Consider the following 72,089-nt stretch of genomic DNA (forward strand, 5'->3'; position numbering starts at 1 on the left):
ATATGCTATCATTTAAATAAATTATCAAATAAAGTCTAGATTTTATAAAATTCACATTGCTCTTTACCTTAAGATGAATAGAAAATTAAGACTTTAATTTTTAAATGTGATAAACTGGCAAACAGAAACCCAACAAAATCTATGTAACTATCGGATGCTGCATACTCTGGTACACTAGGTGGCGTCATTCATTCTTCACATTGGTTTTCAACCAGCTCTCTTACGAAGAAGAAGTAGCGCCTGGAAGGGATCTCGCGAGAGCGATCATTTAAACCCAAGTCATGATCTTTCCCTAACCCTAACCAAGTGTTTTCTTACCCTAACATTAAATATATTTTTATCAATTGTGTTATCAGTCTATAAAAAAAAATATGCAGTGTGTGCAAAGTGAACAATGAATAAACAACGCTTACAAATCTCGCGAGACTTTCACAAATGTAGGGTTCCCTTCTAGACGCAACCGTAGCATTGTAGTATGCTCCACAGTCCGACTTCTCCGACACGCAAAGCATAATGGATGTAATTAGCTAACGTTAGTTTATTTGTGGGCTGTAGGCACAAGAAGCAGTCTCTCTGCGGATAACTATTTGATTAGTATTTCATTACAAGTGACCTCAGGTAAGATTGGTTTCCTGATAGTCAAGAGCGATTAAAAGTTCAGTTAGCGTTAAGGCTAGCTAACCTTAACCTAGGTTTAGTTGTTGTTGTGTTAAGCTAGCTGTCAAACCCTCTGCACAATTATGATTAACTGTTAATTAGTCCTTCACCGGTTATCACTCAATTTCTCTATCACCGTTAGATCACGCTGTTGAAACAGATGAGTAATTTAAGTCAGTTTTTAGCTACTTTGGTAACAGTTAGCTGTCCAAGGAACTAACAAACCATAACCTGAGCTAAATTACAGCGGAATGTAAAGCCATACGTCAAGGTGACATGAGTACAGATTGCGTAAGTAACAGTAATAATCGATAACATTTGTGCCAGGTATTGTAAAGCGCTTGGAAGTAAGACGTAAAGGGATTATAAGGAGTATTGATTTGGTTTGTTAATACAATTATTGATGTATATCCAGCCGAAGTGGGCGGTATGAAAAAACACTGTCACAGTATAAATAATTTTATATTATGATATGATTAAAAAAACCAACTCTCTTTGGGATATTGATAAATTTGGCGTCAAAGCACATTTTATAGAATATTCTTTCTATGGATAAAATAACCAGACAGTACTGTTTGTTTCTGGCTAACCACGGAAATTAGATATAGGCTGTTACATTCAGGCAAAAATCCAAAATTGCCATAAAGCAGCTCATTGTTTTGTAACATTGCCAACAGTAACCAAATATACCAATCCTGATCCAGCTTCTGAGAGGATGGCTACTACTGTGCTATTAACAGTGTGGTAATATAATCAATAATTGAAAACGTTGTATTTGACAGTAAAGGGGTAGTATGTACATTCACATGTACATTTTAGTGATTGATTGATTTGGTAAAACTCTTTGTCTTCAAATTTGCAGGACTTTGCCAGACTTTGGATGGAGTCAGCACCCAAGTTTTCATTGTCTTGTCTAGTCAAAGCGAGGGACCTCAGGGATTCAGGCCATCCTGTCCATCAACGAGAGAAGAATGGTCAAGTATTTCTGTAGCAGTATAGACATCAGGAGTACGTGGGACCATGTTGTCTCTGCTTTTTGGCAGAGGTATCCAAACCCGTTCAGGTATCATAATATTTTTATTGTCAGTATTTTATAATAGATGCTCATTGTTAATGTGGTGAGTGTTAAAGGTCAACACAGCCTTTGAGGTTTTTATTCTAGTTGTTGGTGGTTCAGTGCTGGAAATTAGAGCAGGAACCCACGATAATACCTGCTCATCTTGTCAAGATATGAGTGACCAGACAAACAGGCAAAACAAGACTAAATTGTGAACCTTTGTTTGTTTTTAGTGACTGCTTTGATCTGATATTTTACTGGCTACTGGGTGAAGTGTTCAGTGTTTCAGATCAGTATCGATGAGTTAGGACTGTCACAGTGTAAAAATTTCACTGTATGATTCAAATGATGAATCATAATCAGAATTTAAATAGAGAATTTCTCTTTTGCATTGCTAAAATCTCAACTCAATACAGGACCTTTGGGATGGAGTGTTGTTACTGGAGTTTTTGTTGAGCTGAAGGTGTTATGGTTGAGTTAGCACAGATGTAGTATGTGTTCTGTTGAATCCTACAATACATTTTACCTGAACCTTATATACACTGCTTTGCATTTGTTAACCTTCAACTAAACGAGCCGTCAGTAATGATTCAGATAGAGAACTGAAAATACACATCAGAGAAGTAAAACTAAGTTCAGTATATTTGTAGCTGTGTGGTCAATCTGTTTTATTTTCATTATGACTGTTCCTAACAATCTCAGAATGTTGAGAGATATTTGTCCCATAATATCTCATGAACATCATTGTGGCCTTTTGTGCACAAAAGGTGTTTCCGAGGACCCAGAAAACACATATATTTTCTTTTAATTGACTGCTCTGATTCTGTTTTAAACAGTACTTAGAATATTAATTAAACTGATATGAAACCTGAAAGTTAAAGGAAATGTGACATTTTGTTTCTCACTATGAACTAGGGATGTCTCAGTATTCTTTATCTATACTGTTATCATGGCCAAACTATTTCACAATAACAACATTGTCATGATATCTATAGAAATTTTGAAAAATAATCTCCTTTTAAAATTAGTCTTTAACTTTGTTTATTGTGCATTTTCTGTCCTTTTTTGGCAAATAAATTACACTCAAAATATGAGTATAGGCAGGTGAAGAGAGAGTCTGTAACCATAACTGTACAAAAGTGTACCAAAAGTGCAATTACCATTCAATTATAATGAAAAGGCAACCAGATGAAATCATAAACAAAGGACCCACAAAGTCATACAGTATGTTTAAGAGGCAGTGGATTATTTGCACAGTATTATCATGTTTGTATTATTTGTCATTATATATATATTTCAAATTTTAAATATCACGGTTGTCAGACAGACTGTTAAGAGATCCCTTCCCATAATGTTTCCAGTGGAGGAGCTGGGGGATGAAATCCACTGTTCTCATTCTGTGAACAAAAATATTCCAGCACTGGATGGGGTCAAATCAAGTGGGTGTCCTCCAAAGCTACAGTCTTTTTAGTTCACAATTTCCTCCTTCCACAGACAGAGTTTCCTAGCTGATCTGCAGTTGAGGTATAGAAACTGTAACTTAAAAAGATTTGTCTAAATCAGACTTCTGAGGCTTTATATTGTCTTATTATTTTTGCACAAAAGGAGGAATGTATATTTTTTTGTCCCCAGTCACTTACCATGGTCTCTTAATGGTCAGTATGAGCAGTAGGAATGATTACATCAAACTGTTTCATTGTATATATGAGCACCTGACTACTGACAGGCTTAAAAAAAGCAATGACCCTATCCTGTAACAGTAACCCTCGAGCTGACACGGCTGTGTGTTTCTGTATCAATCAGCACCCATGTTCTCACAGAGGACGTTGTGTACCGGGAGGTGACTGCGGACCACCGGCTCCTCTCCAGACGCCTCCTGATGAAGACCAATCGGCTGCCTCGCTGGGCAGAGCGGTTCTTCCCCTCCGGCATGTCTCGCTCTGTGTACATCGTCGAGGACTCCATCGTGGACCCTGTCAACAGGAGCCTGACCACCTACACCTGGAATCTCAACCACACAACTCTGATGGTGACGTGTCTGATTCTCTGTGATTTGTTGCTTTTAGTGGTACAGTTTCCTTCCTCTGGTATGAACCTTTCTGTGCAGCCAATTTCTATTTATTTGTGAGGGACAATGCAAGAAACAGCGTAGCAGGTTACATTAAAAAGATACAGATGTGCAGCATCTTTCTAACCAAGGCTACTACAACGCCTGTCCCTTGATAGGCTTTTCTACTTAAAAGGTCATGACATAAGAAGCAAGAATTAACTGGTAAACTGGAGTTTATAATAATAATAATAATACATTTGTCAAGTTTTCATCTTACATTACTGAGATAAATCTTGAATATTCATTGACAGGAGCAATCTTTTATCTGCAGTTTCTTAAGGTGGCTATAATCAGTATTTTTATCATAATAATGCATAATGCACACCTGCAGCTGCTTTCAGTTTTACAGAGCTTTATATCAAGTTTCTGCTCATAGTTTAGCTTTACTGTTGTGGGTCACTCTCATCGTTTTTGGCCATAGCAGACAGCTGTTTTCAGCTAAAAAACTCAAAAAATGCACTGTACATTAACTGGTCAACATCAAGTGGCAGACGGACACAGGTAGCAACAAGGTGATGAATATAATGGAACATTTAGTAGCTAAAGAGACAAAAATATTTCCCTTTGGAATTGGTAGAGAGACCTTGCATTCATCAGGTGGTGAGAAAAACAACTCCAGATGAATGATAATGTTGCTCTGTAGCTGCTGGATCTGTTGTTTTGCAACTGTTTGCTAATGTGTGATTACTGTATGGGTCAGGGCTGTGCTCACAACATGCGTTCTGCTGCCCCCAAGTGGTTTAAAAAATCAGTTATTCCAAGTTCAGTAAGTAAAATGAAATTTAACTCTTGTTTTTTTTCTAATCTCCAGAGGTTAAAGTTATCACCTTGCTTTTAGTGTTTTAAGAGAGTACTGTGGTCTGACATCACCGTTAGATGTGATTAAAGGGACAGTGTTGCATACCTGACACCTCGAGGTTCTTATTTCCTACAAGTCAAAATAAATTCACAAATTAAAAAACATCCTTGTTCATTAGTTTCTCCCCTGCAGTTTCTCCTCACTTGATACTGCACACTTTGAGTAGAAATGACTGGAGTCTGTGCCATGACTGCAGTCACATGTAGCTGCTAACCCCAGAAAGGAGGAGGAAATATTAATTCAACCTGATCTTCAAAGCAGGCGAGTGTTTGAACACAGTTCAGATGTAATAATCTCTCCGGGAAGAAGGACCTTGACATGACTTGTACATTATGCAGCTTTAAGGTGTGCTATTTTCACACTCTGACTGCTGTAAACCTAAATGCTGATGCAGGATGGATTTAAGCTACTTGTGTTTTTAATCTACTGCAGAAAGAGAACAGAGGTATAGCTAACTATCTGTTGGTGATCAAAGAAATTCTCTGATCAAAGCATCGACAAATATAGCCAAATCTGTTTGAAAGAATTATGGTAACATTTGAGCTGCAGTCTCCTGCAGCTTTGTGCAAATTGTGACATTTCTAAGTACAGAACATGCAAATCTCACAGGAGTGGGCGGTTTTAACTTTGCTGTGGTTGTGAGTGGGCGGTCAAGCAGTAAACTGTGGGTCTTGGGATTTAGTCAGTGTTGCCAACTTGGTAACTTTCTCAAAAGATTGAGTGACACTTCAGACCCTCTTATTGACTTGATTTCTAAAAAGCTGCTATCAACAAATTTAGCCAGTAACTCAGGCCATCAGGGGAAAGGATAGAAATATATTCAAATATATCATGTTGTAAATTATTCAGAGTAATCAATCACAGCTCCTCTGCCAACAGTGCCAGGGTCTCTCGCTCCCTCTCCCGTTGCACCATGGTGAAGGCACTCAGTGTGGCGTGTAGCGCAGGCAGCTCCTCCCACACCCCTTCTCTCTGGATCAGTGTATCAGGATATTCCCATAACTTGAAAATGTGTAAATATTTCATTTGAGCTTTTATCTCAATGTTTCTCTCTGGATCTCTGGATTAGATGCTCTTATAGTGCTGTAAATATGTAAATAGTTTGTTTAATTTTGTAAATACTTAAATAGTTGGTTTGATAACCTCCTTCTTTTTGAAGATTTTTAAAAAACATGTTTACTTCAGATATAGGATGTCCCTGTAGTAAGTAGTCATGAACACATTTATAGTCTGTTTAATTGAATCACTGTAATTAGGATGAGTGTAATTATACACTAAAACGTAACTTTGCCATAGTTTTACCAACAAGTATGCATTTCTTTGTCAGTACCACACAAAAAGGACGTGTTGTTACTGCACAACTGGAAAAGACACAAAATCATTGGAGCTCCATTATTGTGCAAGAGCGGGTGGCTCCCAAGCCCCCAGTATGTCAAAACTGTACATTTACAAAAACATAACTTTTACTTTTGTATTTTGCATGACAAATTAAAGTGTTTCTACAACCTTGTTCTTTATCTTAATCAGCTGCTTTCACTTTTCTCTCTCTCCCATGTTAGTCGGTTGAGGAGCGTTGCGTTTTCCAAGACTCGACGGAGCAGCCAGCCACCACCCTGCTGAAACGAGAAGCGTGGATATCCTCAAGTGTTTACGGCTTCTCCAGACCTATTCAGGTACATTGACCCTCTTTGTGCAATAAGCAGTTATCCATGCTGAAATGAAGTCTTTCTGAAGGAGCCATTGTGTCCTTTACACAAGTCAGATATGAATTTTATCAGCATAGAGGTGTAATATATAGTATATAGTATGAAGATAGAAGTAGCCTAGCACAGCATCACTGTTATTATTTGTCCTGGAGAGTAGAAATATATGTTTATGATTTACTTTAAGTAAACATATTTGTTTTTATTCTAGAGGGTAATATACAGAATACTATGTTCAGGCTGTAGTTTGATTTGTAGGTCACAGAATGAGCAGCAGAGGCATGGGAGCCTGTGTGCAAATGCCAAAATAAAGAAGTTTGAGATATGAGGGGAGAAATGAAAACGGTGCCAAAAATATGTCAAGCTAAAATTGTTATTATTAGATGTGGAAGATGCCAGGCTGGTTTTAATATCCCCAGAGAACAGGAGAGCGAGGACTGTTAGCTAAGCGTTGTTTTTCAGACGTATCTCCCCCATGTACAGCCGTTTCCTGCTCTGTCTTTTCCCAGGAGTTTGGATTGGCCCGCTTCAAGAGCAACCAGGTGAAGGCCATGAAAGGGCTGGAATATGCGCTGTCCAACTTACAGGGTACGTACACTTCACCCGCAGAAACGAGAAAAAAACAGTGCAAGGGCAAGAAAAAAAGGGAAACAAAACAGTTTATTTTTAACTGTTGCCATTTCTGGAAATGAGAAAACTCAGAGGAGAAGTGGAGCTTTCTTCCCTCCAAACATTGACTGTGACACAATGTACTCTATTTATGTAACCTATCCATGATTTAATTTATATAATCTTTATACGTTGAATTCATGGCTTAACATTTGTGAAACATCTTCATGAGGCAAAAATATTTCTTCTTTTGTTTCTGCAAAATTGACTTGAGTGTTAGAAAATAGTTTGAAGCAGTAATTACTGTATAGCTGGAAAGTTGTCACAGTTAAGCCTCTCAGCTAGCTCGCCTAGAAATGTACTCCTACATGTTTGTCTTGGAGACAAGGTTAATTTAAGAAGCCTAAAGGTCCTCGCTGTTGCTGAGAAATACCATGTGACTGCAGAAGGATGTGAAACCATGACAACCACAGTGACACACAGCTTAGATTTCTGAATTCAGGCACGGACCAAAATAATGTATGTTGTCAGTGTTGCATGAACAAAATACTGTAGAGCAGATCATATGGAAAGCACTTTTAAAAGCCTGTCCTCTGAGGGACAAATCAATAACCTGATCACATAAACATAATTAAACTTCAGGCCAATTAAAGGTGCAGTCATTAAAATTAGACATGCAAATGTGTGTCCTCTATCACAACTAGGGTGGCAAATATCCATTATTTTAATTATTAATTAATCTTTTGATTATTTTGTCAATTTAATTGAAGGATGGCTCTATACACTTTTTCATGGCTGATGCCAATATTGATACCACAACCTTGAGTGTCTGTCAGTACAATCAAATACTGTCTTTCCTCTCTCTCTTAAAGAACTAAGCTGTTGATAATCTAACAAATATCATGCTCAAACCGTAAAACAAATATATTTCTCCCATGAAAAAAGAAACACATATCCCACAACGTAACTCTGTTATGCAACACTGCTGCTTCTTTTTCTTCAAACTTTTTCCCCCAGACAGCTTTCAGCCTTATTTTTGATTGGTCAGGACCAAAATCAAATTAAAAATAAATGCATAAAATGCACTCAGAGGTTTGCCTTTTTTCTTCCTTGAGCTTGAATTGCATTGCATTACACTTTTTCTCCGATATCCAATCCAGTGATTTTTGCCAATATCGGACTGATCAGATATTCAGTATAGGTACTCTGATGTAATGAGAGATTGTTTTTGCTTATTAAATGTCTGAAAATAGCAAAAAATATCATCACTGTCTCTCTTTTTTTTTGCAATCATTGGTGAAAAGCACAGAGATTGAATTTAATATCAAAGATGACCAAGAAAACCTGAAAATATTCATAGCTGAGAAGATGGAAGAAGTGAGTTTTGAGCATTTTTTGTTTTAAAAAAAAATTTAATTTAACTTGAATCACAAACCTTTATTTGTCAGACACACATTCTTTATTTTTCTTCAGACTCAAGTTTTAGAGAGTTCTTGGCTCACGTCAATTTTTATAAACTTTATGAACCAGACAAAACATTAAAGTTTAAAAAGTGAGTTTTCCTCAACATATAGGTGAATTTAAGTTACTGGACTGGGGAGCCGTCAGATGAAAAATAGTGGTACCTTGGTTGGCAGTGGGGCCGTGATCAGCGAGGTTTGTGTTGTGCTACAAACTGTGTGTTGTGCTGATGCAGCGTACTATTGTCTGAAAGGACATTCTCCCACTGTTGTGATTCTGTCCTGCTGCCCCTTTGTTGATGGCACTGCAGGGATTGGCATCAGGCTGAGCGTTGTGGTGAGTATGTTAGCAGCGGGGCATCCATCTGCCATCCCGGGCCTCGCCCCGGTGTTGTCACATGATGCCACACATGAGCCTCACACAGTAGACGGACAGTGTAGCAGAGGTAGCGACTGTCTCCCTTTGTGTGTCGTTCATGCTGATACGCACAGTATTTGAGCAAAAGTGACTGAAAAGTGAATCTAGTGTTGGTGTAGAAGTAGATGTTGTATAGTTTAGTCGACCCTGATGTTATTTTTGCTTGTGAGAGTTATTTGGGTGAGTCAGCTGCAGCTCTCTGACGTCTGCTGTAGGCAGGTATGAAGGAGGGTCCAGGCTATATTGGTCTGTCTGAGGGCTGGGTACCAAACTTTTATGGCACCAACAGAATCTCTTCAGTACTATAGTGAACTGAAAAATCCCTTGTTTTCATTATGGGCTTCAGGCTGCAACCAATGATTATTTTAATAGTCGATTAATCTGTTGATTATTTTCTAATCACTTTGTTGTTTGGTCTATGAAATGTCTCAAGGTAAGTTTCTCAAATGTCTTGTTTTGTCCTCAGCCCAAAGATTTTCAGTTAACTGTCAAACAGCAGTAAAGAAACCAAAAAATATTCACGTTTAAGAAGCTAAAATCAGAGAATTTGGGCAAGTATATTTCTGACCCTCCTTCTCAATGGAGGAAGGATAAAAAAAACACTGGGTAAGGGTTAGCATTAGGGTCTCTCCAGCTGCTCCCAGGTCTTTGAACAGCTACTTCCATTTAAGTGCGTAATTGTATGGTAATGTGTTATGTAATTTTCTTTTTGTTTGAACAAAATAGTTTCAAAGCCAAGGTATTGGTGTCTTTACCAGTACTGAAAATCTTTGAAAGATCTCCAGCCCCAGACCGTCCTGATCAACCCCTGCAGCGGGAGTTCGATCTCTTACCTTCAAGCTGTAGAAACAGATGTAGTTCCTGCTCTGAGGACAAAAACATACAAAGTCTTTGTTGTTTGCGCAGCAGTTAGTATCCTGAATTTGCACGTGATCCCTGCACCTACAAGCGCTTCATGTACGCTGCATTTATCTTTTCTTCTGTCTTCATCTGAAGTCATCCTGCATGTGAACTGTTTGTCCTTGTGATCTGTGTAGATTTTATACACAGATTAAAAATGAACCCTAGTTTTGATTTTTTCAAAGGAAAATTACTTATAGCTTATATTTTGCCAAATGAATATAATATCTGTGTCAGAGATGGTGTCTAATATCCATCAAACAAATGGAGAATCTAGTTTGAACACTATCCACTGCAGTCGGGAATATTGTGGTGTTTTTGTTTTAAGTAGTTTGAAATCAGTCATCTCCAAACTGAATTATATTTGTCGCCAATTCATTTATCTGTAATTTTAATGTATAGGTACCAGTATGGTACATTAGCATCAAAATAAAGTAAAAATTCAGAATGAAGTCCCACATTACATTTACATTGAAAAAAAAAATCAAATCTTATAGAGTAAGGCAAACTTTTGTGACTGAAAATAGTGTCAGTTGCTTCATTTTGCCATTGTATGGCAGTAGAGTCAATGACAAGTGATGTAGAACAGAGAGGACCTCCAGTGATATTTCAGTAACTTAAATCCATGCTTTATCTGGCTTTTTTGTTGTTACGCTGTATATTTTGGACTATGCAATTAAAAGAAATCTTGTCTGATTGGACGGAAGTGAGAGACAGGGAAGGCCAGAGAGCGCAGCGTCCTGTGTGGGCTGGATTTATGGGTCTTCATGGCGTGCCTCTCCTGTCAGCTGGTCTGAGTGTTGAACTGAACTTTTAATTTATTATTAGATTGAATGTCAGACAGATCTCATAGGTCCTCATACAGTATTTCTGAACATGAAGCTCAGCGGTCTCCCTCTGATCTCTTGCTCTGAATAAATTGTCAGTTAATTAGCATTACTGCTATCATCAACTGTTAGAAAGGCCCCGAGTTAAGGCTGATGCAAAACTACGTAATAAGTTCACTGAAGTTTTTAGAGAAACTGGTGCTCAGTATCACCAACTTCTGGCTCACAGTAACACTTGACTGAAAATGATTGTGCTGCATCCAAAATTTAAGTCAAAGACAGAACCATTATCACATCATCATCTAAATTAATAGCTGACGACAGTCACTTTAATACTTAAACACACGCAGTAAAAAGTATAACCCATGTTAATCCCACCAGACAAAGTCTTTTCGTGTGTGTGTGTTAAAGAATAACATAAAAAATGTACAATCAAGAACTGTGAACTATTAACACTGATAACTTTCCTTTACAGAGGAGAACTTTTTTTTATAATACTGCCAGGCCTGTCAAGATAACTACTTGTGTTGGACATATATTGTCCCAGATAAATGTGTTGTTTATCTCATAAACAATTTTATTATCACTTCATTACCATTTATTATAATGATGATGTACTAGCTTAATAATACAAGTACATCCTTTCAAGGAGAAAGACTTTTTCATTCTTTAGAATATTCACACACTGGAACTGGATTTGAAAAAAAAAATCTTAAAATATCCTAAATCAAGAAAACACAAATAAAATTAAACCACACAACCCAGAAGTAAAAGTAAATAAATGGCCTGTCAGGCTCTGTTGACAGACGTATTAAACATTTGGTTATGTAAACAAACTCTCTGTCTCTGCACTTCCTCAAAGTCTTTAGATGTCGTAAATTTAAAAAATATTGACTTTTACAAGTATTTTGATTATCTTAAATTTCAGTGTATGAGGTCCTAATGTCAACACAGCTCTTAATGGGTCTTTGGGGGGGTGGGGTGGTGGGGGGTGACTACACATGACAGCATGATCAGTCTGTGGACATTAAAAGCTATGAGTCCGTGTTACCTTATTTTACAAGATCTATGCCTTTTACTGTTCTGACCGTTTGATGAACAAAATATATATTTCACTTGATTAAATAAAAATGTATGTAGTAACCAAAAAGTAAACATTTATTATAAATTTTCTAGAATAAATGTTAAAAGAATCTGAACACCTTGTGAGTTATAATAGAAACTGTCACTCTATCCTACAGCTCATATCAATGAAGAATATAAACTACAGATGTAATGGACTCAGACAGTGTAGAGAACGTTCTGCAGCAGCTCAAGATCTTTTCTGAACTCGCTGAATTCAACAGGAGTCAGGAACCAAAATGACAGAAAACCTCCCTTTCTCTGTTCTATCCACCCTCCTCTTCCGCTCTCTAATTATGAAATCAAGAGAAAAGTGATGTAACTCCTTCTTTTCAGTTTAAATTACTGATGCTTTGCTTATTTTAATCAATACAAAGCGTAAAATACAATCTTACTGGGCTTCACAGACTATAATAACCCACATTGTTGTGATGGAACAGTATACTGATCAAGTGCATTTTAATAAAGAGGGTTTTATTATGCACATTAGGCCACTTTAATTCTAATAAGTTGATAATAATAATAAGGCATACTTTATTGGTTTTACTCTGTTGTTATTTCCACACATGCACAAACAGGACCGAGACATGAATTAATGAAGAGATGGAGAGATAAAAATACAGACGTGGAATTCTGTATTCTCCGTGAGCAACAGTTTTTGACAATGACAATTGATCAGAATGATTAATAAAAAATAAATGCATGTTTACTGTTATGTGCAGTTTATTTGTCTGATCCAACACCAGCTGCACTTGTAAAATGTAGCAGCTATGGATGAGAGGAGAGTTGACTGCTGGACTCCAAAGATGTCTTATTTAAGTTTGTGTTGTAGTTGTTCAACAGTTGCCTGATAAATTACCTCTCAGTTCTTACCATTTTGGCACTGAGGTTTTCCTTTGGTGCCTTTTAGTGGGTGCCAAAAATTCCTCTGTGCAGAAAAAAACCTTGTATACTTGCTGTACTTACAAAACTAAATTAACCCATCTCCTTTTATATCTTTTGACTGGTATAATATAATAAAATAATAAATTCTAGTATCTACTTTTACAAGTAGTTACACAGTGAAAAATTAACAAATATTGCCAATGTAATATTTATGGAGCTGAATGTTCCTCAACAATATGTGTATTTCAATGCAAATATTCACAGCCAAAATCATACATTTACATTATAATCAGACTGGTGATATAAACCTCTTTCTTTATAGCGCTACATAAGATCAACTGAATTAGAATCACCTGTATTGCCAAGTAGGTTTTCACATACAAGGAATTTATAATAACAAAAGTATTATATAAACAACAGAAGAAAATATGTACAATAATTATGACTGTTACTTAAAGTAAACAGGTGTACAGTTTGTTCAGGGACGTGCAAAATATTGTCCAAGTGATGTGCAAATTCACAGTATGAGGTATAAAGGAGGTATACGGAGTATTTGTATCGTGTTTTTATGTGCTGTAATCAAAGAATCAAAATCAGACCAGCTGTGTCGGAGAAATCACCTGATTTTCCATCAGAGGACAATAAACACCTAAAACACCTAACAGCAGCTGATAAGGGAAATAACTAGTCAAACAAAGACTTTGGGAATGCTGAGATTTTTCTGATCTTGTGAAAGTACCTGAGGGTGGATTTGAACTGTTTTTTTTTTAAGGGGCTTTCATACCAGCAGTGAACTCGCCTTTCACTTTCAGCAAGACTTAGTGGGGCCACCGCGCCGGACTGTGACACAGCCAGTGAAGCAAACACGCACGAGATATCAACTCGACTGTAGTGAGGAAAAGAAAACACGCTGAAACCAGTTTGACAGTTACAACTGAAGTTCGCTGCCAGTTCTTCTGCCCTCAGCCGGTTTAAATTTAGTACGAGCTGACATGCACGGTGACCAAAAGATGAATAATGACATTGAGGAATACAATGAAACATTTTTCGGTTTAGTTTTTCAGTTTACGCTATCTCTTTGTTTGTCTTTGATGTCTACGATGTAGAAACCGACAGCAGTTAAAGCACCTGTGTGTTTTGTTTATGGCCCCTGTAAATTCCCGGGTTCTTCTCCCTCTGGTTATTGTCGGTGTCCAGACATGAAGAGGTTTCTCTGTCTGCCACCATGAAGCCATCCTCCCAGGAAAAACACATAGCAAGTATCTGCTGCTTTGTGAAGGAGCTGCTCTTTCCGTCGGTTTAGGAAGCTGCTCTGTCGTATTGTGATTCTGGTTGTTGATCTCACGTGAGGCACTTCAAGTCTGAGGGTTCACAGTGAGGTCAGACTCAAATAGACTCTGTAGCCCGTGGCGCTGAATCTTCTATGAGGCCATTCGTCACAGCGTACAAAGATGGGTGTGATTATGATCGCTTCGAGACTTTCTCCAAAAATATTTTCTCTTTTTAGATGTTTTGTTTGTTTTCCGTCTTCCTCTCCATGCTCTCATATAAAGGCTCTTTCAGACATTAATCTCTTTACATGAATGAGATGCCAACTTGACATGTTGGTCATATGTCTGAAAGAGCACCCAAGTGTCTTTTTACATAAAAGTCATGACAATCTTGCGAGGCTGGACCAGATAACGTTTTCATAACTCTGTCAACACGGTGTAAATCTGAATTAAATATTGACTTAAGTTTCATCTCCTAGAGAACAACACTACTTTTGAACTGTTATTCAGAATATGACAGTATTTTTAATTTTATACAGGTTATAAACAGCATATCCTGTTCTCCTTTCTGAATGGAGCATTTTCAGGTTAAAGGTGGGATGTGCTTTTCCAATCCAGTACACTTACTATCAAATTCACTGAATATCTCCTCACAGTTCTCTGACTTCCCGTTCTGTGGGTGCTCAGTAAAAAACTTTTTACTGTTTCTACACAGCCATTGCTCTGTAAGTGGTAAACACAAAGTGGTTAGGACCAAGCCACACAACACTATTCCAGATGATCAGCAACAGGTTGCATTGGTGCCTTTGCGCAAAACAAGGACTTTTTTGGTTGTTAAGATCAAATACGAACAATCTTTCTCCAGAATAGCGCACCCCACCTTCAAGACATGTAGGATTTACTAATATCATTCAGGTTTTGGAAGCATTGTTTGGATGTATTTACAGTGCATTCAGAATATGCATCTCAATCTGGGTTTTTACAGCTGGTTGTGAAACATGTCCTCAAACCAACAAGCCAACAGTTTATAAGGATAGAGTAGAGATGCACAAAAAAAATCCCACATTTTTGGTCGAAAGGAGAAACACACCTGCTATTACTATTATTAATACTATTATGAAAGACTTTCATAATAACAGGTTTTTGAATATACGCAGAAATTGCCATGCCAGCCTTCTCATGAAGGTGGTTGAACGAAAGAGGGAGGCTGCGTTCACATGGCTGAAAACCAGCGGTGCACTTTGAAAAAATGCTATTTTGGTGTAAGGAAGCAAAACGGCTGAAGCGGCTCCAGCTGTTCCGCTTTACCATAATCAGAGTTTGCACGGCTGCATGTAAACGGAAATATTAGTTTCATTAGCTGTGTAAACAGCTTAGAAGGAATAAATAAACAGATCTCCCTCTGCACAGCCAGAATCATGGATCAGGTGCTGGTTGGTCGCAGGAACAGGATGTTTTTAAGTTAGTAGTAATATTGTCTTTTTCAGAATAAGGGCAAAACACTGAATATTTTGTGCATGTAAATGGAGTCAGTGTTTGAGAGATTCTGCTCATGTCAGATCAATCATTTTATAACACGACCGGGGCAAAATAAGTTGGAAAAACCAGAACCTCGGTAATAAACAGACTCGCTGTTTTCCCTCCTTATGCTTTCAACTTTCATTCATGTCAACAGCATCAATGAATAAATTCACATTCATCAAACGAGTTCCAGCTTGTTTCTACGATACTTTATTGTCCCGTGGGGAAATTTGTCTTGGACTCAAACACTGCACACAGCTGCCTTCATAGTAAAATAATAAAATTTGAACAACATATGAACAAAAGCATTGCAGACTATCACAAATCACAACCCCAACTTACATATTGAACATATTACACAACCAGTGATAAGAACACCATGAAGCTGTTGCATAACCCCTGCAGCCTCAAGAAACATTATTTAAAGCTTTAATTTAGGTACAAGGGTAAACAGATGAGTTGACATTGGGGTACTATATATTATCTGCCACAGAGTAAAAAGGCTCATACAATATGAGATAATGAGTGAATGAAACCTTTATTGCTCCTGGGAACACAAGGAGCATTAAAAAGACAGCAACCCATACACTTAGTCTAACATAAAACATAAGCGCCACAAGAAACATCATAGAAAAGCAGAATTTTATGAAATCAATAAGGGGATTGACTAGAGGGACTGATGTTCAGTCCTACACAAAATCTTTATGTCAGTCTGTGACAGATGAGCCAGCTTAGACTGTAATTGTACAGGGAGATTTCTGTACCCTGGGCTGGTAACCCATACCTGACTTTGCTCTCTGATACAGCTTGGTAGAATGAAAAGTTAATCCTGTGAGTGTGTGGCTGTCAGACCCCTGGAAATACACAAGAGGAAAGCAGGGTTGTCTTTCATTAATTACCTTGCAAGGCAGCTGGAATCACGAGATCACAAGATCACGCAAGAATCCATCTTGCCTAGCTTCAAGTTATCTGTTTGTGGAGGGGCTACTGGTCACATATGGGTGTGGTTTTAGGTGTGACGACAGCGAGAAGCGACTCGTCTCAAACAAACAATGGCAGCTCCTGAATAAATTAGCGTAGATAATACGATAGCATCAGTTATATAAGAACTGGAGAGTATTTCTTCATCGAAAGAAGAGCAAAGAACGACACTGAAGGCTTTTCTCAATGGAAAAGATGTTTTCACTGTTTTCCCACCCGCCTTCAACTGATTGGTTGAAGTTAGTCTGTGTTAGTGATAGACAGATGTTTCATCCAATCATCTGCCAAGTGTATTTTGAAAGTGCCCGCCCTTTTCCCAACAGTTGGTAAGGACGACGTCCCAGATGATTATGTGTAACAAACCATCTGGAAATGTCACGTTACTTACTTAACCTTTCAACTGCAAAATATGTTGTAAAATCCATCAGAAAACAGACGACTTCTTTGTTCAAGAAGGCCTCTTTTCATTAATGTCCTGTCATCTTGTCCTTAATGAAGAGAAAAATGTTTACATGTTCCATGTCTGAAATGGGTTTGAGAAAAGATAAAGAAAACGCGTTGTGATTCTCACTGTTCTGCCCATCTCTGCCTCTCCTTCTCAACACTTCTGGGTTCACAGGAGAGACGCCCCAGCGGCTGCTCAGGGACACAGTGAAGGACGCGTCAGAGAAGGCCAAGGAGGCGGCCAAGAGCCTGGCTTCAGCTGCTGCTGTCCCACAGAAACCCCAGCAGTTCGTCTGACAGGACAGTGAAGAACTCTGCAGGTGACATGAACTCATCACAATGCCTTTTTGATCGTCTTGACTGGACTGAAGGTCTCTGGGATCTCGCCGATCTCTGGTTATTCCTTCAACACTGCAGTCTAGCTCTTATCTACACTTAGACGCTGTCAGTTCTCTGTCGTTTCTCTCTGCATTCATTAGATCTCAGGTATCCGAGTAGAGTCGTTCCAGTACCAATACCGCTGTCTGAAAATGCCTCCAATACAGTCAGCATGTAGCCATCTTGTGGTCAGCAGAAGGTCTCTGGAGTCTGTGTCAGGAGCAGGATTAATCCGCTGCCTATATTGCAAACCTGACTCACTGACTGATTGATCGACACAGGTTTGGATACGTATGAAAAAAATATTTGTGTTTTCAGATTAGTGTCCCTACTCTGTTTCCTGAAATGTAAAAATCAGAATTTCTTAAAAAAAATTATCATACCAGCAGGGTTTTTCATGACATTTGGAGCAAAATGTTTACCACAGTGTGAGAGCGCACGAGCCAGAGGTTTGCTCTAAGGCTGTTTTCACGCCGGTAGTTCGGACCAAAAGAAAAAATGAAACATTGCGTTTTAGTCCCGGTCTGGTCCGTGTTCACATTTACCTTTTAAATACAAACCAAGAGAAGGAAACATGCAGTTTTACAGACTGACAGGTAAATCCTTGATTGGACAGTTTTGGTGATCATCATCCAGCATCATCACTGCATCATTAGGACCCACGTGGGAAAATCTGATTCTGGCCTACAGAAGTTTGCGCAGCACTTTAATGCTTCAGATGTGTGTATTTAAGCTCACAAAGAAACAACCAGCAAATTGTGGCATGTTATGAATAACGACTGACAGAAATAGGATGAAAAGAAGGCGTCTTGTAGCTTACAGGACCTCGCTGACCTGCTGTGGCTCGTATGTGCCTAATGTCCACATAGAGACAGTAAGCTGCAGCGCTGCGTCTGACAAAACAACTGTAGATCTTAATGTATTGAATTTACAGAGGTTTTGAGAGGAGAAGAAAAGAATAAGAAGAAAGCATCGGGATTTTTGTTTTTACCCGTTCGGACAGAGAGAGACAAAGGGAGGGGGAGGCGACCAGCGCATCCGCCCTTCACCCGACTTTTTCATGTGTGTGTCATACAGTTGTATTATTGTGGGATCGCTGTCACACACTCTTTAATTAGACAAAGCACACAAGGTAGGATATAAGCACAGCAGTTTGAACAGCTTTTGGCCTGTTAACCGGGAAAAACAGGTGTGCTTAGGTACTTGCCTCAATATAGATCATGTCCTATCAATCATATGATCGCCCCCTCAACACATTAAACGATCAGCTGATGGATTTAACTTTGTGTTTGGTTTCGCACCAGAGTTCGTTTGGAACCGCACCGAGACCCACTTTTTCAAGTGGACTCGGTCCGGTTCTTTGGTCCCCACCAGGGTTCGAGTGACAGCCTTCACACCAGCCCAAACGAACCGCACCAAACAGGCAAACGGACCGCGGCCCGTTTTAACCGGATCAAACAAGGCCGGTGTGAAAACGCCTTTAGTGTCTTACAACTGAACCAAATCCAAACATCAACCACCAAATAAGTTTGAAAGAAAATGCAGCAGTATCTTTGAATTGTATATACACATTGCATTGCAAATAAATGTCCGAACATGTATGAGTTATGCAGTGATATAGTTATCAGAAAAGTAAACATCTTATCTGCTTAAGGAAACCAAACCTTTAAAGCTGCATTCATCCTCGTTTCCATGGACACACTGAGTAAACAAGGCTGCACAGGCGCCATGAAAATGAAATCTGTAAAATCAACTGAAAAGTCTGGAAGTTTGAGTCTGGAAAAGCATGGAATTTTGAAGTGGAAAATGTGTAGGAACCCTGTGATTACCTGTTGTATATTTTGTACACAATCTGTTATTTAACTGAATAGCAGACGCTCTGATTCCAGTCTTTATTTCCTGATTTGTTTCTGTGGTGATCCATGATAAATCCTGTGGCCGATTGGACTGAACTGTTTTCTAGTGTGGGGAAAACAGAACGGAGTCCTTACTGAGTTGATTAAACGCTGAGATTTTTTTAATTTACACACTGGTATTGGATTGGTACTTGGTATCGGGCGTACTGGAACGTCTCTATCCCTGAGTAAACGTATGAAACATGTTGCCTTTGCTGAAACTCTCAGATTGTGACCAGCAGCAACCTTTAATGCTGTAACTACGTCAGGTGTAAAAGCACATTTTCGTGTCTTTGCCATATATTTAATTTATCTATATTATATTATATATATACATATAGTATATATATTTTAATACGAGTAAGCTTATTTTCATGCAAAATGATGAAACTCTTCTTGAACATTAAGGCATTTTCACATACATTTGACAGCAATTCAAGTGATATATTATTATACTTCAGGTATTGGTCCAGCCTGAAGTTCACACCAGACCAAATCATAATACTGTGACTGTGTGGTTTTACTTTCACTTAAGCCAAGGACAAGGATTATAATTTAATGTTTTTATGTGCACGCAGGGGATATTTAAACAGTGAAGCTTATTGTAAGATGGTCAGGACACTGCCAGCACGGCCTGTACTGAAGTGTTGATGATAATCACAAGATACCAAAGTGACTTATAACAAAAAAAAAATCAGGTTGAGTAAAGTTCTCACTTTGCTGTGCTCATATTTACTCTGAAATGTGGTTAGCCTTTAACAGTATGACTGTGTCACTGAGGCGCATCAGTGAAAATATTTTAGATTTCAATCTGTCTGCTGACATGAAGCTGAAGTAGTGATGACGGTGATATTATTGTAAACATTTCAGTGATTGCATTCCCTTTTAGATGGAATTTTTTTTCTGCTGCAAGACTTGAATTATAGTTATAAAATCATGTATTTTGAAGAATGATTTAGCATTAAGTGTTTGTAATATGGGATTTATGTACATTTATTGTAATCAGGTATTAGTAGTAATACTAAGAATTGACTGGTCTTTTAATTGAAGAGTTGGACATAATTTTCCACTCATTCAAAACCTTTTCAACCAGTCCTGCAAGATGAAGTCTGAATTGTGTTGTCTGTTCTGTTTTTGTCAAACTGAGCTTTAATAAAATTTGATAAGTTATTGATTTATTTTCGCCTCTCTGTTGATTTCACAAGTTAACTTTTCGCAAGCTTGAAAACCAACAATGAATTCCTGTGACCTTTGACCCTTCAGGCAGTGCTGCATTAAAAATCAACATGATCGCATGAAGGATATTATGAGGGCTCTTGAGAAAACCGTTGTCAGTAAACAGTTTGTCACTGCATCTACAAATGCAAGTTAGGACTCTACCATGCAAAGAGAAAGACATTTATCAACAACATCCAGACTTCTCTGGATCTGAGCTCATTTGAGATACACTGACGAAAAGTGGAAAAGTTTGCTGTGGTCTGAAGAGTCTTCATTTCAGATTGTTTTGGGAATTTGTGGACATTGTGTCCTCTGGGCTATGGAAAAAAAGGACCATCCAAATTGTTACCAGCGCTAACTTCAAAAGCCAGCATCTGTGATGGCATGGGTGTGTGTTAGTGCCCATGGCATCATGGGTAGCTGTCACATCTGTGAAGGCCCCATCAGTGCCGAAAGATGCACGCAGGTTTTAGAGCAACATATGCTGCCATACCCCAGACTCCTGAAGTCATATCAAGCAAAAATGAACAATTAGTGTCCTCAGTTCCCAAACACTTGCTGAGCGTTGTTAAAAGAATAGGTGATTTATCACAGTGGTAACTGTTTTTGGAAGGTGTTACGGGTGTCAGATTCAGAATGGGTTTATATTTACTTAGAATAACGGTTACAAACTTAATCTGTTTGAACATTAAATATTAAACATCAAATATTTTGTCTTTGTACTGTGTTTAATTGAATATAGGTTGGAAAGTATTTGCAAATCAGTTTTTATTTACATTTTACGCAGCGTCCCAACTGTTTCAGTGTCTGTGTTACATTACAGTGACAAAAGATGAACTCTGACCTTTACAAACTAGTTAATATTCCAGACTACAGTTCACAGTTTCACAGCTGCACAAACCAAACAGGAAGCCCTCAAACATCTGAACATCTTCATCTGCATAATCCTGCTGCTTTGTTCAGTTGAATGTTGTCACGGTGCCGTTTCCCCCTCAATAAACAGCCTGTACTGTACTGTGCATCATAAATCATTTAACAGATCACAATGAGGCCGACTTTATGTATAAAACATTTTAATTATATTACAATGAGAGAATACACAATACCTTCAAGTGTTTGCTCAAGTAGCTAGCACCAGGTACTCGTGTACACACACTCACACACACAAAACAAAAAAAAAAGGAAATTATATAACATCTTCTGAATGCATATTACACATCCGCTAAAAAGGAACATATTCACAGGTCTCTGGCACAGAACTCTCCCTACTCTGCACAGCATGTCAGCCCAAAGTCCCCACCGTCCTGCTCCTCAAATAAATCCATCCTCCTCTACAGCCTCTAGGTTCTCACAGGTACAAAAGATGAACCTTAATGCTGGCGTGATGCCTATCGTAGAGCATCACCTGAAACATAAAGATGCAAACTAAGGAGAAAAAACATAAAAGCTGGCGTCCAGAAAGCGGGATTCTGACCTAAAGCCTACGAGTAGTTAAAGCTATTCATCTGGAATTATATAAAGGAACTCTCACTAATCATTCAGCATGGAAGGTTTAAAAGTGACTATTTATTTGGCAGGAATAATTTTTCATGGAAGTCCTTGTGTTGATTTTATAAGCACTGTTAGTCAGCAGGCTGGGGCGTAGGATGGTGTCCTCTGTGTGCATAGGCGTCTTTGCCTTGACCCTGCTCTTTTTGTAGACTGTCCTCACCCTGATTTCATCCCACCACCCACCCTCTCTCTCTCTTGTCTCTGCCTGCTGACTTCCTCGAACACCACACTGTGCTTTTGTGTTCTTAGAAAACCCAACACACTTAAGCAAATCTCTGTGCAACAGCCAGCATGGAAACAAATCTCAAACTTTGTCTGCACTTGCTCTGAAGTCAACAATTTATAAACTGAGCCCCCATCTCTCTGATGACTCTTAAATTACGCTTTGATCTTAACAGGAGTTCAATGAAGAGCCCCTTCAGCTTCTTGACATAAATGTTAATCTTTTTGCAATGAGGAAGGAAGCTGCAACATCTTCTGATGCCTCTCCAAGGGGTTAAAAATAAGAGCAACTCTGACTGATTTAACAGTCTTCAATAATTGACCTTCCATAAGCCCCGCCCCTCTGTGCTCTGTGTAACACTTGAGCAAGCTTGGTACCCAGTGGAACCTCAGTCAGCTTTTTACTTTCCTGTAGTTTGATATACTATGTGCTCGGCTGATTTATGTTGAAAAGAAAACCAAGTTTTGAAGATGGTTAAATGGTTTCCATAGGTCCTCAGAAAGTCTAAAATCCAGTCAGTTCAGTTGAATGTTGCATTTCTGGGACTCTGATAACCTTAATACTTTTTTGCCTGTTTGAAGTTATTCATTCATAACGGTCTTAAAAAAATGTTACAATTAATTTGCTGAAACCTGCAGTAACCCTGTAAAGATATTGCTTACTTTTACAGGTTCAATATCTTTTAACCATCTTCAAAATTTGTTTGTCTTTTCAACAAAGTTGAGGATACAGTTGACCGAGGTTCCAAAAAGGGGCGGGACTTAGGAATGGTCAGTTGGTACAATCTCTGCTTTTTTTCTTTGTAAAGAAAATAACTTTTTCCAAGGCACATCATTAAAAGAATTTCCATAAACACTTTCCATCCAGCATTCAAACAAAATGGTACCACGTCCAGTCAACTGCTCAGAAACCACTCAACCTGAGTGTGTGCTATGTTCATTTTTCAATGACGCCACTGAAAAATTATAATCTCATATCCGGCCCTCATCAGCTCATCCCATTAACTCTGTCACTTTTCTACTCACTGGGAGGTTCTGTGCAAGAGAATAACTTTATGCCATTAATATAGTTTACTGAGTTGTTCATTTGACCAACAAACTGAAAAAGGACATTTTTGCTACAAACAGTCATGTACAAATTCTTTGACATGAATGTAAACTCTCAATGACAAAAAAAAGAATAAAAACAGCTTTTCCAAAAATGTTTTTCTTTAAATCTCTAGTTATTAATTTTTTTTTTTTACCTTCCTGCAGTGTATGGAGAAGAGTGCAGATAGGAGGTAAAAATTCATCAAAACAAAATATAGAGTTGGTCACAAAAAAAAAAAATGCACCACAGAGTCAAAAGCAAAACCACCTGCTTGTCTTTAAAAACCCTGCCCGCCCACCCTCCCTCAGAAAGCACACGATGGTAATATTGCTGTGTCTCAAGAGGTCCCCTGATCAATGGGTAACACTATTTCTGGGATGGACCACTGGGGGCACGGAGGATAACACCTTAAGCTGCCATCAATTGGATTATTCTTTTATCGCTCCTCTCCCCAGTGACTCCCATTGAACAAACACATAGTCAACAAACAATAATAGTAAAATGACAAAAAAAAAAAAAGATAAAACACGCTTCAAGCCCAAAAGTTTTGAACCCCATTGGTGACCATTTGGGGCGACTGGAAGCTGCCATGGGAGTTTACCAGTGTGTGGGTTTGTTTTTTTTCAATTTTTCTGTGACAGAGGCGGCACTGGCAGACGAGCGGGCGTCAAGAGGGTGGGGAGTGCCTGGACAGGGGTATACAACAACAGCGGCTTCTCAGTAGAGACCAAAGGGGCTTTTTTTTTTTTTTTTTTTTAATTTATTGAAAATGAGGTCTTCTCTTCAAGTGCCCCTTGCTCATGGAAGTGTTTTGGCATGGTGAGGCAAAAGGTACATACGGGTTTTGGAGCGACATACGATGCCATCCAGACGAGAAGAGGGACATTTAGAGGAGGACGAGAAAAGGGGGGGGGAGTGTGACCTGAGTAGGGACCGAGGGTGAAGAGGTGGGAGGAAGAGGAGGTGGAGGAGGAGGACGAGGAAGGTCGAAGGCTCACCAAGGCACAGAATGACAGCAGGAGAGTCACCCAAGGGAGAGGGGCCAGTGTATCAGCTCCCCTGCCCCCACTCTCCCTTCAACAAGCCTGGCCTCATGTCTGTCTGTCTCTCATATACTATATATATAGATAGATAGATATACTCACTCTTTTTTGTCTTTTCATTACAAGAGAACATTTAGGAAAATATAATACAAAATTTTAATACAAGAAATATAGACTACACTGGCTAATATCACTTTTAGTGACAAGTAGCTTCTTTTGTATGCAAGTTTTTTGAGTCGTTTTTGTCGTTTTTTATTTTTTTGATCAGACCTGCCATGGTGGACCGGCCCTAATTTTTTGCAAGTGTTGGGATGCCAAGCTCTAAAGACTGCCAGAGACTGAGGCCTAATGATTATTAAATGGTCAGAGAGCGACAGAAGCGCCTCCTCCGTCAATAGTGACTATTGTGCATAAGTTACAGACAAGAAATTTCATCTACATTGGTCTTCAGCAGTGCCCACCCAGAAGCTCCAGAAATAAGCAACAGACAGCAGAGAGAAAATAAGATCGTTAGTCCTGTTAACAAAAGTTCAACTGAATGTTATTAGTTTGCTAAGTTAGCTAAAATGAACGCCTCTACAGAGAACAAATCGTTAGAGCTGGCTCTATTTTTTTGTCTTTTAATATTTTTTTTTTCTCCGTGTTTACAGCTTTGACTTGTTAATCAGAACAAAACAAACCCCAGACACACGTGAACACTGCTTGAAAAAGTAACAAAGCTGTAGAGAAATGCAAATTCTGGGTAAATGGCGCTGTGAGCAAAGAGAAGGATCCGTTAGTGAGAGTTAAAAAAAAGGAGAACTGCTCCTTTTTCCTGCAGGTCCGCTCTCTCTGTAAGCACCCACTTGCCATCTACTGGGTAAAAAAGGTAAAAACGTCTCCCTTGACACCTCGTGGTCCGTCAGAATCATTTAAACACGCAGAGGAAGCACCCGCCTCTTGTATTTATTGCTACATCAATTCGCTACTGAGCAAACACAAGATTTGAATCAATCTTTAAGGAATAGAGTTTTAGTTCTGAGGCAACTCCTTTTCTTGTTATTTGACATAGTAGTCCATCCACACCACAGGGTGGTATAGTGTAGTGGTCAGTAGTGTGGAGTAGTGGTTAGGCAACCCAACCAGAGGGAGACATAAAGGTTTGGACTGTAACTGTACATCTATATACATTCTTTCCTCTCTGCTACAGCTCTGTCACTTTTTCAGTTTGTCTCTGGGCAAAACTGGCCAAGTTTGGCGATGAAAATCTGACTACTTGTGCAGGAGCAGCTGCTGAAAAAGTCCAGTTTTAGGTCACAGAAGTGCTACACCTTGACTGAATCCTGAAACGCGGAAAAATTAAAAGAATCGTTGCACATTTTGGGGAGTTAGATCAGAAATCGGTATCACTCTCATGTCTGTTTTATACATATGAGGCTGCAGCCAGCAGTCAGTTAGCTTAGCTTAGCATAAACACCGGATATGAAGGGAAACAGCTAGCCTGGCTCTGTCCAAAAGTTAAACAAATCTGTATACATGCACCTCATAACCTCACGAAGAAACAAGTTATATCTTGTTTGTTGATTCCGCACAAATCCACATCAAGTTACTGTACAGGATTTCTGTGCCTGACTGTCTGGCTTCGCTGGAGGCAGTGACTTCTACATAAACCCCTGTTAAAAAGCAACTTGTTGATTTTACACTCAAGCTCTTTTACAGAACAAACAAATAAGATATAACATGTCAAGCTGCAACTATAATCGATTAGTTGTCAACTATTAACATAATCGGCAGCTATTCTGATTATCAAATCATCACTTTCAGAAATGTTTATGTTTATTAACATGTTTACTAGTGAGATTTCTAAGTCCTATTTAGCATATTTTCCAATTTAAGACAGAGTCAGACTGGCTGTTTCTCTTTTCCAGTCTTTATTCTAAGCTAAGCTAAGTTAAGCTATGTGGCTGCTAGCTCCGGCATCAGTGGTATCAATCCTTTCATCTAATTCTCGGCATGAAAGCGGATAAATATATTTTCCAAAATGTCAAACTATTCTTTTAATTGTTGATCATTTCTCAGCAGTCATATGTTTTGAGGAACATCTGCAACAGCTGCTCCTGTAAATGTTATTGTGTAAAGGAAATAAACTGTATGGTGTAAACAACTATTGCAGAACAAACAGAAGTGTTTCACCTTGTCTGTGTATTATTGCCTCTTGGAGATGACATGAAGTATTCTGCTGTGTTTTGTTTTTGAGCTGTTTTAAACGCCCTCACTTGGTCTCTCTCTCTCTCTTGCACGCACACACTCACACACACTCTCCAAAATCCTGATTAACAAGTCAAAGCTGTCCACCACACCACAGACGTCCCCATTAAAACGTTTAATTCTGCTCTCCTCTCTCTGAGCCTGCGGCGACACTGGGTCGGGGTTGTGAGGGCAGTGGGAGGGCAGGGCGTGTCAGGAGGGGCAGATTCAGGCAGGATACAGTAGGGTGAGGTAGGGTCAGTGGTCAGAGGGGGGGAGTCAGGAAGGCTTGAGTGGCATTTCGGCCCCATGTGCTTCCTGGAGAGCCGGGGCCGGGAAAGGGGGGAACAGATTCAGGGTGTACCGCCTTTGCGGACTGGTCTGATGTAGGTAGTGGGCGGTGTTGGCGAATGCAAAATGGTCGGGGAAGGTTGGCGAGGGGAGGGGGAAGTGGAAGCTGGCTGGGAGATGGATGGCCGCGCGGTGTTTTAACAGTGGTGCGGCTGCAGTCTGTGGGAATGTGTGGCTGTGTAGCTGGTGTCGCTGGAGCTGCTCTGGAGGCTGTAGTGGTCCTCCTCCTCCTCGCCGTCGCTGATGCTGTCCACGCTGTCCGCCTCCACGGGGGTGAACTCCATGCCCTCTATGTCCACCTCTGCACGCAAAAAGAAAATACAACCAGGTTATTTTGGGTACAGTTCAAAAACAGAACAAGAGAAGGGAAACTGTTTATTTCCACCCAACTGTGGGCATATTTATTAGGGAGCCTGCTGTGCCTGTGGACTAAACCCGGATTTAGGCAGCCATTAACTCTGGGCAAACAGACAGATCTTTGTGCTCCCACAGCTAATCCCCATCCATTGATAAACAACTGCATGTGTGTTTACCTCATACAGGATTAGTAGACATACTATAACGGTCCAGGTGGAGCATTTCAGGGGAGTCTGTGACACTGTTGAGCAGCACATTAGTCAATAGACAATAGTCCAGATTATCTGGAGTGGGGTTGTATGAGGTATTTATCAATAATCTATATATTACCTACAGTAGACCTAAAACAATCCCTATCAAGTGTACACTATATTTAGAATATTTTTCTGATGGGAAACCTCCTTGATAGAGGTCAAAAATCACTCTCTCTCACTCAACCAGACTCCATCTACAAAATCAGTAATTTTACCTTGCAGAATACAGGGGTTGTTGGTCAACCATTGCTGCCATCTAGCAGTTTCTTTGTGTTACTGTGTGACATCTGTGTTTTAAAAGGTTAGTCCAGATTCACCAGAAGTCACACAAGAACACAAACTAACTAACCAATCAAGGCAGTGGTAGCCCAACAGTTCCTGTGTTCTGGGAGGTAAAATTAGTGATTCTGCCAGTGGAATCTGGTTGAGCAAGAGAGAGCAATATTTTGTCTTATATAAAAGTGTATATATAAAAGGCTGTCTGACGGCAAGATAGGGTTATTTATAGTGTTGCAGTGACAAATAGCTGTGTAATGAATGGAGGGAGAGCTTAAGAGCTGGTAAAAGCAGGAAAAAAAACAGGAAAAAAATTGAAAACTATTTTAATGATCAATTAATCACTGTCTGACTGTCCGACACAATACTTCTAATGGAGTATACTGTCACTTCAAGTCCTGGCAGGGGTTTCAAGATGACAACGTTCAAACAGAACCAACAGTAGTGGACAGAAGTGCCCCTGACCTCAAAGGGTGACAGACTACTCTCTGTATTTAGTAGTAAACTTTTTTTTTTTTTAATTTTATATTGATTTTAGGTTGCTTTACATCTAATCAGGGACTACAAATTTAATCAACCCTTTTGGCATATTTTGAGTAATGTTTATTAACATGAAACGTCCCTGAGAAATAAATAAATAAACTAAACTAGAAAGACAACCTGCACCAGCACACAGTAGAGCACATGACATGAAACCTCTCACCCTCAGTAGAGAAAAAGCAGAGCTACATTTCGTCATCTACAATCTAGGGTATTAACTTTTGACCCCAGGGCATCGCCTGCAAACAAAGCCGGGGGCTAATCATCGAGTAGCTTTTCACCTGGATCAGAGTGTGTCTTAAGAGTTTATCAGTGATAGGAATCAGTGCGATAGGAATGCAAACAGCCAAACAGCTCTGACTGGGTTTACAAAGTGGATGAAAGCACTAATTGTGCTGATGTAGCTTCAGGTTATACGGCGTACGTGTCAACATCAGCCTGAGACATACTTTGGTCAGTATTGATTTGCATCAAATGATGGAGGTGATCTGCATTTGATTTACATGTCATAGTTACAGACAGCCCTGACCACAACAATGCCCAGGACTGTCCACATGATGCAGTCGAGCTGCACATCGTGAATTTGTGAGTTGTGCTGAGCGACAAGTTCATCTCCATGCAAATTTTCAGTCAAAGCATTTCAGAATATGGCACACAAGTGTAGAAAGTTACTGTACATACAGCTGGCTCAGTTTTTACAGACAGCGTACCTTGCTCAGAGTCGGTGGAGATGGTGGAGCCCATGCTGTCGGTGCGGATGCGTTCGACGGATCCGGACACAGAAAGCTGCTCCAGGCGGCGTTTGAGGTAGCGGTGCTCTCTCTGCAGCTGCTCCTTCACGTTTAAAGCCTTTCTGTCCTGCTCCTCCAGCTTCTGCAGAGACACACAGAAATGAAGAAGGAGAGTCAATGATTGTATTAGCTGGACCCAAAACTCTCCATCTTTACTCCGTCTCTTAAAAGTCCGGTGTGTAGGATTAAGTGGCATCAAGTGGTGAGGTTGAAAACTGGAACCAACTGAATAGTGCTCACCTCACCCTCACAGGAGAAACTACAGTGACCACGAAACTACAAAAAATGCAGTAGATCATATCTAGAACCAGTGTTTGGTTTGTCAGATCTGGGCTAATGCAGAAACATGGTGGCCTGTGTGGCCCTCTGTAGCTATAAGCAGCTCACTCTAACATAAAAGAAACACAATTATTAATATTTTTCAGGTGAGTATACAATAATACTATAATAAACCATACTTATAAATGTTATACTCCATTTCTGCCATATTCTCTCAATACATTTCCCTAAATTGTAGACACTGAACTTATAACTGTATACCTGTATACTCTGTTATTGTTGTGCAGTTTCCAGGTTGCTGATGTTTAGCTAGCGTGTCTTTTAATGTTCCATTTAATGTTTCCAAAAACACTGAAAAATGCAACTTTATAAAAGTGACCTTTACTTCATTAACCCAATCCATTTTTAAGACCTTTCAAAACCATATTTAAGACATTTTAAGGCTTAAAATTCAGATTATTGGATTCTAGACTTTTTAAGACCCCATGGACACCCTGGAGATTAAACTTCTTAAAAAAAGCAGAATTTAAACTTTATTAAATCACCACTTTTTCAAGTGTTATACATATACAATATAAATGATAACTAAGAGACTATGCACAAGTATAGAATATATGATTTTCAACTGTGATTACCATGTTAGATTTATATTTTTGATGTTAGACTTCAGATTCTGTGTCACACAGATGCTGTTACTGATGTTATCACATATGAATCTGCAGGCTTATGAAGCCAGTTTTGTTTTCTGCCATCTCCTGCCAAAGATACAAAAGAGAGCATTTAACAACAACAACAACGTGACTTTGTGAGGTTTGTAGGTTAGAAAGTAAAAATAAACAAAAGTCATGTAAAGTTTTGACTCAACGTGGGATTAGATTCTGCAGTTATTTGCATATGAAAGTTTTCGGTGGTGAATCAAAGCGAAGTCTTCACACACGTGGCCTCTTGTGATACGAGAAGACAGAACACTGTGACGAGAATTAGCGGAATGCGTCTTGAGCAGAGGGGACATGCATGATAAACAGGAAATGAAGGGTTAAAACTCGCTACGTCTGGATTTTCCACCAACCACACTGTTGCTGCTTATAAACATCAAGAGCAGTGCAGCATATCCTCAACTGTACTTACACTTACAGTATAATTCATCCTCTGCAAGGTTAAAAACCTAACAATATCCTGCAAAGGCCGGTGTTAAAAATTTATTCAAGCCTTTCTCTATCACTGCTCTTCCTGAATATGTTTTTTTTTTTAAAGTATCTTACATGTCTCTGTCTGTGTGAGTGAGCTGCAACAGTTAATGAACCATGGAAGGAGGAGTTAAACAAACCCAACATCCAATTATGTCCCTTCACATATCTAAAGATCAGTCGCCAAATGTCCTGTATATTCCACTTTGTTGTCTTTTTTTCAGTCTTGGGAGCAGTTTTTTTCTGGCAGGCCCTGAACCGCTCTGATTGAGAGATTAGAAAACAATATAACACTTAAAGAAGGCAAGGGAGAAAACCAAACAGCTTCAAGAAACAGGGGAAGTAGAGCATGAATTTTCAGGGTTCCCAAGTCAAATTTTGCACTTTTCAAGGTGCATTTTCAAGCTTTTCCAGGACCTGACTGTTGTGGTAAATTACATATTTATATATCTATACTCACAGTGATTATTTGACTCCTTCATCACATTAAATCAGATTATACTGTGCTATAAACACCCAAATTTTAAATGACAGCATTATACTGAAGGGTGACAAATTACAGGAAAACACCACAAAGTTTTATGTTTCAAAATGTGTCACTGACTTGGCACTCCATGTAACCTGTAATATCTGTCTTACTTTATTTCTTCATTCTTTTACTTCTAAAAAGTAAATTATTCAGTCAAAGAGCGATTTATTATTAAAGTAGTGCAACTGCAATTTCAAGCTGGACTTTTCTCTACACATGAGCTGCAAGTAACAGTTATTTTCACTTTGAATTAATCGATTGATTGATTTAAAAATGTCACAGTGTCTGAATAAAATTTACCTCATGTAACCTTCTCAGATGGAAGAGATTCAGCCTGATCAGAAGGAATATTTAAATTGGTTGAGAGGGGTGGTGAAAGCCTTTCATAATTCAAATAGTTCAATAGGCAAATGTTAGTGTCTAATAACCATGTAAACACTTTTTCTCTTAGATTTTTATTTATTTATTTATTTATTTGCATGTTTGCCCCTTGAAATATTATCAAAATGATCGATCTGTATATTTTTGACGAGGGTAAAATGTGTCACAACATGCCATTATATACGAGAAACACAGTGGCGCTACAGACGTAAGGGAACATGACAAAAATAACATCATCACCATATTGATATTTTTATTTAGTGAAAACAAAATGCAGAAATTAGTATTTCCACAGAAATTGTGACTCATATCACAATCACAGTATGATTTCTTTGCATATCTTTCAATCCTGTGTGGGGTTAAAGTTAGGTGAGTTTCCAGGAGGGACGGAAACATGATGGTAGCAAAATAGAACAGCAAATGTTGTTCTCAGGACAGGATGTGGGTCCATCTTGAAAACCGCAATATTAAAAGGTGGAAACACTTGTTTTTCTATCATACTTCACAGCAGCTGGACCCACTTTGCACATGTCAAAAACTTAGATACTGATTGAATGCTTTGGGGCATGTAAATACAGCTTCTGAGATTTATTTTATTTTTATTTTTATTTTTTATTTTTAAACAATAAAGTTGGAATCTCTTATCAGAATGATTTCAATCATTATTTTATATACTCCCTTAAATTATGGCTGTGACTTCTCAAACTTATAATGCAAAAAGAAACAATCAAACATTTAATTTCAGGCATTTCATTTTGTCATATGTCTGTGTTGTTGTGCTTTTATGTACCTTGATGTGCATCTTGGCCCTTTTCAGCAAGCTCAGTGTGGTGTGTCTTGTGCTGTCTGGACCTAAAGGCACCAGCTTCTTCAACTGCTCCAAGTACAGCCGTAGTTTGGCACGTCTGCAAACACACAAGCAAGCACAGGGTGAGTCAGCAGTATCAACCAGCAGAAAGTGAGAAGGCACCTACACAAACACACTGACGAGAGCATATCCGCATTTCCCTGAAGGCCAGAAACAAATACTGATCCTACAATAATGTGACTGTCATGTTATTTTCTTGCACTGGAAAACATGCAGTAATGCCGTGAGAATGGCGACTGAGTACTGTGCGATCGGTGTTGCCGCTGTACAGGTTTGGTTTCACTTGTGACTTCAGAACTGACTGTGAGAAGTTGCATGTTCAAAGAATTGAGGGGGTGCAGAGTCTCGCTGGTTCCACGTGTTCAGAGCCTGCAGAGAGTCCAGCAAACACTTTCAAATTAGAGCTAGGTAATATATTGATATTGTACTGATATATTGATATGAGGATAGATATTGTCTTCGATTTCGTGATATGGCTTAAGTGTTGTCTCTTCTTGGGTTCGAAGGCTGCATTTGCCTGCTGCCTTTACCCACTTGGTCATTATATCCTCATTACTGATGAGTATTTACCATAAAATCTTATTATGTTAATATTATGTGAAAGCACCACAATACTATATCACAGTATTTTGCTCATATCTCCCAGCGCTATTTCAAATCCCTGTGTTGACTCTTATCCTCCTCCTCCTTATTATATTGGAGTTTCCAATAAGTGAATAGTGTGAAAACCATAGCTGCACCAACCAATGGCATCTAACCACATATTATACCAACCAATCTGCTCAAAGTCCAGTCCAGCAGTGTAATTGTAATCAATCCAGAAAAAGTAGGTCAGCATGAGAAAGGAAACGTCATATACTGATACAGTTATACAATACTTGTCACTACATGTAGGGGTCATACAGCTTTTCAGGAGCAAAAATTAGGCACTTAAATTAAAAATTTACTGACTCTAGAGGCCTTTATCAGCATATCTACATTGTCAATGAAATTGCAAAAAATAAAGTTTACAGAATTCCTTTATACCCAGAAATCAATCCACAGTATGTTGTCACTTTGTTTATTTTACCAGCTGTTTATATGAACTGATTCAATGTTTTGATCATGATAATTTAATGCGAGGTAATTTCAACACCAGGAGACAACAAGCAAATATGACGACTGGATTGTTTCATTTCAAATATTAAAAGATTTTGGGTTTACATGGAGAACTGGGGGGAAACAAGCATGAATCATCAAGCATCAAAATTCAAGCATATTCCTGACCTGACTTAACACTTTGTACAAACCCCACTGTACGTGGCACAGATTTCATATCATATACAGCCGAGTTATGTGCCTGAACGTATCACAACATGTTCATGTTTCCTCATCAGCAAGAGCTGTTTTCACTGTCCACCCACATGTGACACACATTCACGGAGCCAAACAGGGCCTGAGCTTGGATACGTTCCTGTTTTTAGAAAAAGTATACTATATTTATCTCACCCTCTTTTTTTTGCCTGTGTGACAAAATTTGCTAAGTTTGGTTCCGTATTCACCAAAACATACTTGCATTGCACAAACATGTCTACTCACTCCAGTATTACTATTGTGTAGTCTATGCAGAATGCCTTAGTGCAACATACAGACCTCAGTATAACTGAGGGAGAATCTTTAAACCCACAGTGACCGGGTGCAAAAATCATTATTGACCAAAATGATGTCCATGAGAAGTTTCTCATCTGTTCAGGTCACTCAAGACACAAACTGTGGCCCCAGAGAACCCTGCATCCCTGCCAAAGTCCTACAGGCCAACAACCCTAGATGCACAAGTAAACAGCCCACTGTTTGATGCAGCATTTGAACATTTAATTCAGTGATAGAAGGCGGAGTTAATCTCTGCACAGACACTGCCTGACTTTGCATGGACATTAATTAATTAATTGTACATTAATTCAAAAGACTGCCTTTATTCCCAACATTTTTATCAGCAGATTACCTCCCCTGTCTATCCTTGGTCCATTCAAATTTGTTCATGAAGGCCTTTCAATCGTCCATTAGTCAAGCTTGTCCATGAACCATTTCTTTGTTCTGAGCTAGCCTTCCCCCTTTTCTCCCCATTCCTTTGGCTAACTCTTTCTGAACAGTAAACAAACTCCAACAATGCAAGGTCTCCACTGGCCATCGCTGTGACCACAATAAACCTAATCAGAGAAATGAAGCTCTCTAGGGCTGGCTGCAGAGCCGTGCACACGGGAGAACACACACTTTACACGTGCACATGCACACATACATACACACACACACACACGCAGTCTTTTCCCTGTTTCTTTTTCAGGAAGGGCGTCGCCTGTGTTTTTCACATAAAGTAAGACCCTTTCACTAGCCCCGTCTGTTTCATTCAGAGGTCAGCCAGAGACAGCCTGCAGGCGACAAGAGAGTCTCAGTGACTAAATAATAATCCAAACTCCTAAACGATGGTCGCAGCTTTAAAGGAGCAATATGTAACAACTGTGTGTCCAATGAGTACTTTAGTCCAAACGGCGAGTTGGACCCATAGACTTTATAGGTTGTAATCCTATTTAGTATACAGTCTATGGCTGAAGCGAGTTGTTTCCGCTTACCACCTTCTCCCCAAACTTGAGGAAGCTCAGGCAGACTGCAGGAACACCGCAGGAGCACAAGACAAGCTTAACATTATAATTTGACATTAACAAACAACAACGAGTCAGCTGTTTATATTTGTCAGGTGTCTGTCAAAGTAAAGTTAAGCCTGCTCCAAAAATACACACTCCAGAGTAGGAATTCAATGACTTCCTGACTCCATTAACATTTTGCTCAATTTAACTGTAATATCCTTCTACACTATTATTAATCATTTCTTATGACGCATAAACATGCACTTACTCATTCAGTGAACATTCACCATTATTTTGACCTCTTATTCAAGTGAAACAGACAAACTAAAACTGTTATTCCAAAGGAAGACATCGCAGCTGTAGTGTTGTTGTCAGAGCAGTAAGTTTTTCAACGCAGCATGTTTCCTTGATTTCCGATGGCATATCATGGTCATTTTACGATTTATTGCACTAAATATATCCCAGATTTCTCCTTTAATTTCCTGGGATTTAACTGTAGATTAAAAAAAATGCACCAGATTTTTAAAAAGGATTATCGAAAGTGCCCTTTAAACCATCTCTACCTCTCTACAGGTGCATACAGGCGTTCCCCCAAAAAAGGGCGTGTGAAAGTGCTCTCGTTCTTTTATTTCTTCCTCTCCCAGGGGGCAATTCCACCTCCCCCCCATCGGCTGAACCCCTCCGCCGCTCTGCTCCACCCTGCCAACACTAACACACCCTCATCCCACTGGAAAACAAGTGTCTTCTGAGGACAGGGGCGGGGGCCCACCTCCAACCTGCCCCAGTCGAGCCACATGAAGCACTTGGACCGCAGCCAGGGGAAGCAGGGCAGGAAGGAGCTGGGGGTCTGCAGCAAAGGGGGGGGGGGGTGTTTTTTGGAAGGGAGCAGGGTCCGAGCTAGTGGATGACTTTCTCTTGGGTTGAAAAAAGGCCTCTTTGAGTGCAGTGTGCTCAGCTGCACTAGGCAGCGCTCCATACACATCATCCAAAGGGTAACTTGAGCCAATGGGCCACCATCTTGCACCCCTCTACCCCCTCCCCTCTCTCTCTCTCTCTCTCTCCCTCTCTTGTAATGAAAAACAAAAACAAGGCGTTCCCCAAATACTCTGCCCGGCTACCCCCACCATCGAAGAAAACTCGGGCGTTATTCATCACAGGCCCCACCTGTGTGCTCACCGCATATTTTACCTGGCATGCACAAGAGAGAAATGTGCACAGATGCACTTTCACCATCGCTTTTACCACATGAAAATAAAATGAATGTCTGCACTGTTTGGTATTCAAGCCTGCAGAAATACCACCTCTTTTCATTTCAACCTAAATCAAAAGCAGACAACTTGCCACTCAACAGCCGTGGTGACCTGGAGGCTAAAACCATATCCATGTTTTCTGGGGTTGCTCATAAGGAAAACAATGAAAATACAAGGATATTATGGAATATACCATTCCTAGAAGCTAGAGCTTTCTCCATTATTTATGTTAGTAAGTCAAGAGTCTATAGTCTGTTGATGAACAAAAGAAGCAATCTAAAAGCATCACTTTGAGCTCTCAGCAATGTGGTGAGCATTTTTCACAATTTTCAAACAGTAAAAATGACTGCCAGTTTAAAGGATACCGAAAACAATCTTTTGTTGCAGCCCTGATGAAAACTATTCTATAATGTTTCTTGGGGATACTGAGGAGACAATACAATAAAGCACAACAATTAAAATTAAGGTTACATCCAGGGAAAACGTTGGTATAAAACTGAACCTTTACATTAGGAGAAATGTCTTGAGACTTTTCAGGAAGACACTCAGTAGAAAATTGAACAATCTTGACCTATTCTGAGAAAAAAAAAATGTTTTTGAAAGAAATCGAAGAGTATCAACCATTTACATGTATTGAGATGCATAATAAGTAGTCTAACTTTTACAGGAGTTGTTTGATATTTTTGAGAAAAACACTTATTCACTATCTAGCTAGGTTAGCTAGATAGTAGCTAGATAATAGCTAGACCTTTTAGTCCCAGGAACTACTTTTCAAAGAACTGCTTAACTGCTCACTGTTGCATGCTTTCTTCTGCAACACCATACTGATGTGTTGAAGCACATTGAAGCTGCAGATTTTTTGAGACATTTTCTTTTATTATTGTATATTTTATTTTAGAAATGCACAGTTTAATCTATTATTGTATGACTGTTTTTAATTAACATTCTTCTGTCTTTTATTAGTTTACTATTATTTTGTAGTGAGGGCTTACGTTTTTCATACAATTGTGCTTGTTTAATCGGTGTGACAGTAAGAGTACCATAACATCTTAAATCTAGAAAAAAAATGTGACTGAAATAAAATGCTGACTTCAGAAGTGTTTGGTGCCACAAGCCCCATTTGCAAAGTTTCTGTACTTTCTGTACATCCTCTTGAGCAAGTACTTTTTGAGGGTAAAATAACATCTGCAAAACTTAATTTAGACCCTGTTCCCTGTGGTGGAAAATGAGTACTCTGAGCATACTCAGTACCTCCAAAGGGTCCAAGTCCCCAAGGAAAGCAAGTGCGGTGCAAACGCAAACCTCTTCTGGAGTCTCGGCTGGTTGCCTGGCAACCTCACAGTGACAACAGGACTTAGGGAAGTCACTGCTCCTATGTTGGGACAAGCTCTAGTGTGACTGTTGTTTTGGAACTTCTGCCACATGTTACCAGTTTCAAAAGTGAAAACTCAACAAAAATTTAACATCTAAAAAAAGGAAATTCATTGTCTTCAGTGGCAGATTTCCCTCCCGACATCCAAACTCCAGCTTTTGAATTGACACTAAACTAGCTCTTTTAACCATTTTAACTTTATTTTCTCTCACTTAAGTTTCAGCAAGTCTGGGCTGAGCCTCTTGTCTTCGTCTGGAGCCATGCATTAAATCTTTCTATTCATCTTCATTGTGTCTCTAGTCTGAGAAAGGCTTCATGTTTCTGATGCACATCAATAAGACCAGACCTGGTTAAACCTGGCAGTGTGTCCCTGACAGCTCCTTCCCTCCCAGCAGCACATGTTCCCCTGCCGCGAGACACACTCGCTATTTTTCTTCAAGAGCGCACAGCCGATTTGGAGCCGGGGGTTAGGACCCTCCCTCACTCACGTTTGTTATTCCTAAGCCAAGCCCTGGTCACGCAATGTTTATCAGATTGCCTCAAACAGCCATGCAGAGTGTGGCACCAGATGAACGTGAAAGCTGTGTCCATGAAGGAGAGCAGCAGCGCCTGGCCCACGTGGTTCTGAATCGCATCAAATTTTCCAATTTGTCCAGGTTGAAAATAGGACGGTCTTTTCATATTTCTGTCATGAATAGTCTCACAATGTTGGATTACTGGTGTGGTGTCATTTAAGGTTTTATAGTCAGGGCAGATTCCTGATACATGAGTGTCAAACTTGGACACGACACATGGGATGTGTTTCAAATTCAAATACTCAAATTTCAAAGTGTTACTGCTCTTAAAGCAAAATGATAATAAAAACTTGTGCAATATTATGATACAGTAGGAGCAGTTTAGCCCTGAAAGGTTTTTGTGACTTTGCTAAAAATGAAAATTGCTAAATCTACAAAAACAAAACAGCTTGTAAATTCTCTGCACCCGAGGATTTAATAGTAAATCTGCCATTCGGTTTGCCCTGAAGTCACGTCTGCAGGGAAATGACCACCTGACTGTTCTCACGTGCAGAGTACCACGGGATGATTTGTGTCTGATCTCTGGCCTTCCCTCCCCCCCTCCTCTTCTCTCTCCATCAGTGCCAAAACAAAGCTAATGCAGAGGAGAGGAGAGAGGAAAAAAAAAGGGAACTTTTGCTCAGAAAGCTACACGCTGCTGAAACTGGAACAAGCTATTTAAACTGCTGACTTACACTCCAAGGTTACTGGGTACAGACCAGGCCTTTCTCACAGATGTGCTCACACTTAGGGCCTTGGAAAGAGAACAACCGTGAAATATCTCAAATCTGCAGCAGCCTGCGTGTGTCTAATGAAGGATAGTTGAAAAGCGGGGACCATGACCAGCATTCAGTGTCCACACACACACATACACACACTGTCCTGGTGACAGCAGGGACCGTCCAGGGCTCTGGGATTGTAGATCTATTGGTACACAAAGAGCTGCAGGGCCTGAGAAGGCGAGCCAGTGCAAACAACGGGCCCTCACCCCTCACTCACTGCACTGTTTAATGAGCTCGCTGCAGCCCGGCGCATTCCTCAACCCATACGCACAGGACCGAGTGGCTTGTCTGGCAAGGAGCCAAAGCCGCTAAACTAAGGTCGAAGGTCGTCAGAAACACCACGGCAATGTTTCCTCTCACTGCCAGAGCTGACTCGGTTTGTTCCCCGTCAGGTTTAAAGAAAAGAAAATGCTATCCTGGGCCTCTGGTGGTGTTTTGACTTGAGCCCACAAGACATCGGCACGAAGGAGTCACTGCATCGTCTGCTCAGCTCTGAGCAGGCATAATGATGACTTAATTTCACAATGTAATGAGTCAATTTGTCATTCAGCGTCTCCAAAATAAAGAGGATCTAAACTGTGTTTTTAAGGGCTTAAAGGATAATTCCAGCTCTTTACCTCTTGGATCTATTTTCATAGTTTTGGCCATCTTTCTCATCACTTGAAATAACACTGCACTCATCTGTTGAACTGCTGAGATCTGGAAACACAACAACATCACTCAAAAGAAGTCGGACCTACTTTATTTTCCTCTGCAATTAGGGATTATTACCAACATTTCGGATGTGCTCACTTTAGGTTTTACCTCCAAATTAAGTGGTTTGCCTTTGTTTTCACAACCTGTAGGTTTGTTTAAAGCCTGTACAAACATCTGGCTGCTAGTGTTTCTCACCCCATCAGACCTCTTTTCTACTGATATTAGTTTTTCTAGACATCAACAATTAGTTTCTGGAGTACAATCTTACCATTACAAATAGAAACAATGCAATGCATACACGACACTCAAGTTATAATGTGAACCTGACTTAAACTAAAGGGATAGTTCAGATTATCTGAAGTGGGGTTGTATGAGATACTTTTCAATAGTCAGTGTGTTACCTACAGTAGATGGGTCACAAAGTCTTTTCTGATGGGAAACTGCTGTTACTTATTGCTGATTCTGCCAATGGAGTCTGGTTTCCTTTGGAGAGAGCAATATTTGGTTTATATACCAGCAGTTTATCGCCCGAAAAGGCTGTCTGACAGCAAGGTAAAAATATTCTAAAGATAGCGTACACTTAAAACCATACGAACTTTTGTAGATGGCTCTTTTTCATGTGGCTACAGTACATTTTGTTGCTGACCCTGTCGACAGAAGTACATTGCTTAGCTTCCTACATAGGAACTGGGGGCAGGTTGATTGCTACCTTCTGTAGGCAACACACAGATTATTGATAAGTACCTCATGCAACCCCACTTCAAATAATCTGAATTATCCTTTTAAGTTTCTTCCTATCCCTTAAAAAAACCATCATATTGTTTGTTCATACTCATCTGATAATCATTTAGTAACACTTTCATATGTTAAAAATCTTATTTTGTAGCTAAACTCTCAATTTAAAACCTTCCACTTATTTCTGTTTTTCTTGACTTTTGAAAAGAATCTTTCCAAAATGGAAACTTTATGCATCTGGCCTGTTGTTTACAGCATGGCTCTGTTATGTGAAGTGAAAGTGGGGGCTGCGTTGCGTGAGTGTGGATCACCATGTTGTGGTGGAGGAATTTGGGGTTGCCAGTGAAGTGGCTCCACATCTGGCTGGCAGGTTCCTGGGGAGTACGAGGCAGATGGAGGGATACTTAAGGCGGTGAGGGACCCTACTCAGGGGCCAGCCGACAAACACAACACACACACACACATACACTGGGCCTTTCAGCAGCCCTTCATCATTCTCCCTGTCACCCTGCTGCCCTGCCCTGAACATGTTTACATTTAACAGAGATCTGATGGTAGAAAAATAAGACGGCGCTGAAGCAGCTCATGTGAAACTGGCAGAGCAGTTCACCGCACTGCCCACGTCAGGGAGACAAGAGTCACACGGGGAGGCACAGGGAGACACGAGAGCCTTTTATCACGCTGATATAAATGTCAGTTGTCTGGGTTGAGCTGTATTTGTTTTCTGTCATCGCGGACGCCACACCCACCCACTGTGTGCAGTGACAACTGCGAGGCGAGACAGACAAATCCAAGTCCCCCATAAACAGCAACTCCTGATGGCAGGAACATGGAGCTCGTTCTCACATGACTCCGCTCTCACACGCAAGCAGCAAACAACCACAACAGCAGTGCAGACAGAGGGAGGAGCCTGCTTACTTCACTACTCATAGAATTACACTGAAGAATGAACTCTGCATGCTTTACTGGTGATTAAAGAACAGGAAACTGCAGAATTAGGCACTTTGTTGTTCTCTCGTTGTAGTAGTATTTCCACAAAACAAACTGGAATTTCCACTGGGCGTGCTTGGGAATGCCTAGTAATTGGATTCATTTGATTTTTTTTCACGTACTGAAACAATCCCCTGTGTGAGAGTGGATCATTACAAAATCCCTTTCTCAGCGCAACCAGTTTACACTGGTGTTAACAGAAAAACAGATGTCAAATAGATTTTAAAGAGGAGAGCGTGTGAGCAAACAGAGGGGGTGGGGGGTCAGAGTGAAGAAAAGGTCTCCCTGTGCATCCCTGAATCATTTCAACACAATGTCAAATGACAGACCTGGACATTAATTGCCTTCCGCTGTGTGCACTGAAAGGTACGTCTGCAAATGTTGGACGGACTAGCAGAGACAAGTTCAGCGAGCTCAATAAACACATTCCCCTGACACGCGGAGCTCCGCTTTTATAATGAATCCCTGCCAATGATTAACACACAGGAATCTAGTGGCATGTGAGACGATCCCAGCTTCCATGTTTACTGTAAGTTTGTCTGTTTACTTCTGAGGGGTTTCAGAGCAGTGGGGTGGGGTCCAATCTGAGGGTCTGGACCCATCTCTAGGCCACAAGATGAATCTGAAGAATGGTGTGATACTAAGCAGAAAAGGAGACATTTCTACATTATTCTATACATACTTCTATACAAAATTTGCTTATTTTATGGGACAAAGAATCATTTTAGGGTTCACAAGTCAGAAAGATTAAAAACAAAGGTGGAAAGTAAATAAGTTGAGACAAAAATGCCTGTTTTTGGACAATCCAGGAAATGAAATAACTGAGGTACTTCATCACATTAATGCAAAAATTATATTAACATCAAGTATTGCCATAATACATGCATTCATGGCCATGTGTAATGCATTTTGGCATCACACTGGTTTGTTGATTTTTCTGTTAATTTATTTAGTAGATAAGCCATTCCCAGACATTCCCACCTGGTTATTTTAAGAAAATTATTACATCACAAAAAGCACACAACTAAAGCTGAAACAACAATTAACTGATTAGTTCACTGACAAAGTACTTAAGTTTGATAACTGATTATTAATCATATAAGTAATTTTTCAAGCAAAAATTGCCAAACACTCCGCAGTTCTCAACAGTCCTGTGTGATAGTGGACTCAATATCTTCGGATTTTGCAACAACTTTTTTGTTTGTGCATCGTGGCACACTGCCTTTCCGACATCAAGACTGATTTCAGGCTAAATGGATGTGCAAATAACGCACACAAAAGACGAGTCCTCAGTGTATCCATCAGTGCTTATCATGCACAAGAGACGTAACTTGGGATGTGCACGATTAGTCGATTAGTCAACGCTGCTCACTTCACTAGTACTAGGCACCAGAAATACTACTCAGTTAAACTAACTGTTAATATTTTATTAATGTACAAAGATTCTTGTTTATGGCATCTATTTGGCAGTATTTTGATTTTGAAAATTAAAATAAGGTATGTAGGTTGTGGCAGAATGAGCTGGCATATAACCATTCAACCAGAGCAATGAGTAACCACGTTCAGCACAGGCATGTGGACGTAAACCTGAAAGGAGAGCGTGCTGCTGGTGCTAGCACTGCTAACATTAGCCACATTGGACAAAGCAATATGACATCGTTTTGTGAATGTATTCTTAGTTTTGCACCAGTCGACTAGTCTGAATCTAAATTTAATCTAAATTAGTTGTTTTTTGACGGATCCTTAGACGTAACAAGACGAAAATTACGTAAAAGATGTGAACAACGAAAACAGACAGGGGAGGGTGACTTGACCCCAGAAAAAAAGGCGAGGTTCAGTTAGTTTTGCACAGAAAAAAAGAAAAGTTTAATTAGTTTGTCTATTTTTTTTTTTTTTTTTTACCAGAGTTTTAGTTTCTGTACCTCTTGCGTGGAGAATGAATGTACTTTGCCTCCTTTGGTTACAAACACGTGTTGTAGAATATAAAAATAAAACTATACAAGAGAGAATAAAGGATAGAGGACGTCACCAAACAGACGAATGACAGACTGCCTGCAGCTCCAACCCAATCTATCAATGCATAATCAAAAAAATTTTCTTTTGTGACTCCCTGCTTGCTGAATGTGGAGAGTGCTGCAGAGTGTTCAGCTAGTTCTGTGACCCCCATCTCCCCCCTAAACCGCCTCTCTTACTTAACTCTGCATTCCAGCGTATGTGTGCATACTCTGCTGACCTGAATTTTAGGCTGCCTGCTCAACACACAGAGCGTCCATGTCCTACACTCCCTCCCTTCAGCAACATTCAAGAATGTCTCCACGTTGTCCTCTTCTTCCTCAGGCTTACACAAGGCCTGAGGGACCGAACCATTAATGGTTCACTCGACTCACTCTCCTCCACGGCTCTCCTCCATTTTTCACTTCTTTCTTTAATTGTCTTTCCTCGCCCTTGAAACCCACCCCAAAGCTATGCATGCACCTTGTTAAAGTGCGCCTTGTTTTTGGGAGCATCAGCTGCTTTGTGGCGGTGAACCAAGTTTACTGACACAGAAAGGTGGTGTACCCTGCAGCAGTGACACCTGAGAGGGAGCATGAACGTTCCCACCTAAATGTAGGTCTGCACATTCTCCAGTATCTGTGTGAGTGCACAAAAAACCAGTAAAGATCATTCACAGGCTCTGCAGTCATGGCCGGGCTTGACCTGGCAGCTTCTCGGCGGCCGGTGACCTCAGGGTGGAGAAATTCCACATGTGACCTCTGCTGCTGACCTCCAGCTGTGCAGCCACTTTCTGCTTCTTTGTTCACATACAGCCTCTCAAGACTTACAGCCCAGACTGCCCTGAGGCTACGTCCACCGACTTCAGTAAATGTATAACAGTTTGGACTAGCCCAGTCTGTCGTAAGGTTGGGCAATATGACGAAATACATCAGGAGAGGACAGAAATGTGTCAACCGTCAGAGATTCTGACACACAAAGATATCCCTTTAACACATCTGGGCGTATTTCTCCAGAGCAGGACGACTTTATGGCAGTTATGCTGTGCTGTGAATATACTGGATTTGTAAAATTAACTTTAAGTGCAATTAAACATTAAATAACAATTAAATATTAAAATGTAAAATTTTTGATAATCAATTAATTGCTTAAGTAGTTTTGCAAACAAAAAATCACTAAACGCTCCCTAATTCCATTTTCTCAGTTTCTGTATTTTTGTCTTGTGTGACAGTAAACTCAATATTTTTGGGTTTTGCAACACAAGCAATTTAGAAACATCAACTTGGACTCTTTTGATGGACTTTTTCTCAACTTTCTGACACTTTAAAGACAAAAACATTAAAGGAACTATGGGTAATTTTCAGAAAATCACATGCATCTTCACACTCTGTAGACACAAGCGATTATTTTGGGCCAAAAACACTGAAGTGACATACACGAGACTGAATGTGACAAACCAGCATCCTGTTGGGAGATGAGGTAGGTAAATTTAGGCTTGTCGTATTCTGAACGTTAGCTCGTTAGCTAGCGCACTGTTGGTCCTGTTGAGAAGCTAAAGAGAGGCAAGGAGGAGTTTACATAAACTTCATATCCTTTCACAGTTGTTTTCCTGGAAAGTCCTTCTCAAGTTATAGGAAACTGAGAAAGTCACATAGTTCACACAGTACCTTTAAGAAAATAATCTATAGACTAGAGCTGAACAATATGAGTAACAATAGAGGTAATGATAAATTTTACGTCACTATTCTTATTTTGATTAAAAGAACATTTTCAAATGACTATGGTGTGATTCGTTATGCAGGAATCTGTACCTAATGAAATTTTGTAGAATCTGATGAGTAGGACAGGACATCTCTGCCTCACACATTCATCAATTTTAAAGTTTTTTGACACACATTTTGCCTTTAACAAATATTGCACCACCTGCGATTTTAAAATTGCCATTGCCTGCAACAGACTAATTAAATTAGTCGACTAAAGTAATGATTAATTGCAGTACAACATTTCTATCGCAACATAAAAATATATGTCCCTTGATTTTATCCACATGGCAGACCTCAAGTTCACTCTAACATTACTTAACATTCACTGATTTAATGCTGAACATACTGTACGTCGCGCTACAACATGGCCTGCATGTTCCTTAATGATTAGACCATGTACAGAACATCATTCATTACTCTGCTTTATTAGCTGCCCATGCAAGCTAGTACTCCAGGTCACCACACACACAAGGAATGTAACTGACAGTGTGACATTTCAGGAAGTTAAGTACAAAAACCCCGCGTGCAGTCATGTGAGCATGTGAACACCACACCAAAACCCAAACTGAAAGCAATAAATAAACTATCCACTTTGTTTACACGGGTGCCTGTAAGAGAGAAACATGAGATTTAAACTTCATTCAGAATGTATCCATTTTTAAAAGCAGGATGTCGACATAATATGACCCTATCTTAAACCATGTTCACAATGGCCGTGCAGTTTATAATCCACATTAAAATGTAGATTAACAGGATTAACAGGCCCATCAAAGCCCGGCCTGTCACAAAAGATTTATACCTCAAAAGTAGAGAAACGTGTACAGATGAGATTTGGCAAGAGGACCAGTAAAGAGTGATAAAGGAGGCCCTCTGTGAGAGGAGGGAGCGCTGCCTTTCACCTCCTTACCGCCTCAGGTTTCTGCTGACTCAGGCACTTTTAGGGGCCGAAAAAGGAAAGCCAGAGAAGGAAAAAAGATGACCGAAAAAACAGATGTGGTCTCCAGAGAAAGGAGACAAAGAGCAGAAGAGGTGAAGTAACAGGGGTGTGTGGACGGCTCTCTCTCCCACCAACACGCTGCCATAACTCAAACAGCTCAGTGAGTGTGTCCACCTCAGGCCTATAGACACACACACACACACAGGAGCTTCACTGGAGGGGAAAGAGTTCCTCAAAGCCAAATAAGTCATTCATCACAGCTGGGAGTACAAGACACTGGGAGAGTAAATTTAATTAGAGAGAAAGTTAGACCGTGACAAACTGAGTGGCTGCTCCTGTGGCCATGAAGTGCATGTAAATTTAAAGTTAAGTTCAATAGGTGTCACACAGTTACTGCTCAGTATCTGCGGTATTGTAAAAGAAACTTTGAGAACCATTCTGAGTGATCTCAGAAATGAAACCGAGAGCACCTGACAGCTATGGGTGGTGTCCATGTCTGCAGAGGTAAAAATAGAGCTGCAAATCCTTGTTTCAATTGAGGGAAGCAGCGCAAACATACCAGACACTCATGGCCTTAAGACACTGGACTCAGATTTCCTGTAAACAGGTGATATGTGGGAAAAAAAAACGTTGAATAGTTTCGTAATCTCTTCGCATTTCTAGAAAAGGAAACTTGTGGCGTGGACGAGTCGTCATAGGCGTGATCGAGAGCAGTTGAAGTCAGAAATGGGAAGGAAGCAATGCCAGTGGAGACCAACCACACACACACGCACACACACAGTAGCATTTGGTTGCACAGAGACGTCAAGCTGATGCTCTGCAGCTCCGTCCTGTGCCAATGCAATGATGATGAGAGCGAGAAAAAAAAAAAAAATACAGCAGAGCCATCCTAAAGATGGGCTGTACAGAGCTGTCACAGCCACACTCGGGCTGCAGCAGATAAGCAGGTTGTGTCGGGACGGGCGACCCAGTGGGACACTGCTGGCACCCACCCAGACGTCTCACTCTGATAACAGGACACAAATATATGCAGGGTGCCTCCTGAACGGCTGCCAAAGCAGCAGTCGGTTTCATGAGAGACACCTAGCATGTGAAAGAACCAGCCAGTGAGCCTAATGTCCTCAGGAAATGGATAAATTTAGACAAAAAGCTGTAACATTAGACGCTGACACTGGATTAAAGGTTCTGTATTCTGTACAGGGATTTATTCACAGAATGTGGCAGATAGAGCTGCAATGATTAATCGTTAATTAATCAATCATCAAATTAATTCCCAACTATTTTGATAATCAGTTAATCTGTTTACATAATTTTCCAAGAAAAAAAGAAAATATAATTCATTCATAAGTATGTTTTCATTAGTGAATGTTCTCATAAACTGTCAAAAAAAAACATAATTTCAAGGCAAGTGCGTTCACTAGATTTTTGAGTTTTGAATCAAACTAAAACTCCCAAATTTTGAAATAAACAAAACAAAGTTTTTCTGACCTAAAATGTTTTGTTGGGATAATTTATTTTTTTCTTGAAAAAAAACTTCAATAAACTTGAATCTTTTAAGTTTAGAAACTCAAAAAAATGTACTTCAAAAACTGTTAACAGTGAGCGGTGAATCTGATTCATCATTATTTGGGTGCTTTAAAAATTAAATGGTTGCCATTTAAAATATTAAATTATTAACCATTATTCACTTTCACATCAGTGGGTTTACTCATTAATTTTTTAAATATAAGTTTTTTGGAGGTTTGAAACTCAAAGATTTAAATTTATCTAAACATAACATCCTACATAACATCACGTATCAGTTACATCAGCCGTACTTGCAAGATAGCATTAACAGACCAGTATTTGCCTTCACAATACTGTCAATGCCTTCTGGCATCTAAACCAGACATTCATCAGTCACCTTGTCTACCACGTGAACGTACAGCACAAGGATGGCTCTGTGCTGCACCGGCGTGAACCAAACACACCGACACATGACCAAACAAAGACGGTGAGTCAGGGCTCAAACAGCAGCACCTCCCTGGAGTGGCGTTTGAGGGCGTGAGGGAGGTCGAGCTTTTTAGAAATGATACAGGACTGCTGAAGATTAGACTGAAGCTCGGAACAGATGCTCATTAAACTGGTTGAACAGGACTGCTGAAACAGGACCTTCGGTTTTCTTATGAATCAGCAGCAGACAGACACAGAGATCAACCGAGGACACTGAACATAGTAGCATAGCAGCAGGGCTGGGACTAATCAAATATTTGCTTTGAATCGCTCTCTTGATTTTTTTTCAGATATCAGTAAATTGTTTGGTCTCTAAAATGTAAGAAAACGTTTGGCACTTTCAGACCAAACAGTTTTGGGGACTCTCTGAGAGGAACTGTGCACTGGAGGGCTCCCGAGGAGCTACACACCGTCCAGGCCTTTTTTTCTGCACAGCATACAACAACAACAAGATGAGCTCAATAAAGTCTGGACTTCACTTTCAGTCCATTTGTCCATGTTTTGTTCCATTTTTTAAGGCTACTGTTACGAGCTGTTCTTTACATGCCTAACATTTTTTATGGGTTTTCAAAAACGATGGTTACCAGGGCTGAATTGGCTCACGTGTTAAACCAATCAATTTACTCTTACATCTGAAACAAATATCCATAAACGTACTTCACTCAAGGTTACTCTTGTGCTAGAAGAGCACTTACTCTGAAATAGGAACTAGAGTCCCTCAGAACTGTGTTCTAAGAGCTGCAGTCGTTCCCAGTTCTTGCAAGTCAGACACAAAAAAGGAGGGGGTTCCTCCAACTGTCCTTAAAACTATAAAATTCAATTACTGAAAAAGGCCTATTGCACGTTGTGAGAGCACAAGCCGATGTCATCCAAGTGCTTATTTGTCCAACCAATAGCCAGAAAACTAAAAGATATTCAATATCCTTGATACAAAACTGAGAAAATCTGCAAAAATCCTCACATTTCTGTCGCAAAAACCATCAAATGTTTGTAATATTTGCTTGATAAATGACTTACATGAGCGTCAAAATTGTTCTTGAACAATTTCCTGTTGGTCAATTTAGTTTCGCAACTATAACTAACGGTAGAAATGTGTCCACCAGTAGAGATTTGGAAATACCAATCCACTGTGGGAGCTATACCTTAGTGTCTGTGCTATATATTTAGGGCAGGCTATGTAGCAAATCAGAGCAGGATTCTGGCATGATCTCGCCAGTTCAGCTCCCTCGAAAGGTCCTGTGATTTAGGCTGTAGGTTTGCTTTCCACGCTCTCACATGACATGAAAGCAAAAGTTGCTCACGGTAATGCACCTCTAAGCTGGTTCGTCAACCGCCACCTAGCCCACCATCTTGGATGTGACTCGGCACAGCACCATAGAAGTGGCAATGGAAATGCAAATCAGCGTGGCATGGTTTGACCCAGCGTGGTCAAAAGCACCAGTGGAAGGCCCCATGAGTGCACGTGCACTGTGAATGATCGTGCTAAAGCCTGAAGTCAACCTGTAACGGCTTGTTCACACTACACGCTTGAGCAGTGCGTGACGGCGCTGTCACTGAACTGCTGCGGCTCGGACACGCTGTGGTGTCCACACAGGCAGCCTTTCTGCTGCGAGGCAGCTGCTGAAAGCCCGGTCTTTCTACAGAGTTTGCAGACAAGTATGAAGAGAAGAAATTATTTCTTTTCTGAAGGTAATCAGTGATTTTCGGCCTCGTTCAGAGAAGGAGGGAGAGAGAAAAAAAGACAATAAAAAAAACACTTCCCTGCTCATGATTTTTTTCATATCTGTGACATATTGTACAAATGTAGACAATGAAACTGTAGTGAGAGGTGTCCTGTTGCTGATATAATGCCGATATGACTGTCAACAGATTATTTTCAATGTGTATCTTTGCCAAAAACTGCATCCATTACGCTAAAAAAAAAATTGGAAGCGTGGCTGCGTGGATACTCTAACCTGTTAATATGGGTGCACACACACACACAAATACACACACACACACAAACACACACACACACTGCTCAAGCATCTAGTGTGAAAAAGCCATAAATTGGAGTAATGACGGCGTAATTTGAGGCCACGGGTCCAGACATGGATTGAATCAGGATGTATTATGTTGCAAAGGACCACAATGCTGCCTGGTTACCGCATGACCTGTCATTACAAATAAGTAGGTTGAAAATCTTCCATACAAATGGTCATGGATGAAAGAAAAATGACGGCAGGAGAGTACATTTAAATAATGACTAATGCATAACTAGTCATGAAGAAACAGTGCAGTGTGACTTGCAGAGTATTTAAACACACTTTCATTTATCTAGGCTCTTGCATCATGGCCAAAGGATGGGTAAATAAGTAAGAGAATATGCATGTTTTACCGTTACAGTCATGACACTGCACTGGAAGTTAAAAAAAAATGTCTTTTCTAGAGACTTGTGGCTGTAGTGATGACAAAGGAAGTGAGTAAACTGATTATGGAACTCCTTACTGGCACTTGCATTTGTCGGTTTGACTGGACGGACGTCACATTGTTGGTAACCAACCACGCCCGTCGTCGGACATGAGGTAACTGTTGTGTCTCAACACCTGCAGTGTAATAATCAGCCGGGGCCTTCCCTCTCTATCTGTGTCTGCTCTCAGGTCCTGGGAGGAATATGTCTGCACTTGTTTCCCTCTCTGTGCTACACACATCCATTACTCACTCACTCCCAGACATGTGACTGGCAAACCCCAATCCCTCAGCGTGGTGGGTGACAGTGTGTCACGCACACGCAGCCTAACACGCCCATCTCAGCCTCTGCTCACATGCTGATAGTCACATCAGCTGTTTGTTAAATCCTCCGTGGCAGGCAGTTTTTTTGAAAGAATCAGCTTTGGATGACCTTCATGCAAAAAAGCACAAGAAAAAAAAATGTTTTGCTACTTTAACTGAACATTTTTTCCCTAAAGCTGCTAAGCTTTGTTGTATCAAAGAGGGGCTTTTGCTTCCTGACAAGAAACCCCTTTGGATCTGTGAAGTCACTTCCCCTGTTGATGAAGTCGAAACAGAGCAAAAACAGACGCCTGTGCCTTTAATGAGCGAGGATATCACATCACTGATGAGCCTGCACCCCAAAAGGAGGAGAAAGAAAAAAACAATGTTTGTGAGCTGGAGTAAGATGCATGCTGGGGGGGATCAACGTGAGTGTCTGTGTGTGTGTGTGTGTGTGTGCTGTCTGTGGGTGAGGGCCAGATTCACCCCGCCTCCGTTCACAGCGTCAGTCTGGGCAGGATTATCACATTACTGACAGGATTCCCTTTCCATACAAGGTAACGAGTTTCATCCGTGAAATGGAGACAGATCTAATCAACATGAAGCTGCTCTTTGAAATCAGCTTATTATCCATTTTCAGACACGAGGAATTAATTGATTAAATCGCTTTGAAGATGACCTCTGAGCCGATCGGGTGCTTTTGACTGAGAGGAAGCTATTTGACGTTTGCCTTCACTCAGTACGATAGGAACTCAAGGGTGCAGCTGGGCAAAGACGTGCATGCAAATCAGACAAACGTGAGCCACAGATGTCACCTTACCTGTGTTTCTCCAGCTCATTGTGCGACGATCTGGAAAAAAAAACAAAAAAACAGACAGACAAAAGACAAGGATGAGTGTCAGGGAAGGAAGTGTCAATCAACAATAAATATTTTTCCTCTTACATGGAGTGGCATTTATCCATCTAGTCTGTTTTGGTGTGAGTTGCAGATTTTTGAAGATATCTGCCACAGAGGTGCCTTCTTTTGAATATAATGGAATAAGATGGCTTATGGTGCTCAAAGTGCCTAAAAAAATACTGTATAAATAAATCCTACATGAAACTGCTCACAACAAGATCTGTGGATTATTTTGAGAAACCAGCCAACATCCCCAAAACCCGCACACCAAAACATCTAGATGGAAATATAGGACTACAAGCCAAAGGAAGATCTGCATTTTCTATTTTGTGTGAACTGTCCCTTTAAAATGCTGTCAGCTACTACACACAACCTTTAAATTACATGACATGACAAGTAGGATGTGGTTTAAAAAAATAATCCCAAGTTGAGGAGCCTGCTTTGTAAATGTTTTGATAAAAACGTAAGACAGATGAAAGCAAGAAGTTTGGGAGGAACAGCAGATCTGAGAAACATTCAGAAAAATAAAAATGTGTCACAACATCAAAGAACGGCATCGCTTCTTCTTTGCTTTTTCCTTTCTTTCTGCCTCCAGGTGGCTTTAGGGCTTTTGAGTGCTAGACTGGCTGTGCAATAAAGTTTTACAGAAGACAGAATATTATAACACAAAACAAGCCTTAGCTGCTGCTTATTCATTCTGATTTGCAGTGGAATTAAAGGGATAGTTTGGATTATTTGATGTAGGGTTATACAAGGTATTTAACAATAGTGTATTAACTAGTAGATGCCCCTAGTTCGAATAAGCAGAGAGGAGTGCCAGCACAGAACCTAAGCAATGTCCTGCTGCAGCAAAACACATTTTAGCCCAAAGAATCAGTATTAGTTTAAGAGTATGTTATATTTAGGATATATTCACAGCTTTACTTTGCCATCAGACAGCCTTTTCCAAAGGGAAACCACCGTTATACATGGCAAATATCGCTCTCTCCAAACAAAAGGTAAAATGTTTGATTTTGCCTGTGTAGTTTGGTTGGTTTGGAGAGAGCGTTATTGTATAGCATGTATTGCACGTATGACAGTGGTTTTCCTTCAGAAAAGGCTGTCTAATGGCAAAGTAAAGCTGTGCAAATGTTCTAAATATAACGTACACTTAAACTGATATTGATTTTTTTAGGTGGACATTTTTTAAGTGGCTAAAATGTTTGTTCATTGCTTGCCTTCCATGCTGGTGTATCTACTGTAGTTAATACACTTCCAATAAATACCTCACACAACACCGCTTCAAATAGGGTACAAACAAGTAGTCATGCAAAGTGTGCAAAAAGTGAGTTTTTAAAATCTTTTTTCCATGTCTGTGTGACATCTGTCAGAGAGCGTGCAGCAGAGCACAAAAATGACCCTGAGAGAGAGCACAGTATCTGTGACACTGCACAACAACCCCCCCTCTCAGCCCATCCGCCCGCTCTCACATATATACAAACAGCATGCACACACACTGCTGTTGTTGCCACACGCTGGACACGGGATAAAAACACACTCAGACGTCTGGAGGCCGAGACGCTGCAGAATTCCTCAGCATGTGGGCTATTCCAAGGAGAGCCCCTTATTCCTGATGTGCAGCCGGGAGCAGTAAGGCCACTGCAGTCCATCTGAAACAGGCCCTCTGTTCATGAGACCGCCATGGATACCACGGCAATAAAAACAAGAAACAGCAACAACAAAAGGCCAGACAGACAACAAGCCTTTTCAGATTTTCCGCTGTTTGAGAGCCCTTGTGCTCATGAAGCAGTGGTTCCCACAGCTGTGCCGAGGAGGCCGAGGCTTCTGCACAGCGACGCCGCTGCACCAAAAAAAAAAAAGGGTTACAGCTGACCGTGCAACTGGGATAATGTGGCGTCTGAAGAGAGAGCACAGGATGTTGCTCTGCTGCTAATAACCTGATCCAAAAAGCCGACAAAGAACTTTATTCCACCGTGGAGGAAGTTGTGCTATTCAGACCTGTACAAATTGGGGAAACGTCTCAGTCAAAGCATAGGGCATGACCAGGAAATCATACCGCGGCTTGCAGGGGAAGAGAATGCACACGGACCTGTAACAGCAGGTTAACACACACCTTTACATGTTATGTAAAAGAACGGTGTGGCATGCAAAAAGCTCTGCTGTAATAAACTTGGCCCTGATGATCAAAGGCCTTTAAATTAGCCTCATATGACCCTTTTTTATTGAACGTATCGCTGCCTAAGCTTGTCCTCAGAGGACCCTGTGTATGTTTTCCCACAATCACAGGAAAGAATTCAAGAATGCAAAAGAAGTTAAGCAGGGCTTTTCTTGTCATCTGCGCTATTTATACTTTTAATTTCATATCTAGTGTGACAGGGAGGTGAAGCATTTTTGATTTAACAACAGTCTACGAGTAAAAAAGGAAACTCCAACAGGGTTTCTTCTTTCTGTGTGCAGAAATAGACTGTTTTTTTCACATGGCCTGAATATTGCACCATCGCAAAACATATTATCTGTTTTAATTTGCAGATTTGATCCTGATACTGAGCGCTATGCCACCAGTTTATGGTTCTACAAAGCAGATCATTGTGCTTTTTAACAGCCAACTTCTGTTCAACTAGTTTGGGTTCAAACATGAAACATGTTTTATTTCACTGCCCCCAGCATCCTGTCCATGCTTTAAGACACTGCAGGAGAGTATAAAGGGAACTGGGGAATTTGCCCCCAGTGTAGTCACAAGAAAAAAGAGGGAAAAGCAGGTCTAGTGCATGAAGCCTAGTGGGGCTGGTGTATGTCAGAGTGTGCAGGTATCTGTTTTAGCCACCACACCCACCTGCCACATCCCCATACACACCCTCCCTCACCTATGCACACACATGCAGATAAAATAATTGTGTCACTATGCCAGAAACTGAATGAAAGGAATGTGAAGAGACTTCATTCTCATTTGTGACAAACAGAAACAAATATCACTTTCAGACTACAGAAAGGAGAGTAATTATGATAGTGATACCACAGTTAACACGTTGTACGTGTGATGACGTAAGTCACTACAGTACCGAGGAAATCAGGCTCACTGTGCTTCCCTAAACTATTATTAGCCAACAGGAGGTTTTACTTTATTTCATTAGTTCTTGATGTAGCTGGGAATGGAACTGGACTGACTGGGAAACATTATGCAAATGTGTCTGGAAAGTTTCACCTAACTCACATTTATTACATTTCACAGATCGTTAACAGATAAAAGGGTTTACTGTTGCGCACCTGGAAAATGAATGATATAACATTTATTTGCATGTAGCTGAGGATGTAAAAGTCCCTAAGTTAGGGTCATGTGATGTCAAGAAGAAAAGGGATTCCTGGTGTGGGCGTGTCCCGGATTGATCCAATCAACTAAAACCCTCTTTCAGACCAACAAAGCGACGGACCATCAAGTCATTAGCAATTAGGGGTGAAAGAATTAGCCGATTAATCGATTAACTTATGTATGATAGTGAGCCGAATATCTTTCATACGACATCATAAGACATCATGCGTTTATAAGGCATTATAAAACTCTTTCTATAAATGTCATGCATGGCAACTTATAACAAGATTCACTGGGAATCATAAGCAGTAAACATAATGAATTGTAAGTTCAGTGCTCATAATGCTTTATAACTCCATGCCAAAGTGACAAGAGTGTTTGAGTTGTGGATTACATAGCATAGACCTAGCATTACTTAAGACTGTTATTAAGACACATAGAGAGCTACTCTAATTTATCAGAACAGATTATAAATTCTAAGTTTCTGAAATGTATTAGTGATGTTTATGAGACATGATTCCATTTCAAAAACTTATAACTTATAACTGTTATACTAACATTTCACTTTGACATGTTAGTATAAGGTGTACATAAAAAATACATTATGTCCACCACTAATACATTATAAACCTTGTTTTAAGTTGACACGCAAGACATTTAAAATGAGTATCACAAAGACTTATAAATGCATTATTGCCATGCAAATTATAGACATTTAGAGAGAGTTTTAAAAAGCTTATAAATGCATAATCTTATGAATATGCTTAAAATGCATAGACTGTCATATGACTGTCTCTGGGTTTTGGATGGATGCTTGGATATAACAAGGGATAAAGATGCCATTTTAGGCTTTGGGAAATTATAGCATGCATTTTTCAATTAAAAAAAACGATCAGCTAATCAAGAAAATAAGTGACAGATTAATCAAAAAATTGGCTCCTAAATTGAATCCTGCGAACCCTATAGTCTTGTTCCACTTGAGGTTTCTGCCTTTTAAAAGGAAGTTTTTCCTCACTACTGTTGCCTTGGTATTAATTGCAGCACTTGGTATTAAGTAATTGGAATTACTGAGTGTCTGTAAATAATATGATAAACAGTACAAGTCTAGACTTGCTCTAAATGAAAAGTGCCCTGATATAACTTCTGCAATGATTTGCCACTATACAAATAAAATTTAAGTAAAATTGAATTGAATTGACAGCCATGTTTGTGGCCCTCTGATGGAATAGCCCTTTAAATCTAAGGAATAACAATTAAACGTTAACCTGCAAACGTTTAACTGACCTTTAACCAGCCGTCTAAGGAGCCAAAGAGCAAGTTAGAACCGAAACTGAAACTTATGCAATGAGTTATTTTATGGCCGTGCAGCAGCAGTATGTCTGCAGACGGTGACAGCATGCGAATGGGGTCAAACCCTTACGTTAATTACAGTTTAATGAGGAGAGAATGACATACAATCGATACTCTGATCAAAAGCTTCGATCTGCAATGAAAACCGTCATGAACTCTGAGCGGGGAGAGAGCGGAGGACCCCTCCGTAAGGGACACTTTGATTTAGCATCAAAAACACAAACTAACCACATGAAAATAGAGGCATTTCAAAGATTTCCAGAGGTGATAGCCGTGTGAGACAGACAGGCTGCAGAAACGAAAGGTTACGTGCATGTCGAGTGTGTGTTTTCTCTCAGCATGGGTAGGGCTTTTTTTTTTTTTTAGGTGTGTGTGTGTGCGTGTGTGTGTAACAGAGAGGGAGTGGGAGCAGCAGAGTTGACAGTGTACGCGTGGCAGTGTTTATTGGAAAGACCAAAACAGAGAGCCCAGCCCAGGCAGCAGAAAGATGGCAGTGTGCATGAAAACAGCTCTCCTCCACTGCGTGTTTGTGTCTGTGTGTGCACTTATACCAGCATATAATAAAAAAAAGCGAGACTTATATTTACCTATTGTTCTGAGTTTTTCTGGAAATTGGCGAGGCTTTCGTTTTCTTTCTGGAAAAGTCGCTACTGTAGGGTAAAACAGACGCATAACCGTGCTCTGCCTCTATATTGAGAGAGAGGGGAAAAGAAAAAGCAAAATAAATGTTAATTATTGTAGTGTCTGCAATGTAAGAATTTAAAACACAATAGGCTGCCAATGAGCCATTTGAGGACATACTGAAACATGGGTGGCTAAATGTCATTTCAAGAGGAACAAAGCCTGATCGATCATCAATATAATCGCTTACAATACACCCATAAAGCCTTCAGTAAGGTCCATATATTAAATGATTAACGCTACGTGAGCATTTGTGAGCATCTGTCATTATGATACTGGCTCGTATTTTCAATGTCACACTTGTTTACTCATTTCCGAAGAGCTAATACAAAAAGAAGATGCAATCTGGCTATACACAACACATGTCCTGTATTAGAAATATTGCAAATACAGTTCATAAATACATGACACACTTAAAGTATTAAAATATAGCTATTCTTTCCTAGCATACAGGCTACAACTGGGTCCAGTTTGCACCCATCGCCTGGTCCGATTGTCTGTAAAGTGACATCATACCTGCACTATGGCAGGGCACGTTAAAACTTTACACATGATAGACATATTTAGCTAGCTGTCGTGTTAATGCTCCATTCACTAACTAGTCATTAGCTTAGAAATACTGTCAACTTGTCAGTTTAGCTTGAAATACCTCTGTCTCTTCTTTCCAAGTACTCTGCAGCCTCCAGCAGAATTAAAAGAGAATTAAGTTCCATCTTGTTGTTGTCTCGTTATATAAAAATAGAAGTAGTCTATTTACACAAATGTACAAGTCATGAAGCACTGGAATGGAAATGTTAAAAACTGTGTCAGAGCGATGTATGAGCGGTGCTATATTCAGTTCTGAGTCTTGGTGACTCCAAACTACAGGCAGTATCAACAGCACCTAACTAAAACTCAGGGAAGTGAGTGATCACGCGGTCGTCCAATCAGAAAAGCCGGTGGGCGGGCTCTCTGCGTAGGTCTTGGCCTATTAGCAGGCTGGGAACGGTAAAGTGCGATTTGATTGGCTTGACGATGTAAAAAGTCATCAGGGACATACCCTAGCAACAGCCCGAGCTGGCCGCCTCCTCCGTAGCTGATTGGTGTGACAGAGACTCATGCGGTGACTCATTGGTTGGGAGGAATTCTGGGCGTGTGTCATGGTTGAACTTGGAGTGTTGTTTTGGTTGCCAAATTTGATAACTTCTCAAAAGTATGCTTTTGGATTTGGACCGTGAAGTAAACTACATTCAACGGCCGTTCAGTCAACATGACCGTGTTATATACGTCAGCTATTTCCTCTGCGAGTGTGTGACATGGCAGAATCGCCCACAGACTTTGTATTTTGTGTTCGTTTCCTGTCCAAGTCATTATGAAAGTATTGAACGAAGCTGCAGAAACGAGTTCTTAAGATATAAAATGAGCCTTTGCCGTAGCGGAGTTGAGGAAAACACACTGAAAATTTAACTTGCAACACATTTTTCTCGAAAAGTTGCAAATTTGTTGCTCTAAAGGTCACAAGTAAGTCTCTTGTTTAGGCAGTGAAGTTAAGTCCTAAACTCTGCATTTTGAGTCCTAAGCAAGCCATTAGCATGTTTCACAAAGGGTAACCCCATTATAATATTTTTTAACAGAATTACAGTTAAAATAGTGGGGGAGAACAGGGACAATTGTAACAGGAGGCAGTTTTTACATACTCAATTCCTCCAATCAGAAACAAGTTAGAGTAAAGACACATGCTCAGTATATATGTTTCTTATATGAAAAGATGACTGGTGTATTTTAAGTAGTCTTTAAGTTATGAAGGAAAATGTAAAATGTCTGTTTGCTTATTTGCAATTGCAATAGGCAAGAATGACAAAAGGCAAAATATGCAATAATATTTTAGTTTATTGGCTTTTGGAGGACAGATGACATTCCAAGGCAAAAGGTTAAAATCCAACTGAAGTCACAAGTTACTGGTGTTGCATTCAAAGTCCAGTTTCAAGTCTTCTTACGATTTTGTCAAATCAAGTCTAAAGTCAGATTCATGACTCAAGACTGACTGAGGGCCAAGTCATGTGATTTGAGTCTACACCTCTGGTAGCAGCTACTTCTGGCTCCGGACTCAGTACTAGTGCCTCATTTGATGGGACAAATCTCATCAGAATGAAACCTAATGTTGCTTTATTGTCATAAAGAACTCTCAGCTGTGTAATATGTTTGAAACGTTGCCAAGTTTCACTTTGCAAGAGCAATAGAAGACTTATGAATATCTCAGCAGGAGTGCTTTCAGGGTATAAATGTGGGCTGATCTGCATGGCAGGCAGTTTATATTGCTAGCAGCCAGATGTTTGTTGGAGTACTTTCTGAAGAAATCACAAAGGCGTTACAATGAGGGAAGTGTGAGTGATGAAGAAAAGACCCTTGAGGACGAGAGCCACAAACATTGTTTTTGTTGTAGTTTCTTGGTAATAAGTGTCACACAGGATCCTCACGGGGCCTGTACTGCAGACAGTTTATCATAGATTGCAAGATTTCAGACGGTGTAAATTGGTGGTTAAGTCTGCTGTTGTCATGTGAACAAGTTTGCAAGAGGGATGTGTGACTAAAAAAAAACAAACTAAAATCTGTAAGGGTGTGTATTACTATTATTATTAAACACAAATGGGAATATATGTTGACACAGATGTATTACTGAACAGGCCTACTCACAAAATTACCACAGACACACAAATGTACTACAAAGACACTCAAAACAAGCACAAAGAGACACAAAAGTAAAACAAATACACATAAAAGTACCACAAAACAACAAAAAAATAGATACACGAATATTAAAGTGACACAAAATTACCACAAGGAGACATGAAAGTACCATACAGAGACATAAAACTACCATAAAGAGACACTAAATTACGACAGAGACAGAAAACTAGTTTTAAAAAAGTGACATTAAATTATAATAAAAAGACATAAAGCTACCACAATGAGACAAAAACCGCTACAAGGTGACACAAAATTACCAGGGAGACAGAAAAGTACCACAAAGGGACACTAAATTTGCACAAAAAGACATGAAACTAAAACACTGATACTAAATTACCATAAAGGGACATAAAACAACTGCAAAGGCACACAAAACTATCACAAAGACATACAAGCCACTACAAAATTACCACAAGGAGACATAAAACTACCAAAAGGAAACAAAAAAAAAACAACTACAAAGAGACAGTCACAACAGAGACACAAAAGTACCGTAAATAGACAGAAAACAACTATGACAAGAAATAAAAGTATTTCAAAGAGACACTAAGTTAACACAAAGAGACACAAAATTACCACAGACATAAAACTACCACACAGAGACACAAAATTACAAGAAGAAGACATAATACTACAACAAAGTGACGTTAATTACGACAAAGAGACTGAAAAATGCTACAAAGTGACACTAAATTATGAAAAAAAGACATAAAACTACCACAGAGATACTAAATTACCATAAAGAGACATAAAACAACTACAAAGGGACATAAAACTATCACAAAGACACACAAACCAATACAGAGACAGAAAAGTACCACTAGGAGACATAAAACTTCCACAAGGAAAGAAAAATTCAAGCTAAAATTAATGCATTACAATCCTTAGTTGGACAAAATATAAGAAACACCTCTCACTCTTAAACTACAGCCACCAAAATGACCATAACATTAAATCAACACCTCTCTAAAACAGTTGAATTATACTGCTTTTGTTTTAGCTTTGTGTACCTAATAAGCCTGCACTTAAGTATAAATGTTAATTGTGTGTCATAAGCTCAAAATTCAGGATGCATGTGATTGTGGAGGGTTTGACATTTACAAAAACTGTGTGTATATTTGGTTCACACATCTGGATTCATACGTGTGAACCATGCAGAAACCACACTCAGCTGCAAATGAATGCTGGATGCTACGAATTTATGTACATCAAGAGCTTTTATTTCCTGTTTTTTTTTGGGGGGGGGGGGGGGTTTAGCGTGTCTTTATTTTGCGTGACCTAATGTCGGTGTCAGCTGAATGGCGTGGCAATAACGCCCGCTTAACTCCTTTTGTAATTTACAATTTCATTGCAGACCACGATCATGTGGATGGTTTCTGTGTTGTGTTCGCTTTCTTTTGTTTGTCCTTTTTATATGCACTTATGATGGGAGGGCTGCGTGCCAGTGAGATGATTAATGATCTCTCCTCCTGTGCAGTTTTAATTCACTATACACAGATCTTTTTGTATGTGTGTGTTTGTGTGTGTGTGTGTCTCCTTAAGCCCCATAGAATATGATGGTTTATTTATGAGGAGGTTCGATAGCTTTTCATAGGAGAATACCATCCTGCCTGCATGTTTGTTCTTCATGGTGATGTGAAGACGCAGAAAACAAGACACCAAATTAGCCTCTCTACATCCTCGTTTGAACCAGCGCAGCCGGTGTACAGTCATAGTGAAAATATAACCCAGACACACATACAGTGCAAATGTTTCACAACAACTGCATTTCTAGTCGAGCCTGTAGCTGTTAGGGCTGCACCTCATGACTATTCTTGGGTTAATTATAGAGAAGTTATGCCACTTGTGCACTTCTTATCACAGGCACACATATGCAGAGGCATCGACCGACTCTGCCACTGAACTTTGTACATCTGTGGCTTGTTTCAGATTGCAGGAGGCCATAGGTTTACGGAGTCACACGGCGTCTCTTCAGGTTTTGTTGTGTGAGCATTTGTTTGACCCCGCGGGAGGTCAATGCAATCGAGCAAATGAGAAAGCTGACCTCGACCCTGCTGGGATCTGGTACACAAGCAGCAGAGGAGGGACCAAGTCATTGTTTTTCAAATCACAAATAGGTCTCAAGTCCCAGTTCAAGAAAGGCAAGTCCCATGTCATGTCTCAATTTCTAAACTTTGAGTTTCGAGTCCTAAACAAGTCACAATAATGGGTTTCAGTGCAACGGCATCACAGAGATGAGGAAGTAACTAGGAAGCAGAAAGCAGCACTTGTCCACGTAGCACAACCAGTGTTGCCCATAGACCCTTTCAGTGACTTTACTTCTAAAAAGCAAGTGGTGACAAATTTGAATTAATTAGCTTATTGACACTAATGATATGACCACACTCCTGATGTGGTCACATAAGGAGAGAATAAAGAGGCTCAATAACCAGTTAAACCAGGTAAGTTGAGCAAAATTAACAGGACATGTCAGCGACCCATAAAGTCTTTGTGTAAACATTTATTTGAATAGCAAACAAACCTGATGACTTTACTGAGAGTCTACTGTGATATGAAAAGACAAACATCCAACTCTGAAATGGCATTTTGTAATTGAGTCAACAAGGACTTACGAAAACATGCAAAATATACATTGATTGCAACTGCTGACTATAATATTTTGACCAGCTACCACAGCTGTTTTGCCCCAAAAATGTGCATACATCCTGTAACATTTGGAAACATGTTACAAGATACCTGCACCTACACTCTTCGCCATGTTACCCCAAATTATCTTTGAATAATTTTTTCCAACTGGTTCTCAGCAATGTAACATTAGTTCTTCATGGTACCAGCCGAAAGTTTGGCAACACTTATCTTTTTTTTTTACTTTATTTTTATAAGACATGATTCAGATTACATTATTATTATTATTATTGATTATTGTTTTAATGTGAGAGAGACCCATAGCTTCAGAAACTACATGTTGTATGTTTAAGTGTCAGCTTTCTGAGATTGAATCGCATAAATGTTATTTGATTCAGGACATGAAGGGAAGTGAATTGATTCATGACACTTTTTAAATAAAACGCTGTTTAATCTTTGGGCTCGGGGGAATATACCAAGAACTTTCAAGTCAAAAGGCTGAAGTCCAAGTGAAGTCATGAGTTATTGGTGTTAAAATCCAATCCTTTTTTAATTTTGAGAAGTTGAGTTTAAAGTCATCAAATTTGTCACTCAAAGCAGGCATTCGTCATTTTGTACGTGTTATAATTTCTGTTTTTACAGTTATGCGCTGTTGTAGAAGTCCCGTTTCCTCTCTTACTGAAGTGTACTTAAACAGAAATATGTTTCTTTTTGCTGATACATTTCCTGTAATCATGCAAGTGACGTGGTTTGACAATCATTTCAGTTACAGTGGTAACTTTTTAAAGACAAGAATCGTTATTTTGAAAATGTCATGGTTAATGAGTGCTGATCATGCAGACACAAGGAAAAACTCAGACCTTCTGTTCATTCAGAGCATAAAATCCTTGCAAAAATAACACCCTTTTTTTAATGCAATTTTATCTCCTTGATTTTTTTGTGTATCACTCTGTGTCACACATATCCATGCATGTTCACATCTTCACGTTTGGCTGTAAACAAGAAATATTGACTCAGGCATGAAGAGTGAGACTGGGTAGGATTAGGGTAAGAATATCACGCTAGGCCAATCAGAGACATGCCTTCGCTACCCTGGGACAAAAATATTGTGTTCAGGAAACAGAAAAGGAGAAAGTTGATTGAGGTTCCTCTGGTTACCAAGCTTCCTCAACTGTTATTGGAGCACAAAGCAAAAAGGGGCGGGGCTTTGGAAGGATTGATTGTCAAGTATCTATGTTCACAGCTCTATCCACGTAGTCTTTGCAGGATGCGTGAATTATTTTTTTTATTGACATATTTCCTTTAACTGGCAAATTTTGCATATTTTGAGTAAACTGTTTACTGCCATCTCATGCTGGGATCTTGTGACATTTAATTTAAAAATGACTGAATGATGAATGATGAAGGTAGTCATCATGCATGTGTCTTTTATGTAATTGAGGTAAATAGGAAAATACAATGCATTGATAACCAGTCACGCTCTTAAGTGCTCATTGCAAAACAGAAATTCAACCATCCTTTTGCATCATATGAAAGGAAATAGCCTTTGTCCCTCCCGCTGCATGTGTCTATTTATAGACTTATCATCTGCATGCTCTCTGATCATAGTGGCTCAGGCCTTGCATTGCTCATCCCCTCGGGCCTGTCAGCCAAATGACTATTCTCTCCACTCTTTCTTTGTTTTCTTCCATCTATCGCTCCATCTTAGCCAAACATTTCAATGCTACTGATCCCACCGGTCACCAGCTGGCACCAACGGTAACATTTGTGCCACAGATCACCAGTGACCAAAACTGCACAGTAAATAAATGATGACTTTTATCTTTCTTGGGGGGAGTAGGATTTAGGTCATAATATCAGCTAGGAAGAGTCTTTGATAATGATTTAAATATTGAAGGCTAGGAATTTTAATCTTTCTTTCTTTAATTAATATTTTTTAACAACATTTTATTGTTGTATAATTGTATAACTGTTGCATAATTACACTCCTAGCATACAGCTTCTGATACAAGGTCTGATATCCATTATTAAAAAGACATGACAAGTTTTCAATCATATCTGATCAAAACTGTTCAAGACGAGGACAGTACCACAACAACGGCATCAGCATACTTCTACCTCACAACTGTGCAAACAGTTTGGATGATGTATATTTATTTTTCTTCATTGTGCAGGGTGTAATGTTTTATCTAGAAAATTTACTAAATTAACTAGCGTGTTTAATTAATATTTTGATCATCTACTTACACGTCTGTAATTCTTACAAAGTGCAATACCTGAACACACTCCTACCTCTGTACAAATTCTCTTTTATTTTTAAATGTCTAACGTGTATAGTGTTGTATATAATGTTATTATTATTATTCTGTTAATACCAGTATGGAGCTGTGTTTCAAATTTTATTTATATCTCTTCTATGAAAGTGAACTTGAACTTCATCAATAATCATTTCAAGTTATTTTTTAAGATATAATGTCAAAATCCTCAGATTTCACCTTCTTAAAAGTCAATATTTTCTGGCTTTTTTACTCCTTTATGACAGTAAACTTAATATCTTTGGGTTGTAGACATTTGAGGCTGTCATCTTGGGTTTTGGGTTTTGGGAAACACTGATCAACATTTTTCATCATTAATCAATGATGGAAACAATCTTTAGTGTACCACTACTATATATATATGTATATATATATATATATATATATATATATATATATATATATATATATATATACACTCTCCACTATTATATATTATTATTGTTTGCTTAATTGTGAACATAAAACATGTTATTTTGAGAAACTCTCTGTTTTGTTGACAGTAAATATAATTATTTTAGAGTCAACTGAAACTAGAGGCTTCTTCATTTTGGCCACTATGTTCACCTCAAAATCTTCTCATTTCTCTTTTCCCCATGTTTACTTGTAACTGTTTGGAGTCATATTTACTACACCACACTAAGTCTCGTGCTACAAAAGTCTTCTGAGAACTAAACTGAAGGTCTATATCTTTAAGAATAAAGAGATTATTGTAAGTATATTCTCCAATTTTCAGTTCAGCCATATGCAATAGTCATCAGCCTTAAAAGGAATCAACATCATGAAATGAAAATGTCAGGTTTCATTCTCCTGCTTCAGTCAATTTCCATTTTTAGGCATGACTGAGGACTAGCGTATCAGCAACACGTGTTTTCTGCTTCCTGCACCACAGCAGGCCATCTCAAAGTGATAATCCCCCAATCAAAGTGATGTTCTCAGGAAATAACCCAAAATGCTTTCAATATGTGACTGGTGGTTGGTGCCTTTTGACGTGAGACTCCTCTGTCAGTCTGCATTTACAGTCGAGCTTGTGGTTCATAAAACCTTCAACAAGAAATGGTCTGGAGACTCAGATGTTACTCAGCCCTTTAGTCCTGAAGGACAACAGTAAACAGTCTGGAGCCAGGACAGACAAGCTAGAGTCATTTATTTATTTATTTATTTATTTATTTATTCAGTGACCTCTCATTATCCATGATTGTCTTTTAAGGTCAAATCCTAATCACCCTCATTTCAATAAAGAATTTATGCACCTTTAAAGACTACCTTTGGTATATTTCAACCTGGACCCCGTTTTTCTATGCCTCTGTAATGTAATGAGGACAACAAGTCCTGTATTGTATTGGTCCCATATTGATAGAGACTGCTGCATTCGCCAGGCACACCACTGGCTGCAATGTAAACTGAAAAAGCAATTGCACACCATCAAAATTCATCCACATTGTTATTTTAAGTGTCTGATAACATTATGGAAAAGACTGACACAGAAATAGACATTTTGAGTAGGAGAGAGTAAGAGTAAGGTCCTTTTTGTTTAACCAAAAACAGCTGATTTATTGCTCTCATCAAACCCACCAGACTCCTTTTACAGAAATAGGAAATTTATTAATCATCAACATCAAAACAGTCTCGGTTCATCTTTCCACATCTCCAACAACCACCAACTCTGGTTTGGATAAAACAAATCCTTAATTCACTGAGTTAGATGTGAAAATATCAGGAGAGGAGCAAGAGGGAGGACAGACATCAGAGAAGCAGTGGGTAGAAACAGCGTATAGAGCCAGAATATATTTACATCTAATGCTGTGAATTCAGGGTTTATTTCCACCAAACCAGACTCACGATTGTTGGAGCGGTGGAAAGATGAACCAAGAGGTTTTTGGTGAGTTTTTTTTTTTTGCTTCTGTTTGGTTAGTGTTTTACAACGATAAAATGATTGTTTCTGTAAATGGAGTCTGGTGGGTTTGGTGAGAGCAAAGCCATGCACTTTCAGTGGACGTACTTTGACTGTATAGTTGCCTAGAAGGAATATATTGTAGCTTAGTTTCACTTCTGCTGGCTGCAGGGGTCTCCCTCAACACTGGACCAAAATTTGAGAAATTGTTGTCACCATGAGACACAAAAACATGGGCAAAAAGGGTCCAGATTGAAAAGTTTAATGTGCATATTGTGTGACTGCCTTAATGAAATGTTTAGCCTACATAAGGCCCACTTCCTGCACATCAATATTAAACCCCCTTTTCCTGCAGCGTTTCCCATCTTATTATTGTTTGGCTTCATGTTGGTGTCACAGCTCTGGAGCAGTGTGCTAATGTGACTCCAGCATGACTGCTCATCAAAAAAGCCACTGAGAAACAAGGGTGGAGGGACTCCAGAGTTGGGGAGTTGTCTTGTTGACACTGACTGTTTAGTGACCACCATCCTCCTATTTGCAGGCGCCCTTCCACCTCCCACCCCTCCCACCACTCTATCCTGTAGGCCAAAGGTCAGTTACTGTAGTCTCCTTTCCACCATTTTGGCTCTATATGTAATCAGGATTAGGCCTGTTAATGCCACTACGCTGTAGTTTAACTGCAGGAAGGACAAAAGTCCACGATCACATTTTGCATTGTATAGGCCCAGGATCCGATTATTGTTAAAGAAGTAAAAGCTTTCTTGAAATACAAATCAAGCCTGTAGGTCTTGTGTACATTGCAATAGATGCTAAAGCCGTGAGCTGATAGAGTTAAAGCCTATTACAAGGCTCAGAAATCCAGTGATCATGTCCATACTGAACGAAGGTCACATGGTATTTGTGTGAGGCGTGAGCACGCTCTGATTGGTCTCAAACAACATCTCATGTTCATGAGACAAAAGGCACACCTGATTGTGTGACTTCACACCTACAGTTCACAGTTTTTAGCTTGATGCAACACACCACATGGTTTGCGTAGTACTGACAAAAACCGTCTTAGTCACTGAAAACATGTCCCATCATTGTCTTTCCCTCCCACAATGCCTTTTCTGGAGCGCCCTGTGTGTGTGTCATAGATGGTGACGTTTGCCAGAGAAATACCAACGGGTTAACTGCCTGGAAATGCTCCTAAAGGGCGAGGTGGGGTGTGTACACCTCCTCTGTAATGTAACCCAAACATCCCATTGCATGATCCAGTGTTTTGTTTTGTTTTTGTTTGTTGGCTTTTTCTTTTTTTTTTTACCACATCGCAGTTCTGTGCCTCCACTAACCAGTCAAGTTGTAGTTTACTTCCACATCTGTCCAGACTCATATAATATACAGTGGACAGTGAAGACTTTGAAGGATTTTGATAAAAAGTATTAAGTGCTGGAAGTTATCACTGTACATTCCAGTGAATCATTTCCAGTGAGAAACATGGTGTCTTCACTTAGAGACTATTTAAGGACTATTTTTTATCCTATTAGATATTTGTGTGTAATTTGTCCATAATTCAGGTGTTGAAATGAAATGGACATGAGGTCACAGTGACCTTTAACCTTTGACCATCAAAATCTAATCAGTTCATCCTCGTGTCCATGTGGACATTTGTCCCAAATTTGATGACACTCTGTTAAGGCGTTCTTGAGGTATCACGTTCACAAGAATAGATCGGCCATGAGGTCACAGTGACCTTGACCTTGTACCTTTGACCAACAAAATCTAACCAGGTCATCCTTAAGTCTCTGTGGACATTTGTGCCATTTTTGAAGAAATTCCCACAAAGCATTCTTGAGATCTCACATTCACAAGAATGGGATGGACAGATGGACACACATGGTACATAGAAATACAACGATGCATACCTGGATATGTCAGAAATAACCCACGACAGACTGTTACATATAATATTACCCCTCTAGCTCCTAAAATCAGACAGGCATGTATCAAAGAGGTGTGATTTTCTTGAACATATTTTTTTTTCTCATGCCATATACCAGGAAATATGGTTAACCCACATCGAAACAGGAGGAGGATATGCCCTGGCATGATCCAGTGTTTGTTACTTACCAGCCCTCACTGCAAATAGTGTCAGCAGTGTTCAGTTAAAAATTGCTAGTGTCATGGTACAAAGCAAACTGTGAAAATTCCTTGTGTTAATTTGTCTGTTTTAATGTTTTGCTGATACTTAGAACAAATGTTTCTGCTGTGAAAAACACTAAGAGGCACAGCGCATTGTATTGCATCATGTTATTATGATTTTAAGGCAGGGTGCTCTCATGTTATAGTTGTCAGTTTGCGTCACACAACGAAACTTCTGTAAGCCTGAGACTCATCTCGACTCTGACTTGAAAGCTTTGATGTTGCATGGCTTCAAACCTCAGTCTGTGGGCTTGTGTTTTCTTTCTTTCAGCCAAAATATCTCAGATCTATAGGGCAGTTCCCCCATGCACACACACACACACACACACACACACACACACACACACACAGAGTCTAGACACTTTCCCTCCACAATCATCATGCTCAGTCTTTATGTTTATGTTTTACAGCAACATTTAAAAGCATCCCTGTCAGATGACCTCAGAGGGATTGGGAATTTTTCCCACTTTGGTATAACAGAAGCAAATCCTAACTAAATTTAGAAATCTCACCTTATCTCACTTCATCCTATCATATCTCAGGTTAGAAAATTATAAACACTCAATGCAACATCACTTATCAACTTCTGTGTCTGTTGCCTAGCAACTGACACCACTTTCCCCATCTCATCAAGCTAAACAACTTTGTAACCACTGGTTCGTTAAACATAATGAAACATACCCAGAAATATTTTTTTAAAATAGAGCAAAAACAACAGTGGGCACCTAACTTCAACACAGATAAGTTTTTGTTAACATCAGAGAAATCCAAGGATGTTCTTTTCTGGCAAATTTACAACAAAATAACGTGGGAAATAAAAGAAACTGTCCAGCAGCAGCCAAACAAATTAAATAATATAACTAACACTATCATTAGCTATGTTAGCTAACATTACTGTTAATAAATACTACCGTTAGCTAGTCTACCATTAGTTAATTAGTAAGTTATCCACTGCTACAGATGTAAAGGTGAAAGTTAGGAGAGCTTAACAGTTATTCTAAAGTTAGGAGAATTTATTGAAGACTTTAAGAAGTTAGGATGTGTAATACACATTTCCTGAAGTTAGGATGGGAACATTGACTTAGGAACTGTTCATCCATAATGGCATTTTTCCTAAATAAGATCCAAACCATGGATACTTAACAGTTCTAGGCTCTATAAGTTGGGGCCTTTCTGTAATATGGCCCCAAGATCTTAAAGACAATATTCACCCTGTCAGCTTTCACAGTCCAGCTGCAACATGCTGGCTGTCCCGTGTGTTTGAGTCATATCTAATACAACCATCCTTATCACAGCATGTGTGACCAGCACATGAAAAAGTTTACCTTAACCCTGCAATGATCTTTTATGTAAGCATCAGTCTTCTTGTGTGTGTAATAAAGTTGTTGACTTTATTCTCCCTGCACTATTTTAGTCGTGTTTCCTCTCTTACTGAAGTAGACATCGGTAGAAAAGTGTTTCTTTCTGCTGCTGCATTTCCTGTAATTATGCAGTGACATGGTTTGATGATCATCTCAGTTGCAGTATAAGGCCTAATATAACCAAGAATCTTTATGAAAATGGGTTAGTATGGTTAATAAATGCTGATCAAGCCAATGCAGGGAAAAAAAAATCACACCCTCTGTTCATTCCGAAATAAAGGGATAGCAAAATAACATCTGGTTTTGTAAAATGCATGTTAATCTACTTGAACTTTTTGGATTTCAGTCAGTATTACATTTATAATCTGTTTCAAAATGGAAATTGAACCACTGGAATGCAGACATTTGCACATGTTTTGGCTGCACAGTCACAGTCATAAAAAAGCCCAATCAGTTGTTGCCTGGTATATGCACAGTATCTCTCCATCCTATGATGTAGATAGGTCAAGGTTTGGTCATTTTCAAAGGACTACAAGGGTAGAAGTAAATTTGAGGTAGCTAAATCACCAATGCATATAGACTGTTATAACAGTGTATGTGTCCATTATATTATTGCCTATCATGACCTACTTCTCTTCCTTTTTGGTATAATGATTCTGGGGACTGCTGCTTGACATTTTCTTGCACCATATTTTTTTGCGCCTGCAATTTGCATGTATCTGATTTGGCATCTTTGGAGCTCTCTGTTAGCAGCAGTGTGTTCTGGATCTCTACATGTGCATAATGACCACCTAAAAGACTCTTTCCTCCCATGTGTTCTCCCATCTGTCCTGCTTTCTCCGTCAGCGTGCGTCTACCCACAGTGCTGACGGCTGTTCACACAGCAAGAGGCTGAAAGGTGGCAAACTACTCGTCTATCCTATGCCATTTCAGCCTTATGGTCCAGCCTCTTTTGTGCGGTGCTAGCCAGTAGCGCCTGGACTGTTTTCTCTGTCTGGCACTGCACTGGTCACCTGGATTTTCCCCAAGTTCCTGGGTTCCTCAGTTCCTCTGCCTGCCTGGCATGGGTGCTGCAGCAGAACGACTGTTGTTTGCTCCTTCCCCTCTAGGGCTCAACATGCCACATGACAACACCATGTTGCTGTGGCATATGTCCTCCACTGCACCAGGAACTGAAATGATGTTAAAACATGCATGCATAGAACTGCTGCATTCGGATATGTTATGGGGATGTGGAAATCATGAGAAATTTATCAAAGAAAACGAGCATCATGAAAAGAAACATACTGTCGTTTGCATTTTATTTATTTTTTTGCCTTGCTTAGTTATTAAATCTTAACATTTGCACTGGTGAACCAGTGAAGAAACTGAAACACCAGGCTGAAACACACACTCCAACACCACGTAAAAAAGCCATACAGCCACTGAAACTCAAGGAAGTCTAAAGGGGGGGACAGGGGTTTGTGTATGTGAGGTTGAATGGGCTCAAATAAAACAACCATATCCGTGACCATGGCAACTGGCGAACTTAAGCTAATTCATACACTCAAACAGCGGGTCTCTAACAACAAACATCCTCCCTATAAATATGCAAACCAGGCCTATCTTCTCCAGTGGGTGGGCAGCAGAGAAGGATGGTGACAGACCACCCACCAATGGATGTGATTCTCTTCTGATAATGAATGAATTTTTAGAAAATGAAAGCGCTCTCTAGACGAAACAAGAAGCAGAACTGAAGCCCCCGTCCTGGTTTTAGACTTCAGTCTGATATCCAGCTGTCAGGATGTCTGGATTTACAAATCCCTGGTGTGGCATTGCGTCTAACCTTTGTGACTTGTTTACCGTGCATTTCCGTGCATTCAGCTGAAGTGACACTCCACCCATAATCCGTCTTTTGAATATCACCCCCTGTAGGCTTGAAAGGTGGCTTTAGAGTTTACTAGTTTTTCTGATAAAAACAATTGCAGTGGTCAGCTTGAATGTTGATTATTCAAGTGATTTTACAGCCGCCTGAAAATAGATATAACTTAATACTTTCTTTTTTTTTTTTGGTAA

At 39.7% G+C, this 72,089-nt stretch overlaps 2 protein-coding genes across 2 annotated transcripts; one reads left to right on the forward strand and one right to left on the reverse strand.

Annotated features, from left to right (window-relative positions):
- Positions 1-451: 451 nt before the first annotated feature.
- On the forward strand, positions 452-17,372 carry LOC146329866 (PRELI domain-containing protein 1, mitochondrial-like). The gene is made up of 6 exons (XM_084715248.1): positions 452-618; positions 1,520-1,720; positions 3,518-3,743; positions 6,243-6,356; positions 6,896-6,974; positions 17,000-17,372. The coding sequence occupies exons 2-6, from the start codon at positions 1,629-1,631 to the stop codon at positions 17,119-17,121; spliced, it is 633 nt and encodes a 210-aa protein (XP_084571374.1). The 5' UTR covers positions 452-618; positions 1,520-1,628; the 3' UTR covers positions 17,122-17,372.
- Positions 17,373-25,961: 8,589 nt separating this feature from the next.
- On the reverse strand, positions 25,962-57,798 carry mxd4 (MAX dimerization protein 4). Its single transcript, XM_084715249.1, has 6 exons — positions 57,581-57,798; positions 56,838-56,937; positions 51,516-51,545; positions 32,183-32,297; positions 28,936-29,098; positions 25,962-27,099 (listed from the first exon to the last, which is right to left on the reverse strand). The coding sequence occupies exons 1-6, from the start codon at positions 57,642-57,644 to the stop codon at positions 26,936-26,938; spliced, it is 636 nt and encodes a 211-aa protein (XP_084571375.1). The 5' UTR covers positions 57,645-57,798; the 3' UTR covers positions 25,962-26,935.
- Positions 57,799-72,089: the final 14,291 nt, after the last annotated feature.

Source organism: Lutjanus erythropterus, chromosome 3 (genome assembly GCF_056507025.1).
Source record: "Lutjanus erythropterus isolate fLutEry1 chromosome 3, fLutEry1.hap2, whole genome shotgun sequence".
Taxonomy (NCBI): domain Eukaryota; kingdom Metazoa; phylum Chordata; class Actinopteri; order Lutjaniformes; family Lutjanidae; genus Lutjanus; species Lutjanus erythropterus.

Bases quoted from the DNA above. Each gene is read 5' to 3' on its own strand.
- LOC146329866 (XM_084715248.1), top strand. From the start codon at position 1,629: ATGGTCAAGTATTTCTGTAGCAGTATAGACATCAGGAGTACGTGGGAC. The intron at 3,744-6,242 runs GTGACGTGTCTG...CTCCCATGTTAG, and splicing joins TCAACCACACAACTCTGATG to TCGGTTGAGGAGCGTTGCGT. The intron at 6,357-6,895 runs GTACATTGACCC...GTCTTTTCCCAG, and splicing joins GCTTCTCCAGACCTATTCAG to GAGTTTGGATTGGCCCGCTT.
- mxd4 (XM_084715249.1), bottom strand. From the start codon at position 57,644: ATGGAACTTAATTCTCTTTTAATTCTGCTGGAGGCTGCAGAGTACTTG. The intron at 32,298-51,515 runs GTAAGGTGACAT...GTGTGTTTGCAG, and splicing joins AATGAGCTGGAGAAACACAG to ACGTGCCAAACTACGGCTGT. The intron at 27,100-28,935 runs GTACGCTGTCTG...TTTTGCGTGCAG, and splicing joins CTCCACCGACTCTGAGCAAG to AGGTGGACATAGAGGGCATG.